Here is a 60,948-nt window from a genome sequence, read left to right on the forward strand (position 1 = left end):
GGTACTGAGGATCAAACCCAGTGCTAATGCATCCTAGGCGAGTACTCTATCTCTAAGCCACAACCCCAGCCCCTGTTCCTATATTCTTCATGATTGCCATTCTGATAGAAGTGAGATGAAATCTTAGTATAGTTTTGATTTGCTTTTCTCTAATTGTTAGAGATGTTGGATACTTTTTCATGTATTTGTTGAAGAGTTTTGTTGGATACATAATCCTAATTGACTATTATTCTCTCACAGCTCCTTAAATATGTTATAGAACTAAAATCCAATTGCCATTGCTATTAAGATTTCTGTCTGGCTGGGCATGATGGCACATGCCTGTAATCCCAGCAATTTAGGAGGCTAAAGTAGAAGAATTGCAAGTTCAAAGCTAGCCTCAGCAATTTAGCAAGGCCTTAAGTGCCGGGTTTCTATTCTCACAACTAAAAGGCTCAGGAGTCACTCCAGTAAACTGGGCTAACTGGGCTGCGCAAAATAACCATACAAGAGACCTTTTTCATTGGGGTCACTGTGACGGCTCCTCTGACCTTAAGGGTCTGCAGGAAGAGAGAGAGTGACCCCTTTTACTGAGGAGAAGCTATTCAAATGAGGCAAGGGGTCAGGTTTTAGGGGGTGAGTAGTCTATCTTCATGATGTCCACTGTCAGCACGTTGACTGACATCTGGGTAGGCCACACCCAAGGGCACAGTAAGAGAAGGGGACACACACAAGACACTTCCATGGAATATTCTATCCTAAACAGGGCAAGAGGTTATATTACAAAGAAACAGGTGAGCATAGCTTCACCCATGGGGTTGTAGCAAGACACACCCAAGCACTAGACACTGTCCCTTGAACCCAAGAAGGGTGGGGAAAGCTCTGCCACATTTCTATGACTGAGCACCTCAGCACCCAGCCGGGGAGTGTGACTCAGTCATGTGCAAGGTTGGTCTCCCACACTTAAGCAACTGAGACCCTGTGTCAAAATTTAAAAAAAAATAATGTAAGGATGGGAATGTATCTCAGTGGTTAAGTGCTCCTGGATTCAATCCCCAATACAAAAAAAAAAAAAAATCATAGTTTCAAGGCTAGCCTGGACAAGTTAGCAAGATCCTATCTCAAAATAAAAAGTGTTAGAAATGTAGTTGCGTGCTAATGTACTTGCCTAGCATGTTCAAGGCCCTGGGCTGCATTCCTAGTACTACTGGTCTAATTGTATTTTAATCCCTGTTGTACCTGTTATTACTTACCCTTCTTCATTCTATACTTTATCTATATCTTCCATCTTTGTTGCTTAGAAAAGCTTGCCAGAGTTCTTTCTTACTAATTGTTGTGGTTTTAGTATGGATATTGTCCCCCAAAGATCCATGGTCTTGATCCCCTGGTGGGTGGTATTTGGAGGTGCTATAGACCTTTGGGAGGTGGGACCTTTTAGGGAGCCTTTAGGTCATTGGGAATGTATCCTCAAAGGGGATTCTGAGCACAGTCATTCCCTGACTTGTGATGCTAGAAGTTTCTCTGACACACGCTCCCCACTATCTGGCACCTTCACCAGAGGCCCAAAGTGATCAGCCGCCCACTCTTAGACTGAACCCTCCAGAACCATGAGCTAAACAAACCTTGTCTCTCTCTCTCTCTTTTATTTTTTTATGGTGATGGAGATTGAACCCAGGGCCTTGTGCGTACGAGGCAAGCACTCGAACCAATTGAGTTATATCCCCAACCCCAAAACCTTGTCTCTTTATAAGTTAACTGACTCAGATATTTGTTGTAGTAACGTGAAGCTACTACATTAATCTTTTATTTTTTTATATAGACTTAAATGTTTAGAATAGTTTTCGATTTATAGAAAAATTGGGAATAGTACATAGTACCCAGTTACCCCACACCCAGTTTCCCTTATTAACATCTTATATTAGTGTGTTTGTTACAGTTGAAGAAACAATACTGACACATTATTAACTAAAGTCTAGACTTTATTCTGGTTTCCATAGCTTTTACCCAATGTTATTTTTGGTTTTTTTCTGCTGTAGGAACCCATCCATGACACCACAATATAGTCACTATATCTCCTTAGTCTCCTCTTACATATGACATATGCTCAGATTTTTCTTTTTCTGACAGTGTGGAGGCATATTGATCAGGTATATTATATTGTAAGATGCCCCTCAAGTGGAGTTTGTCTGATGGGTTCATGATTAGTTGAAGGTCATAGGTTTTGAGAAAGAAGAGCTCAGAGGCAAAGTGCCATTTTCAGCATCCATATCCAAGGTACATGTTATTAACATGACTTCGCTTTTTTTTTTACCAAGTTTTTTTAATATTTATTTTTTAGCTATAAGTGGACACAATATCTTCATTTTATTTTTATGTGGTGCTGAGGATCGAACCCAGTGCCTCACACATGGTAGGCGGGCACTCTACCTCTGAGCCCCAGCCCCAGCCATGACTTCACTTTTTGATGTTGGCCTTGGTCGTCCAGCTGAGGCTGTCTTTGTCAGGTTTCTCCACGGTAAAGTTGCACACCCTCCCTTTCCATACTGTGTTCTTTAAAGGAAGTCGCCATATACATCTCACGCATAATAAAGGAACTAAGTTATGCCTCACCCACAGGAGGGCAGAGTAGTTACCCAAATCATCTGGAACTCTTCTACATGGGAAATGTATTTGTTCTTCCTCATTTATTCTATCACTTATGTGTAGCAATGTGGATCCACATTTTACTAATTTTTTTTAAGAACAAACTTTTATTTATGTTCATCCTATTTTGTGTTTCTTATCCCCTTGGCTTCTTCTTTAGTCATCTTATTTCCTTAGTTTATTTAGGATTATTTTATTTTCTCTAAATTTTGTACTTGAATTTTTACCTCATTTGTTTCATTCTTCCTTCTTTTTGACAAATTTAGGACCCAAAGGGGCAATGCTTTCCCATCCACCATTCACTCAGGAATCCTTCTCTGGTGCTTTGGAAACAGCCTCCTCTGCTGGGCTCAGACTTCAAACTCCACATCTACTCTCATAGCTGCCCTTTCTCTCGGAATATCAGGCTGCTTTTCCACCACTCTTGACTTTCTTCTTTTCAAGAACTAAACAATCAAGGATCATTTCTGTAAATCTGCATCTTAAATATGGTCATCCTTCAAAATCTGCAGGGGAATAGATCCAGAATACCAAAATCCACAGATGTTCAAGTTCCTTATATAAAACAGTATAGCATTTGCATATACCTAAGCACATCCTCCCATATACTTTAAATCATTACTAGATTTATTATAATGCCCAATACAATGTAAATGTTATGTAAATAGTTGTTATACTGCATGGTTTAGGGAATAATTGAAAGGGAAAAGTCTATACATGTTCCGTATAAAAGCAAACAACGTAGGCCTAACATTTTTTATTAAAGTCAGTTGAATCCATGTATGTGGAACCTATGGATACAGAGGTAGGGTCAATTATAAGCCTTTCTCTAATTTTCCATAGGGCTTGTTTGACCATAGAAAGACATGTTGCTTTTTATTCATCTTTAAAGTCTTGGCAAGAATCCCACCGACCCTGCCAAAGACTGTGTATTAACTCTGGCAGTTTGGCCTCTATGTCTTTTCCATGCTTGTTATGATTTATATGCTATTTTTTATTCAAATTTGTTATACATGATGGCAGAATGCAATTCATTTCATATTACACATATAGAGCACTATATGCTATTCTTTATGAGAACTGAGCTATTTTCAAATCTGGTTGGTTATTAATTCTAAGAGTTGATCCCAAAGTTAATCACCAGAAGGACCTCAATCTTATTGGGGGGCATGAAAGAGGAGAGGCACTGGATATCCAACTGAGAGCCTAGCACAAAATAGGCAAGTACTTTATCACTGATAAGATTGAGCTTCTCAATCTTATCTGAATTCTATTTCTAGTTATTTCTTTAAAAGATAAAATGGAGCCAGGCACTGGCCTGTAATCCCAGAGACTCAAGAGGCTGAGGCAGGAGGATTCAAAGCCAGCCTCAGCAACTTAGTTCAGCCCAAGCAATTTAGCTAGACCCTATTTCTAACTAAAATACAAAAAAAAAAAAAAAAAAAGGCTGGGGGTGTGGCTCAGTAGTTAAGTGTCCCTGAGTTCTATCCCTGGTACCAAAATAAATAAAAAGATAAAATGGAAAGGCCTCTTGCCTTCATTTTTAGGCTGATTTCCACAACACTACATTTTTTTTTTAATTTCCTAAACATAATCATATTCAGGAAAGGAAGGTGCAAATGGAACAACTATTGAGCTTATTTATCCACATAGTTCAGAAAAACTATCTGCTCAAGAAGGTAAGACTTAGAGCCATCTGAGTAACCAGTAAGAATTCTACATCCACCAGGCAGGTAGAGGAGAGCCTTTAGGGTGTCTATTTTGTATTTAGCAAGTGGAGTCTCTCTTTCTCTCTTCTTCCTGGTGTGATGTCTAGAGCTGCTTCCCTTCACTCTTCTGCCCTGATGTTCAGCCTCATCTCTAGCCCAAAGAATAGAACCATCTGTCTATGGACTCAGACCTCTAAAACTGTGAGCTCTCAAATAAACTTTTCCTCCTCTCAAATTGCTCTTGTCAGGTCTTTTTATTTTGAGACAAGGTTCACTAAATTTTTTAGGGCTTCCCTAAATTGCTGAAGCTGGCTTTGAAATTGTGACCCTCCTGCCTCATCCTCCCCAGCCACTGGGATTACAAATGTGCATCACTGTGCCTAGTGTCAGTATCATAAGATCAACTTTTCATTTATTAAGCAAGCACCGAGAGTCACACCTCTTGTATTCTCTAAAGAAAAAAAAAAAAATTACCAAGACGCATATGCAGGATTTCTCCTGACAGAGAGCAATATGTAAATATTTTGAAGAACCAGATGGTGCTTTTACCTTCCCACTCCCCTCCCCTGGCTTACCGAAACTTGTCTAAACAATCTGTCATGTGTTGCCCATCATAAATCTAGATTTTTCTAGACTGTTGGTGACATCTAATCAAGCTTGTCTTTGTCCCAGATGAAGGAAGTGTATGAACTGTGAAGAGAGCTCGAAACAGAACACCCCCAACTATATGAGCCCAGCCTCCACTAAGGATAGCGGCCTCACCAGGAGATGCCCCCTGCCCCAGGTACCCGCTTCCCCAGTGCTTAGGAAGACCATGCAGCCACTTAGGAGAAATCTGTCCACATTAGATCCCCTCTATGCTAAAAGAGGCAGTAGTTAATTTTGATGGAAACAGACACATATTCTAGATATGGGTTTGTCTTTCCTGACACAGGACCTCATTCAGCATCCCTTGTAAAATGCTAGATCCCACATAATATCCCTTCAGACCAGGGAGCCTACTTTATATAAAAATAGAAACAGGGGCTAGGGATAGAGCTCAGTTGGTGGAGTGCTTGCCTTGAATGCACAAGGCTCTGGGTTCAATCCCCAGCAAAAGAGAAACAGGAATGGGCACATAACAGAAGGATCCACTGAAGCTGCCAGCCTCATGAAGTGACAGAATAGCCTTTGGAACACACAGCTGAAGTGTCATCTCAGAGGTGACACCATCCGCCTGGAAGCAGTTTGTTCATAAATCAATGGCATTTATATGGTTCCATATGACCAATAGGTAGAATACAAAGGTTGAAAAATGAAGGGGCAAAAGGAAGAATGGCCATGCCCTGTCCAAGTGACCCATGAGGGGAATTTGTGCTTCCTATCTCTGCAACTTTGGCTTCTGATCCTAGATTTCAAAGATAAAACACTTCATCCAGAGGACACAGCAAGAGTGCCATTGATCTAAAAGCAGCAGTTGGTACCTGAGCCCTTTGGCTCCTGTGTTCAGCTGTGAGCAGGCAAGAAAAAGAATCAAATTCTTGACAAGGATAATTGTCCCTGATTACTAAGAGTAGGTAGAACTATGTTCATGAGAGTAGGGAAGGATATATTCCAGGGTTCTACTTGTATACCTCTTGGTACTTCCTTGTTCTGTTTTGTTAGCAAATGAAAAAGTACAGCAAGCATGACCAGAAAAGGGTATGGTGACCAGGGCATGGGCCTCTCATGACAACATTCTGGGTCATACAACCAAGAAAGACCTTGAGGCTAGCAGAGGTGCCATGTGAGAGTGATGGGAATCTAAAATGGAAAAGAGGAAGAAGATGAGTGTTAATTGTATCTCATTCTTCTACCCTTTCCTTTCAAACCTAATCCAAGAAATGAGGCCCACAAGAATCCTGGAGTTGCTACTCCCAGAAATTATATTAAAAAGTAGATATTAATAATGACACCTAGGGCTGGGGTTGTGGCTCAAAGGTAGAGCACTCTCCTGGCATGTGTGAGGCACTGGGTTCAATCCTCAGCACCACATAAAAATAAAATAAAGGTATTGCGTCCACCTATAACTAAAAAATAAATATTTTAAAAAATAATGACACCTAGATTTCTGCTCAGAATTGAGGGACATATGCTGTCATCTTTTAGAAGTAGAGATGCCAGACAGCCTTCAGTGACCAATCTCAAGAATTGCCTTGTCTGAAAAGAGCCATCTTACCCAGGTCATATGCACTCCTTGGAGCAACTCACATCCAGCAAATGACTAACATGGGATATAAAGGCATGGCCCTCTCACCTCAACTCAGTTCAGCTCCAAGGGCCCATCCATTCCAGTTCCCAAGATTCTTCATGGGGGTCAGCTGACAACTTCACACAGCCTGCATTATGGTTCAACTTCCCCTCTTCCCAATCCAGCTACATTGATCTCTCCCTCTACAGATGCTGATCCCAAACAGGCATCCTGCAGGTAGATATCCAACTCAGAGTCTGCTTCCCAGGAAACCGAAACCCATTTCATCAAAATAGAAAGTGGCCCACAGTCTCAGTCTACTGAGGCAAGACTGCCAAAGTTTGCCTGACACCTTCAGCAGCCACTCACAGTTTCAGATCTGCCAGAGAAAATCTAATTATCATGGAGGTGTCACACAATTCCAGCCAAAATTGGGAGAAAACAACAAAACTTGGCATTGTCTTCCACGGTTTTTCATTCCTTACCTCATGATAGAATGTTACAGAACAAAAGACCTGGGAACAGCCACCCTGCCTGTGTCATGCTCCTTCTAGTAAATTAGAAACCAAACCCTGGAAACTAAATGAACTTAAGAATGTTGATGGGGAACAGATTTTAGTGGATGCTCTTGAGCCACTTTCTATGATAGAGCTAGAAAAAAATAATGTGTGCATTCAATATGTTTCCAATAAAATAAGGTGTCATTGACCCTAAGATTTTAAAACTTCATCAACATGTGGAAAAAGGATGAGAGAAATGCAAACTAGTGACTTCTGTTTCTCAGAAAAGGATGAGGCAAGGACAGTAGCTGAGCATTACAGGAGAAAAGATGAGAAGTTCTGAAGAGAGAAGGTACTAAAACAGCCTTAGGCCAGGCATGGTGGCAGATGCCAGCAATCCCAGCAGCTCAGGAGACTCACAAGTTCAAGGACAGCCTCAGCAACTTAGTGAGGCTCTAAGCAACTTAGTGAGACTGTGTCTCAAAATAAAAATAAAAAGGTCTGGGGATGTGGCTTAGTGGTTAAGTACCCTGGGGTTCAATCCCTGGTACCAAAAAATACTAATAGCTTTAGGCAAACTGGGGTGCATTTGAGATGGATGATCATGCAATACCAATCAAAACACCAACAGGTTCTTTCATGGAAAATGACCAAGCTGATTGTAAAATTCATATGGAGGGTTTTCGAGTGTAGCTTATAGTAGAGTGCATGTTTAGCATGCACAAGGTCCTGGGTTCAATTTCTAGCCTCAAAAAGAAAAAAAAATTCATGGGAAAAAGGGGCAAAGAATAGCTAAAACATTTCTATAGAAGAAAGATAAGAGAAACATTTTCTACTAGATATCAAGACTATTTTTAAAGCTGCAGTAATTAAGACAGTGTGGTATTGATATGAATAGACAAATAAACCAATGAAACAAATCAAAGATTCCAAACTAGATCTATGTGTATGTGAAGAGTTGATATACAGTAAAGGTGTCATGTGGAGAAGTGGGGAGAGATGATATATTCAATAAATAATGCTAGCCAGGTGTGGTGGCACATACCTGTAATCCCAGCAACTCAGGAGGCTGAGTGAGGCAGGAAGATTGCAAGTTCAAAGCCAGCCTCAACAATTTAGTCAGGCCCTAAGCAACTTAGCGAGTCCCTGTCTCTAATAAAATATAAAAAAAGGTCTGAGGATATGGGTCTGAAATTGAGTGACCATGGGTTCAACCCCCCTAGTACAAAAAAAATTACATATATATATGCATATATATGTAATTTTTTAGTTATTATTTAGTATATACGCATACTAAATATATATGCACACTAAGTATATATACATACTAAATATATATGCATAATATGTATATGCATAATATGTATATGCTTTATATATATATATATTCTCCCCAATCCCTGGTGCTTTGAAACCACTTCAGCATTTAGGTTGCTCCAAACTCTTCTGCTTCACCAATTTGGGTAAGAGAATAAATAAATTGGCACCCCTGTGACCACTTATGTTGTGGTCCAAGAACCTGAGCTACAAAAAGTGATAGGACACTGAAGCCCCTGCCTGCATCTCTAAATTTGTGGCTTCTGCCTGAAACATGTACAGAAAAGAACTGTTCCACATGCCTCAGCAGCCTTCACATTTCATCAGGTACCTGTTGAGAAATAGGAACAAATTAGGGTAGGGAGGTATTATGCAGAATAGTATCAGGCTGGCTTTGGTTAGTCCTGATTTGCCATTACAAGTTGTGTGGTCTTGGGCAATTTATTTATATGAGCCTACATTTTCCAGATACAAGAGAAAAAGTCATCTTTTCCTTGTAAAAATTAAAGAAAAAATTTGAAGTATTGATGGTTACTAGGCATAAACCATTGCTGGTATTATTTTTCCCTCTTAATGTCTCATTGGAAAATGCTCCCCACACCCATATTTTACCTCTGTGCTGATCATGAAGGATGGAGGCAGTGACAGTCACTTTCCTCTTAATGTACCTCCTTTGACACTTTGCATCTATAATAGCTATTTTTAGGATAAGAGCGTGCCTGAACCAAAGGCACTGAAACGTATTTTCTTTCTTTCTTTCTTTCTTTCTTTCTTTTCTTTTCTTTTTCTTTTTTTTTTCTTTTTTTCTTTTTTTTTTTTTTTTTTTGGTAGTGGGGATTGAACCCAGGGCCTCACGTGATGCTCTATCACTGAACAACACACCAGCCCTTGAACCATATTTTCAAAGACTCACTTTTCTGTGATTACTGTTTGACATTATGTGGATTAATGGGTCTAGGACCCAAGGTTCAGGACAATCATAGAATTTTATATACTCAGTTTTTTTTTATTCATTTCAAGGTCAGACAATGATGCCAAAGCATAGTAGGGCATACTAACTAAAGCAAGGGATTTACCCTGAGATCCATGCTAGCTTTATGGAGTCTGCACTTGTCAGTTAAATGTGCTTAGCTTTCTGCTTAGCCTTCAACAAATTCACTAAAATAGCACTGTTTACAGACTTTTCTACAATGATGGAAATATACATTTGTGTAGTCTAATATGATAGTAGCCACTAGCCACATGAACTGTTGAGCACTTGAAATGTGACTAGTGGTAAGGATTTTAATTTTTAATTATGTGAGCCTACATTTTCCAGATACAAGAGGAAAATAGTCATCTTTTCCTTGTAAGAATTAAAGAAAAGAATTCAAGTATTGAGGGTTACTAGGCATAAACCATTGCTGGTAATATTATTATATTGCTGGTATTTTTTAATTTTAAATAATCTGATTTAAATACTACATATGACCAGTGGCTTCTATAATGGAGAGTGCAACTCTAAGGAATTCATTTCCAACCCTAATATAATAAGTACAGATTAGAACACAGCAGATTTTGTCAATAACAAGAATAAGTCCAAAGCCAAGTATCAAGATATTAAACTGAGTTGGTGACACACACCTATAATCTCAGTGACACAGGAAGCTGAGGCAGGAGGATTTCAACTTCAATTTCAACCTAAGGAACTTAGGAAAAACCTTTCTCAAATTTTTAAAATTAAATTAAATAGGCAGTGGTACAGCACCCCTGGATTCAATGCCTAAGATGGAAAAAAAATAATAAAAGATGTTAAATTGAAACAGGAATTCTTTAAACATTATTACCTACTGAATGAATTATGGATAGGGCCAAGAATAATAATAAGAAAAGCTGATGAGGGCCAGGCAATGGTATGATCCTGTAATCCCAGAAACTCAGAAGGCTGAAGTGGAAGGATCACATGTCCAATGCTAGCCTGGACAATTTAGCAAGACCCTGCCTCAAAATAAAAAACAAAAAGGGCTGGGGATGATGCTCAGTGGTTAAGCATCCCTGGATTCAATCCCTGGTATAAAAAAAATTATTCACTAAAGGGGAATGGGAGAGTTCTGACTAAGTAGTTTTGGAAAAGGAGTCCATAAGATAAAAAGAAACTGCACATAAGCTCTGTACTCATCTTGATAAAGTTGTTTCCCAGGGAGGTACAAGTTAATAATTCTGATACAGCTAAAGATACATACTGGAGTTGATCACTGTTGGAGTCAGAATTTACAAATAAACAATGACCTGTGATCTGTTTACACAAAATGGCCTATGTAGTGATAATAGAGTTGGAGATATCAGTAAGAAATCATGTTTGGTTTAATACAGACAGTTCATAAAACACACACACACACACACACACATAAAATCATGTTTGGTTTAATACAGACGATTCATATAGAATACACACACACACACACACACACACACACACAGGATAGTAAACACATACATATTTCTTCGTTCTATCAGCTGAGATGGCCTAAAAGAAACAACATCCCATTAGCAACAAGCACATCTAGTGCCCAGATTCTGGGTTCTAATACCATTCTCCATCAGTACGGATCTCTAGAGAAATGATTGCTTCCGGGGCTGGGCAAGAAATTTACAAGATGAACTTAAAAGCACATTTTAGTGTCAGAAAATAAGAATAATACAAAAAAGAATTGATAATGGTATGTTAAAAGAACACAGGATTTAACTGAAAGAGCTCTCAATGGCCAAAGTTCAAATTATGTGAACAACAAAATAAAGTAGTACTGGATCATGACCACACAAGTCCACACCTGTATAAACAATTGAAAAATTAATAAATGCAGAAAACACAAGTCTGTGCAGAAAAATTCCATATAAATTATGCGGTTACTGCTGCCTAAAAGAGGGGGAGAATAACTCCTCCCTCCTTAGATGCAGAGTCTGCCTAGTGACTTCCTTCCAAAGAGCAAAGTATGAAAGTGGGTGGGAAGAGTAATTTTATAGTGGAGAATCATACATTTGTTGACAATGTATATAATACACTTTATAATAAGGGATTTGGGACTTTGGGGTTGTTATGGTTTGGATATGAGGTGTCCCCCAAAAGCTCATGTGTGAGATAATGCAGGAAATTTCAGAGGAGAAATGATTGGATTGTAAGAATCTTAACTTGATCAGTGAATTAATCCCTGATGGGATTAACTGAGTGGTAACTAGAGGCAGGGGGGTGTGGCTGGAGGAAATGGTTAATTGGGGACATGGCTATGAGGTATATATACATTATATCTAGAGCTGGAGTCTCTCTCTCTCTTTCCTTCTTGATCACAATGATGTGATCTGTTTTCCTCTGCCACTCTCTCCCACCATGATGTTCAGCCTTACCTCAAGCCGGAGGAATGCAGCTGGTCTTTTCTGGACTAAGACTTCTGAAACTGTGAGTCCTCAAAAAAACTTTTCCTCCCCTACAGTACAGCAGCTGAAAAAGCTAAGTCAGGGGTATAGCTCAAGTGGTACAGCACTTGCCTAGCATGCATGTGCACAGCCTTGGGTTTGATCCCAGCACCACAAAAAAAAAAAAAAAACCATAGGGCTGGGGATGTGGCTCAAGTGGTAGCACGCTCGCCTAGCATGCGTGCGGCCCGGGTTCGATCCTCAGCACCACATACAAACAAAGATGTTGTGTCCGCCAAAAACTAAAAAAAATAAAATAAAATAACTATTAAAATTCGCTCTGTCTCTCTCACTCTTAAAAAAAAAACCATATACACATACATATTATATATATATATACATAGTGTATATACGTGTAATACTTATGTATACATACATATATGTACATATATATGTAGTGTACATATGTAATGTACATATTTATTATAAATTGATGTTAATGAATAGAGGAAACTATGGGTGATACAGAATGGAAACTGATTATCCACTCAATTTTTCTGTAAAACTAAAACCTATAAATAAAAATTGAATAGGAAATATTTACATATGAATGAATGTCTAGAATTTTCTTCAAAATAATCTGGATATGGAACATATGATAAAACAAGATTATTGATCACTGTTGATGCTGGATTATAGGTAGATTGAATTTATTATAGTTTACTCTACCTCTGCTTATTTTTGCTTTTTGGGGGAAGAGGGTACTTGGAATTGAACTGAGGGGTGCTCTACCACTGAGCCCCAACCCTTTTAAAAATTTTTTTGAGACAGGTCTCACTGAGTTGCTTAGGCTGACCTCAAACTTGCGATCCTTCTGTCTCAGTCTCCCAAATCATGGAATTACAGACTCGTACCACCACACCTGGGTTACATTTGAAATCTTTCATGATAAAAAGTTCAAGAAAAAAGAATGCATTCAAACTATATGCCCACATACGGGAGGGAAAATAAAAATCTGAGAGTAGGTTAGGAAGAAGAGTGGGTGAAGGGGATTTTACTTGTCATATTCTTCTGCACCGTGTGTGTGTGTGTGTGTGTGTGTGTGTGTGTGTTTTAAAATACAGCATTATTTAAAGAACCTGTACATTTCCTAGAAAGGAGAAAAAGCCTATGTTCAAATTGCATCAATTATATTTTCAGTTTATTCTCCAAATCCTAAGGTGTCTTTTTAAATCCTTTACACTCTGGGCTGGAGGGTGGCTCAGTGGTAAGCACTTACCTAGCAGGTGCCAGGTCCCAGGTTCAGTCTTCAGTACCACAAGGGGGAAATAAAATCCTTAAATCCCATTAACAAAATATAAGCTTCCTATGTAGCCAGCAGACCATAAACCCCATGGCTTCCTGCCTTATATTTTAGCAGTGCAGCTGACATACCCAGCACATGCCTGAAACAGTGTGGAACACACTTACGGAATGAAAACTAAATAAATAAACCCTTGTTTTTAAACAGGTAAATAAACAGGTTTTGTTTCTTTTTTTAATAGAACACATCATTTTTAGCTGCAAAGGATATATAAATCTTCCTACCTGCTAGCTTAGCTAACTGCTTCATAAATTGAGATCCATGAAGGTTGTGGTGAAATCTTGGAAGACATTTTAATAACTGTAAAAGCCCAACAGATATATTTTTAACAGAGGATAAAACTGCCTAGGATAATAAACATGCCAGTTAGCTGTTCTTCATTGTTGCTAGTTGTTGTTCTTGGTGTTCTTCTTGCTTAATGTCTGTCTGCAGTTATGCAGGCTGCCATACTAACTGCTTCTCTCTCACAGAGCTGAGCTTCTGAGTGGCTGCTGAGCCAGGAAGTCTTTGGAGCAGCCAGACATCAAGCTGGCCTATAGCCATTCCCCATGTGACAATTGTCCATATCAGAAAAAGAATGTGGTAAATGGCAGCTCAGAGATCATGACACTCAAGTGTTGAGCTGTTCCCTTCTGAAAGAAATTTACACAACTTATCAGCCATAGCACAGTGGGCAAGGGGAGTGAGGAAATTAAATGTTTTTCACAATCTTTACTTGCCCTATATCATATCACTGACCATTTTGCAATGTTCTCTTAAAGTACAAAGAAAAGTAGTGCATCAATGCCCAGGCAAAAGAGAAACTGTTGTTATGACTATCGTCATCTCAAGTGTGACAAAGGGAAGCAGTTTTCTCAGTCCCATGGGATCTCTGACCAGGCTGTGTGCTTGGAACATGACCATCTACCAACCTTCCTTCCTACAGATCTACATCTATGAGGAATAGACAAGATCTTAAGCTTTTTAAATTCACAGTTCAAGTCAATAAAAAACCTCATCAGCAGAAGGCTGAGAAACCAATGTGAGTAAAACTGAATAGACTTAATAACATCTTTTAAATTTTTTACTGGTGCATTATAATTATTAATAATAGTGGGATTTATTATACCATATTCATACATACATATAACATAATTTGATCAATTATTTGCTATTGCCTTTCCTTTTCCTCCCCTCCTCCCTCCCCTGATTGGCTTGCTCTGCTCTACTGATCTCCCTTCTATTATTATTTCAAGTAGTGCATTACAATTACACATGTATGTAGATATGTAAATAAACATTTATAATTCATTGGTATATTCATCCATGGTATATTAATGAACATAGCATAATTTGGTACATTTCATTCCCCTGTACTTCATCATGGCTTCCCCCTCTTCTCTCCCACTTGATGCCCTCCCTCTCTTCTCTTGGTCTCCCTCTAATAACATCTTGAGTAGTCAAAAAGACCTTCACCAGAATTTTTTTTTTTTAATAATATCTATCTATAGAGTCTGCAATCTTATATTCACCAATATTTCCAAAGAAACGATTACTCAACTACTCAGAAGGCTGAGATAGGAGGACCACAAATTCTAAACCTGCCTGGACAACTTAGCGAGACTCTGTCTCAAAAATAAATAAAAAGGACTGGGGATGTGACTCAGCGGTAGAGCATGCCTGGGCTCAATCCTGAGTACCCCAAAAATAAAAATAAAATAAAATAAAGCAATCAATCACTTTGTGCCCTGATAAAGAAAGAAAAAGAAGTATTCTTAACATTTGGCTGCCAAGTACTCTAAAACACCTTAGACCAACTGCAGAAGGAGAATGCACTCCCAAGTTGCCCAGCTTGTCCTCATGTCAATGATAGTTATGCTGAAAGACAACTGGTACATGAACTCCCCTTTCATCTTTTCCTTTTATGCATATGATGATCTCTGGGGAATTTTATGATGAAGACTGCTTTGAAAACGTGTTCTAAAAATTCTAAGACAAAGTGTTCTTTACCATTTAAAGGGGACATCCATAAATAGCAAGCCTAAGAATCACTATAAATGAGAGTCTAGCTCTACCTAGTGGCCAATAATGGATTAACCTCTGAAACTAGGAATTTGACAAATTCTCAAAAATGTGAGGAATCTTAACAGAAAATGGGGAGTGGGGAGGGCCCAAATATTAAGTTCAAAGGGTTAAAATACTGTCAAGTGTTCCCTCCTCAGCAGTTCTTATTTTTTTTCAAACAACTATGCTCTTAAAAGAGAACCAAGCAGCAGGTGCTGTGGAACATCCTCCAGACTCAGAAGGCAGAGGCAGGAGGATCAGGATTGCAAGTTCAAAGCCAGCCTCAGCAACTTAGCAAGACCCTCAGCAACTTAGTGACACTCTTTGTCATGATAAAAAGTAAAAAGAGCTAGGGATATGACTTAGTGACTTAGTGGAAAAGCTCCCCTGGACTCAATCCTCAGAAACAATCTTTCATAGGATTTTCAAATTCTTGAAAAGAAGAGGTTATGGAATGGAAGAAAACTTCCTAACCAAGGTTTTCAGATAGAATACAAGATGCCTAATTAAATTTGAATTTTAGACACAAGTGTTAGTATAACTTTGTCTCAAATACCTAAAACTTAAGAATTTCTTTTCAGCAAATGACATCACAAAATTTATATTGATGACAAATTTGAAGATAATTGTTACACCAAAATTTCCTATGAAATATTGATATGTAGACCATTTTCTTATAAATAAAACAAAAATTGGTTAGGGGGGCGGGTATATAGCTCAGGTGGTAGAGTGCTTTCCCTGCATGCACAAGGTCCTATGTTCAATCCAGCACCACACACACCAAAAAAATATATAACTTAGGGATCCCAATAGAAAAATGGACAAATGACATGATTAAGCAATTCACAAAAAGGGAAAACAAATGACTTACAAGCATAAGAGGTGATCTACCTAATTATAGGTAAATGCATTGTAAAACAATACAAAACAGAACAGACATTGATTGATTTCAAGCCTTTTACAGTACAGCTATCATAATCAAGACTGTTGTATTGGGCTAAGAGTGTAGCTCAGTAATACAGCACATGCTTAGCAGGTGCAAGGCCCTGCATTCAAACCCCAGCGCACACACACACACACACACACACAAAAAAGTAGAATACAGTATGAATAAACAAATAGATCAATTAAATGGAATATGGGGTCCAAAAATAGATCCATAAAAATATAGCCAATTGATCTTGACAAGAAAACAAAGGCAACATAGTGGAGAAAAGATAATCTTCTTAACAAATGGTGCAGGAACAACTCAATGCCCATATGCAAAACAATCCAACTCGACACAGTTCTTACATACATCCCTAGAGCACTCGCTGATTCTAGGCCAAGAACAGTAATCAGGGATAGAGCAGGGAAGGTATGTGATGCACATGTAATTAAGGACACAGGTTCCAGATCAAAATAGTACTAGGATGTAGCTCAGTCAGTAAAGTGTGAGCTTAACACAAGGAAAGCCCTGATTCCATTCCAGGACAGAAAAAAAAATTAATTTAAATGGTTTATAGACATAAATGTAAAAGTCTATAAACCATTCCATAACCTCTTTTCAAGATAAAATTTCTAGAAGATAACATAGGAAAGAATCTAGACGACTTTGAGTTTGCTCTACCACTGAGCTATACCAGAGTTCCACTAAAATGCTGCGTGCTGGGCTGTAATACTCCCACCTCAGCTTCACGAGTAGCTGAGATTACAGGCTAAGGCCACCACAGCCAGATGGTAATGACCTTTTACTTATTAGTAGTACCAGAGATTGAACACAGGGCCACTTAACAACCGAGCCATATCCCCAGCCTTTTTATTTTTTTTTTTATTTTCCAACATGGTCTTGCTAAATTGCTGAGGTTGGTCTCAAATTTGTGGTCCTCTCGCCTCAGCCTTCCAAGTCACCAGGACTATAAGTGTGTACCACCCCACCCAGTAGAGATAGCTTTTTAGATACAACATCAATGGCATGATCCATAAAAGAAAGAAATAGTTGATAAACCAGGATTCATTAAAATTTAAAACTTCTGCTCTGTGAATGACATTCTCAAGAAAGTGATAAGTTATAGAGATGGAGTGGGTGCAGTGGCACAAGCCTATAATCCCAGCAGCTTGGGAGGCTGAAGCAGTAGGATCACAAGTTCAAAGCCAGCCTCACTCAGCAAGTTATGGAGGCACTAAGCAACTCAGTGAAACCCTGTATCTAAATAGAATACAGGGGCTGGGGATGTGGCTCAAGCGGTAGCGGGCTCGCCTGGCATTCGTGCTGCCCGGGTTCGATCCTCAGCACCACATACCAACAAAGATGTTGTGTCCGCCGAGAACTAAAAAATAAATATTAAAAATTCTCTCTCTCTCTCTCTCTCTCTCTCCTCTCTCTCTAAAAAAATAAATAAATAAATTAAAATGTGCAAAGTGGCCAATTAATGCTCAAATTGGAAAAGAAGTTCAATAATTCTTTTGCAGGTGACATGTCGCTCAGTGGTCCAGTGTCCCTCAGTTCAATCCCTAGTACCCCTTGCCCCAAAAAAACACGTACTACTACTACAAAGCTATAGTAATCAAAGCAGCATTGTACTGGGACTTTTAAAAATCTGCAATATAGGAATGGCTTAATAAATTATGTTACTGCCATATGATGGAATGCTATGCAACTGCAATAAAACAAAAAAGAATAAGTATAATCATATAACTTGTTAGAGTGATTTCCAGGATGCATTATTAATCTCAAGTAAAAAAAAGCATACACACATACATACAGCACTAAAAACCAGCATATCTAGAACACAGATCTTGGTTTCTAAATACTGTTCTCCATGAAAAGGAAGCAGGAGTCCCTAGAGCACTCACTGATTCTAGGCCAAGAGCAGTAATCAGGGATAGGACAGGGATGGGCATGTAATTAAGAACACAGGTTTCAGATCAGAAGATTCCCCTGCCAAATCTTAATGTCAAAACAAATACCAACAGTAATGAATTCTAAACCCTGGACCAAATTAGGGAACCACAAGGACCAGGTTTTTCCTCATAGTATAATGATAAATGTGAACAGACAGGGAAAAAAATCACCATTTTGAAAGCATATTATCAAAAATTGGGTTGGGCAAGATCATCAATTGGATTCTAAATCCAAGGAGAACATTTGATGACAAGTAGGATATTTTTTTTTTTGAGAGAGAGAATTCCAATATTTATTTTTCAGTTTTCAGCGAACACAACATCTTTGTTTGTATGTGGTGCTGAGGGTCGAACCCGGCCGCACACATGCCAGGCGAGCGTGCTACCACTTGAGCCACATCCCCAGCCCCAAGTAGGATATTTTTGTGGTTATAAAGTTTTTTCGGGGCTGGGGATGTGGCTCAAGTGGTAGCACGCTCGCCTGGCATGGGTGCTTCCCGGGTTCGATCCTCAGCACCACATACAAAGATGTGTCTGCCGAAAACTAAAATGTAAATAAAATATTTAAAAAAAAGAAAAGAAATAAAGTTTTTTTCCCACAAGTTAATTATTAGTTTCAAGGGGGAAAATAGTAACTATACAATGGAAAAACCAGACAAGATGTTCACCAGATCATCAAATTTAATGTCACCAATGAGGGGCAAAAGAACATCAGGATGTAATGTGCTTCCAGATGTACTAACCTGAGAAGGGGACAATATTAAGAAACATTCTCCCTGACCCCCCAGAAAAACCTCATTCTTAAAAAAATGTTTAGGGGCTAGAGTTGTGGCTCAGTGGTAGAGCACTTGCCTAGCATGTGTGAGGCCCTAGGTTCAATTCTCAGTATAAATATACATATAAATAAATGAATAAAATAAAGGTCCATCAACATCTAAAAAATTTTTTTGAAAAAAATTTTTTTAAAAAATGTTCATATCATGAAAACAAAGAAAGCTTGAGAAACTATCTCAGGTCAAAGAAGACTAACTGGACATAACAACTAAACAGTAAATACATTATCCTGAACTCAAGGGAGAAAACACTGTAAATAACAATATTGGGACAGGTAAAAAAATTGGAATATAAACTATATATTAAATTAAAATATTCCATCAGTCCCCTCCATGTTTGCCTGCCTGGAGCTTTACTGTTCCTGAAGCCAAAACAGAATGTAGCCTAAGGTGGGCAGCTGGGGCTGCCCCAGGCTTTCATGAAGCATTGGCCAAAAAAATTATGTGTGTCTTATTTCCTAAACTCAATAACTTAGCTGTGTTTATGTAAAAGGAGTCCTTGGTCTTATGTAAATGAACATAATACATTCAACACACTATTCTTAGAAGTTAATCTTTTTTTAATTGGGTGATTATTCCTTGTATTGATTTTATTATTTTATTTTTTTGCAGTGCTGGGGATCAAACCAAGGGCCTTGTGCATGCTAGGCAAGTGCTCTACCACTAAGCCACATCCCCAGTCCTACACGCAAATGTCCAGAAAAATAATGTATTACATATACATATGTGTGTGTTTGATTCAGAGATGAAATAAAAGTGAGAAAACACATATAAAATCTTTAAAGGGGGACACAGGAGCTCCCTGTATTATTTTATCTGTGAGTTTAAAATTATTTCAAAATAAAAGTTAAGCCTGGTACGGTGGCACATGTCTGTAATCCCAGCTACTCAGGAGACTGAGGCAGGAGGGTTGCAAGTTCAAGGTCTGCTTCCACAATTTAGCAAGGCTCTGTCTTGAAATGAAAAATAAAAAGGCTTCGTGATGCAGAGCATTCCTGGTTTTAAACCCCAGTATCAGAAAAGCAGTAAAAGAGAGAACTAAAGTGGAGTATGGTATTTTAAAAATATGTGGATTCTAATAATATAGAATTTGTTTTATAAAAAAGAATGTCATAAACCTACAATGATATAACTTATGTTTTTCATAATTTTAAACCTTAAATAACTTAAGAACAAATATCTTTTATTATGAAAAATACTTATTTGAAATCCAAGCATTTCTTCAAATTTACCCAGTGTGTTTCTGCACTATAAAAGTCAAGTAAAATTAAATTGAATCTTATCTAATGTCAGTGGTGACAATTTCTAGTGGTAATGGGACTTGGGTGCTATTTTTACTTTCATCTCATGCTTTTCTACTCTGCTTGAAATCTTTAAACCAGCATAAATCAACTTTACAAGAATAATTGAGTGATCGTTACATAACGTGTGTGGGGGGGGTAAGCAAGAATCAGTGTCACTCTGCTGTCCTTGGTGACCCCACAGATCTCCAATATCCATGGACAGGCAGGGCTTGAAGAAGCTAAAGCAGCAGGTAGTCAGGGGACTCCAGGAGGCAGAGATAGTGCCAGAGCCCCAGCTCAGCAAGTGGTAAATCTAGGTCACAGAGTCCAGACAGAAAGCCATTAGCCAGGTGGCCAAATCCACCCAGGAAATCAGACTGCTAACCAGGCCTCTCAGATCTCAGGGGTAGGGAGGAAGAGGGAACAAATATTTAAATGTATCAAGTTTTAAAAGTTGCTGTTTTTTAATGTTAGAGATGATCTTTATACATAGGGGTATGTCCCTGTATGTTTTCAATGAAGAAAAAGAAGGCATCGAAAGTATATATACGGTGCTCTAAACAAGCAATGCCTTATTAATCCCCACACTAAAATGTGATCCTCCAGATGGATGTTCTTGTCAATATGGTGACAAATAATCCTTGGCATGTCCCAGAAAGAGTCTAACCACGTCTCCTCTATGCCTCTCAGAAGCTGCTGCATTTGCTTTTAGCAAAGTTACTAGCTACCTCTTGTGCCTAGATTGAAATTTCAGGAGCGTATCAATCCTTTTCCACATTGAACTGCTATGAATTGAGTCAAATCAACATGGGGCTCCCCAACCCCAGTGGTGTCAGGGAACCAAAAACCAGGGGCATGTAGGAACTAGGCAAGCACTCTATCACTGAACTACATCCTCAACCAACTTGGGACATATTTAGGATATAGAAAAGAATAAAAAAGATTAATATTCATGTGTTTGGGCTGGGGTGTAACTCAGTGGTAGAGTGCATACTTAACTATGAACGAGGCCCTGTATATGATCCCCAGCACTGCAAAAGAGAGAGAGAGAGAGAGAGAGAGAGAGAGAGAGAGAGAGAGAGAGAGAGAATGTCCGTGAGAACTCTAATGTTAAATAAAAAGTAATATTTCAGTAATAAAGCAGAGCCAGAGCCACAGGACCTTTCCAAGAGACCATGATAATTACATGACAGATCCCTGCAAAACACACACAGCTGACTTCCTAATACCTGACTTTACAATGTTACTCCCTGACTTCAGTACTGTGCTATGTTCACAGATGGCTTTTCTGCCATAGCTTCTGGAGTAGTGATTAGAATGACAGTAACGGGGGCTGGGGATGTGGCTCAAGCGGTAGCGCGCTCACCTGGCATGCGTGCGGCCTGGGTTCAATCCTCAGCACCACATACCAACAAAGATGTTGTGTCCGCCGAGAACTAAAAAATAAATATTAAAAATTCTCTCTCTCCTCTCTCTCCTCTGTCACTCTCTCTTTAAAAAAAAAAATAGAATGACAGTAACACTAAAAAAAAAAAAAAAAAAAAAAAAAAAAAAAAAAAAAAAGCACTGAGTGAGATGGTGCACACCTGTAATACTAGCAGCTCAGCTCAGGAAGTTGAGGCAGGAGATTGCAAGTCAAAGCCAGCCTCAGCAACTTAGTGAGGCCCTAAGCAACTCACCAAGACCCCGACTCTACCAAAAAAAAAAAAAAAAAAGGGCTAAGGATGGGCCTCAGTGGTTCAATTGAACCAGAGTGCCCCTGGTTCAATCCCGAGTACCAAAACAAAACATTAAAATAGGGTAAAGGAGTCTTGGCTCAGCAGAACAAAATTGAGGATAGTTCTCACAACAAGAAGGCAGATAATATAGAACCTTGCAGGTTACTTGTATAACTTTGCACTAATAAAATATTCCATAATCCCAACCTCCATTTACCTTCCATGACCTTGCTACCCCTTTACAAAACCAGATTGTCTAAAACAGTGACAAAACACACAGAGCCCACCTCTCTCCTCAAGCTGGTCCCATGGTTTCAGTCTCTTCTGTTCCTTTGTCCACTCTTCTCCCTCCCACCCTTCTCTATGCCCTGAAAGGCTGACCTGCATGTATGTATCAGTGGCCTTCTTTTTTCCATATTTTTATTGGTGTATTATATTTGTACATAATGGTGGGATTCATTGTTATATATTTACACATGCACGTGACATAACAATATAATTTGACCAATATTATGATCCCCCAGCATTTCCACTTACCCTTCTCTCCCCCTCCCCCTAGTCCCTTTACCCTACTGATCTCCCTTTGATTTTCATCTGATCCTTGCCTCCTACCTTTTCCTTTTTCCTCTCTGGCTTCCATATATGAGAGAGAACATCCAAACCTTCTAAGTTTGATTTATTTCACTTAAAATAATGGTTTCTAGTTCCAAGCATTTTCCTGAAAATGATATAATTTTTCTTTTTGACTGAATAAAACTCTACTGTGTATGCATGTATCACTATGATATGATTTTAATTCTTTTTTTTTAAGCTGATTTTTCTTTTTTTTTTTTTTTTGTTATTTATTTTTTAGTTCTCGGCGGACACAACATCTTTGTTTGTATGTGGTGCTGAGGATCGAACCCGGGCCGCACGCATGCCAGGTGAGCGCGCTACCGCTTGAGCCACATCCCCAGCCCCATGATTTTAATTCTTTAGGAAAAAATATGGGGAGTGATATTGCTAGGTCATATGGTGGCTCCATTCTTAGTCTTTTGAGGCAACTCCATACTTATTTCCAAAGAGGCTGTACTAATTTACAATCCCACAGCCAGTGTAAAGTGTTCCTTTTTCTCCACATTCTCTCCAGCATTTATTACTATATTCTTTTTGACTGCTATTCTGACTGGAGTGAGATAAAATATCAGTGTAGTTTTGATTTGCTTTTCTCTAATTGCCAATGATGTTGAACTTTTTTTTATATATCTGTTGACAATTTGTATTTCTTTTGAAAAATGTCTTTTTAGTTCATTTGCCTATTTATTAATTGGGTCATTTGGTTTTCTGGTGTTAAGTTTTTTGAGTTCTTTACATATTTTGGAGATTAATCTTCTGTCAGAAGAGTAGCTAGTAAAGATTTTCTCCCATTCTGTAGGCTCTTTCTTTACATTCTTAATTGTTTCCTTTGCTGTGCAGAATACTTTTAATTTAATACCATCCCATTTATTAATTCTTGGCATTATTTCCTGAGCCCTGGGGGTCTTATTAAGAAAGGCATTTCCTGTGCCTATATGCTGGAGTGTGGACCCTAAATTTTCTTCTAGGAGGTACATATGGTTCTGTTCCTAGGTCTTTGATCCATTTTGAGTTGACTTTTATGCAGGCTAAGAGATAGAGTCTTGTCTCATTTTTCTACATGTTGAAAACCAGCTTTCCCAGCACCATTTGTCTAAAAGGCTATCTTTTCCCCAATGTATGTCTTTGGCACCTTTTTCAAGGATCAGAGAACTGTAGATGTGTGGGTTTGTCTCTGTGTCTTCTGTTCTGTATCATGGGTCTGTGTGTCTGGAATACACCTATTTTCTTCACTAATGTTTGTCTCCCAAATTTTAGTGAAGCCAAATGGTGGAAGTTTGTTCCTGGTTTTTGAGGTCTCAGTCCATAGACAGAAGACCCCATTGCTCTGTCCCCAAGTGAAACAGAACATCATAGCAGAAGGGTGTGGTAGAGGAAAGCAGCTCAACACATGATAATCAGGAAGCAGACAGACTTCTCAGTGGCCTTCGTATTAGGTTCAGTCAATGAGAGGTTCTGACAAGAGATAGAAATCAGGAATAAGAGCAGGGTATTTATTCCCTGGTTCCCTCCCTCTCCATTGAGTCAAACAGGTCACTGGGGAAAAACTATATTTGAAACACACAGAATTGACAAATGATTACAATCTAAAATTCTTTTTATCTTATATCTGTTATATTATTTATTTAATTTATATCTTTTATGATATATGAGATATCTCTATTAATTAGGTTTTGAAAGTCATCAAAAAGAAGAGCCCATGGGTCTGGGACTGTAGCTCAGTAGAAGAGCATTTGCCTGGCATATGATCCATTGCCTGGATTTGATCCTTAGCACCACATAAAAATAAACAAATAAAATAAAGACATGCTATCCACCTACAACTCCAAAAAAATTTTTAAAAGATCATGGTTGCACATACCTTTTAATTCCAGCAACTAAGAAGCCTGAGGCAGGAGAATCACAATTTCAAGGCCAGTTTCAGCAATGTAGTGGGACTTCATCTCAAAAATAATAAAAAGAGTTGGGGAAGCCAGATGTAATAGTACATACCTGTAATCCCAGCAGCTCAGGAATCTGAAGCAGGAATATTATAAGTCTGAGGCTAGCCTCAGCAATTTAGTAAGGTTCTAGCAACTTAGCAAGACCCTATCTCAAAATAAAAAGTAAAAAAAAAAAAAAACTGAGGATATAACTCAGTTGTAGGATGCCCATGGGTTAAATCCCCAATACCACCGGGCATAGTGGCACATGCCAATAATCCCAACAACTCAAGAGGCTGAGACAGGAGGATCATGAGTTCAAAGCCAGCCTCAGCAAAATCAAGGTGCTAAGCAACTCAGTGAGACCCTGTCTCTAAATAGAATACAAAAACTAGTGCCCCTGATTTAATCCTCGGTACCCCATCACCACAAAACAAACAAACAAAAAAAAAAAGATTTAAATCCCCTGTACCACCTATATACATAAATGCCCTTAATACAATAGAAAATAAGCAAAAGATATATATAAGCATTTCAAAGAAAAAGAAAGACAGGGGGCTGGGGATGTGGCTCAAGCGGTGGCGCGCTCGCCTGGCATGCGTGCGGCCTGGGTTAGATCCTCAGCACCACATACCAACAAGGATGTTGTGTCCGCCGAGAACTAAAAAAAAAGATAAATATTAAAAATTCTCTCTCTCTCTCTCTCTCTCTCCTCTCTCTCTCTTTAAAAAAAAAGAAAGAAAGAAAAAGAAAGACAGGACAGGCATACACATGCCAGGAAACCCAGCAACACCAAAGGCTGAGGCAAAAGGATCACAAGTTTAAAGGCAGATTTATCAGCTTAGGGAGACCCTCAGCATCTGGCAAAACCACTTCTCAAAATAAAAAACAAAAACAAAAAGAACTAGGGATATAGCTCAGTGGCAAAGCTCCAAGAGATTTAATTCCCAGTACCAAAAAATAAATAAAGATAAAAATAATATACCAAATTCTGACAAGAAACTAAATTAATGGGTTAATAGGTTTATGAAAAGCACAAATAATAGCAACCCCCTCCCTACAAAAAAAATCTTCTGAGAGAGTAAAGATCCTAGCAATATATTCCCAGTACCAAATAATTACAGACTTTCCTAGGGAAAAAAAAAATAAACTTTAAAATGATGTCAAAATAGGATTCTATGTAGTTTAGTCTGAGGCCTTAAAGCTGAGAAAAAATAGGTACAAATACACGCATTCTATTAGAGAAAGCTAGAGCATCTATGGAGGGCTCATGAGGGGGTTGCTTTGGCAAAAATTAGTTCAACCACCCCATCACCTAACTCTAGGTATATCCTGAAGGCTAAGATTTCAATGAGTGAGGATTTTTCTTTTTCTGTGTGTGTGTGTGTGTGTGTGTGTGTGTGTGAGAGAGAGAGAGAGAGAGAGAGAGAGAGAGAGATACCCAGGACTGAAGCCAAGGGTGCTTGACCACTAAGCCACAACCCCAGCCCTTTTCATTTTTTTAAGACAAGGTCTCACAAAGTAACTTAGGGCCTCACTAAGTTGCTGAGTCTGGCCTCAAACTTGCAATCCTCCTGCCCAAAGCCTCCAGAGTCACTGGGAGGCTTCTACCATTGCACCCAGCTGAGGATTTCTTTCTTTTTTTTTTTTTTTCTTTTTAGCTACACATGACATTACAATGATCTTGGCAATTCATACATTTGAATCAATCCAGCTGAGGGTTTCTTTAGAAAGATTTGGGTCTACTCCCTCTAGAAGTGGGCAACAGATACATACCCAACCCCATCCCAAGCCCAAAGAAGGATCTCTCCAAACACCAAAAATAGATTTTATTTGTCTTCTACAATTGATGGAATACAGAGACTGGTAAGTAATTGACACCTGAAAACCTGGAATAGAACCACCATTTGACCCAGTTACCCCATTCCTGGGTATATGCCCAAAGAACTTAAAATCAGCATATCACAGTGACACAACCACATCAACATTTAGAGCAGTTCAATTCACAATAGCTAAGCTATGAAACCAGCCTAGGTACCCTTCAAGAGATGAATGGATAAAGAAAATGTGGTATATATATATATACACACACACAATGTAATATTATTCAGCCATAAAGAAGAATGAAATCATGGCATTTGTCTTGTAAAGGGATAGAACTAGAGACTGTCATGCTAAGTGAAATAAGCCAATCCCAAAAAAACAAAAGTCAAATGCTTTCTCTGATATGTGGATACTGACTTAAAATAGGTGAGGGTGGGGAGGTTCACTGGATTGGACAGGGTAGAAATGGGGAGAAGAGAGGGATGGGAATGGGAAAAACAGTAAAATGAATCAGACATAACTTTCTTATGTTCATAATGAATACACAATCAGTGTAACTTCACATCATGTACATCCACAAAAATGGGAAGTTATACTCCATGTATGTATATCAAAATACATTCTGCTGTCATGTGTAACTAAAAAGAACAGACTTTTTAAAAAAAGAATCCAAGGGCTTATAAACCTCAGTTTTCAGGGCTCCATACCAGAATATCTAGTTCCGATATCTGAAATGGATCTGAGAGTTTGCATTTCTAAGAGTTTGTAGGTGATGCTTAGAGAATGACTATATTCAGATGCTTAATCTCAACTTCAATTTTCCCATTGGTAAAATGGGCATAATATACTGATGTTGTCTTTCAATGGAGACAAGCAGACATTTTGTTAATTCTACTACACTAGGGAAACACTGTTAGCAATTACTATTACTACACATTTGACTTCAGGAGTGAATGCTAATGCTGAGTGGTAAGAAGTGTTCATGTGCCAGACGTGGTGGAGCATCCCTATAATCCCAGTGAGTAGACCCACCGAGGCAGAAAGATCACAAGTTCAAGGCTAACCTCAGCAATTTAGAAACCCTCAGCAACCTAGCAAGACCCTGTCTCAAAATAGAAAATTTTAAAAAAGGCCTGGGGATTTGGCTCAGCAATTAAGTGTCCCAGGGTCCAATCCCTGATATAAAAAAAAAAAAAAAAAGAGGAAGTGTTTATGTTTGAATCTTTTGGCTTTACAACTACAGTCCATGTTCAAATATAGGAGCATGATAAGGAAATAAATATCAAATGGAATAAAGGGGATAACACCTTCCTATGCTAGACCCATCCAATTTGTCAGGGCAATAAGCTTTCTTATCTGTCCTGCCAAGAATGTTTCACCTGTACACACTCATATACACACTACAGTTGCACTAGCTACCAATTTAATTTATCTAAAGATTAATGAGAATTCCCTTCAGCTACACAAATATCCCACTAGGCTGAGCAGTAAAGATATATATTCCTCCAAAACCATGCACTAATTGCAAGCAAATTAATTCATTTAATGTTCAACTTTTATAGAAATTTCTAGCTTGAGTAATATTGGGTACTTTTGTACTCACTGTATTTTTGCCTCAGTGCCTTTAAATTAAATCCCCTTTAAAACACAAGTGCATGGTGCCTCCCTTTAATCTTGCACACAAGATCACATTAAACAGTTCAATTAGAAAATTCTTCTCCACGTTAAACTAGAGTTGTCTTCCATAAAACTTTCAAATACTGGAACTTGTTGTAGCTTCTAGGATATCACAAAATAAGCCAAATTCATCTGTTGTTAATGATAAGATTTCAAGATCTTAGACAAGCAGGTCTGGTAGCACAAGCCTGTAATCCCAGCTGTTCAGAAGAGTGAAGCAGGAGAATCACCAAGTTGGAGGCCAGCATGGGCAACTTAGTTTAATTGTATAAAAGTAGTGTAAGCAGCTGGAGACATAGCTCAATGAGAGAGTACATGTATACCATGTACCGGGCCCTGGGTTTCATTCCCAACACTTTGGGGACACAGGGGTATGGGGGTGGGGGCGGTGACCAAAGAATCAATAAATGAATCCAAAGGAACAGTGGGGAGAAAGGGCAAAATGTTTAGAGAAAAACCAGGATCCTGCCTAATAGAAATGCAGAGAGAACTAAACATTTATTCTGGGTGGTTAGGTAAGTTACCTCCTGTGATGGTTTAGATATGAGAGGTCCCCAAAAAATCCCCAGTGCAAGACTGAGGTAAAATGATTGGGTTATGAATCCCTTAACCTAAACAGTGCATTTATCCATTTGAATGGATTAACTGGGTGGTGACTGTATGCAGGTAGGGTGACTGGAGGAGGTAGGTCACTGAGCGTGTGTCTTTGAGGTTTTTTGTTTTGTTTTGTTTTGTTTTATTTTGTTTTGTTTTGTTTTGTTTTTAGTACCAGAAATTTAACCCAGGTGTGCTTTACCTCTGAACCATAACCCCAGCCATTTTTTTTATTTTTTATCTTGAGACAGGGTATCACTAATTTGCATAAGGCCTTGCTAAATTGCTGAGGCTGGCCTCAAAAGTGATCCTCCAGTCTCAGCCTCTCTAGCCTCTGGAATTACAGGCATGAGCCACAGAACCCAACTTGGAGCCAAATCCTGAGCTGCTTTCCTCCTCCACACCCTTCCACCATGATGTTCTGCCTCACCTTGGTTCTCAGAGCCATCAAGTTGGCATCTATGGACTGAGAGCTCTGAAACTGTGAGCACCAAATAAACTTTTCCTCCTGTGATGTTCTTATCAAATTTTTTGGTCATAGCTACAAAAAAGAAAAAAAAAAGCTGACTAAAACAGCTCCTGCTTCAAACTCTTGGATGGCTTCCCACCTTAGTGAGGTCTGTAGGACTGGGTGGTCCTGCCTCCCTCAGGCTCCCATTGCCCCAACCATGCTTCTCTTCCACCAGTCCAGATCTTAAGTTGGTCTTGCTTAGTTTGTCCTCACCTGACTCTAACTGGTCATTTTTATCTCACCCAGCATTAACTTTCTCAGGAAGCTTCTGTCAGGTTGGTGGCTGTGACTTAGGAACAAAACACCAAGCAGCCTAATTCGAGGAAAGAAACATCAATCAGGCGCCAAAGGAAACGCCTGTCAATCAGCAGTATCTCCTGGCTAACACTTGTCAATCAGCAGGGTCTTCTGGCCAATCCTGGATTTTAGCCAGCTCCCGCCCACCACCAACTCCAGCAGGACAAGGGACTCTAAAAACACCTTTTCCTGCCCCAAGCCCTTCCATTCCTGCTGTAAGCCCCATAAAATTCCAGTCTGGTAGAGCCTCCACTCAGTTTCTCCTCAGACCCTTCTCCTGTCCACAATGTCAGTCTGATCCAGTTCTGCCTGAGAGTGAGTCTCAATAAAGCCTCATTCGAGGGTCCTTTTAAATCTGCCTCCTTTGGTGGCTACCGGTTGCCTGATCTCACAGATTCCTGTATAGGTCCCCCTGATTTTCCTGCCCAGGTCTAGTCTCCCACATTATACCCTCCCAAGCTTCTTGTCCAGTTTAGTACAGTCATCATTTCATGGATTCTTAGATCCACAGAATTCCCAACCAGGCTGGAAGCCCCCTGCAGGCTGGAGCCTGCCTGCCTGCCTACAGAGCCCATCTGAGAATGAGATAGGCATAGGCAACCTGCCAGGCTCTGCCACAGAGCATCCACAGTCAATAGGGAGTTTTCCACTTCCCCAATCCCACTGTGTCAACCCATCCCATGAGTAAAGTTTCCCGATGGCCTTCAAAAATTTACAGATTTTCAAAAAATTACATAATATTTAGTGCACTTCTCAGGAGGCTAAGGCAGAAAGATCAAAAGTTCAAAACCAGCCTTAGCAAAAGCAAGGTGCTAACCAACTCAGGGAGACCCTGTCTCTAAATAAAATACAAAATAGGGCTGGGGATATGGCTTGGTGGTCAAGTGCCCCTGAGTTCAATCTCTGGTACCTCCCACCCCCCCAAAAAAAGATTACATAATATTTAAATAGAAATATATAAATCCTGGGAAGGTGATATGATTGATGGGGCCTCAAGTTGCTTAACTATACAAAGGAAGTAATACTACTGTGTTGAGAATGTGCGGAGTTAAATGAAACGGTGGGCTCTTGTCATTATGATTAGCCTCTTTGGGTTTGGAGGATTTCACTTGACTCAATTTTCCTTTATTGGCTTTAAGTTTTCATGGACTTCATCCTTGTTTTATCTTCAAAACTCTTTAGTCCCTTTGTCTAACCCTCATTAGCTAGACCCCTTCATCTCCACAACAATGAGGTTTTTTGTTGTTTTTCTCATAATCTTTGCATTTAACCTTAGTGGAACAGAGATCAAGAAATTGAAATTCAAAAAAGGAGCCAGGTATGTTGGTACACTCACATAATCCCAGTTGATTGGGAGGCTAAGGCAGGAAGACCTCAAACTCCAGGCCAGCCTCTGCAATTTAGTGAGACCTAGTCTCACAATGAAAAATAAACAGGGTGGGCTGGGGATGTGGCTCAAGCCGTAGCGCTAGCCTGGCATGCATGCAGCCTGGGTTTGATCCTCAGCACCACATACAAACAAAGATGTTGTGTCTGCAGAAACTAAAAAATATTAAAAATTCTCTCTCTAAAAAATAAATAAATAAACAGGGTGATAATATAGCTCAGTGGTAGAGTGCTCCTTGGTCTATACACACACACACACACACACACTCTCTCCAAAACAAATACTGGTTTTAAATTTTCTTTTGAGGGGGTGGTGGGTAACTAGGGATTGAATTTAGGAGCACTCAGCCACTAAGCCACATTCCCAGCCCTATTTTGTATTTGATTTAGAGACAAGGTCTCACTGAGCTGCTTTGCACCTTGCTTTTGCTGAAGCTGGCTTAGAACTCGAATCCTCCTGCCTCAGTCTCCCAAGCCACTAGGATTATAGGCATGCACCACCACCCCTGGCTGGTTTTAACTTTCAAACTATTACTTCTGCAACTTTTCCTTTAATTTTTTTTTTTTTTGAGAGAGAGAGAGAGAGAGAGAGAGAGAGAGAATTTTTAATTTTTTTTTTGTTTGTTTTCGGGGGACACAACATCTTTGTTGGTATGTGGTGCTGAGGATCGAACCTGTGCTGCACGAATGCCAGGCAAGTGTGCTACTGCTTGAGCCACATCCCCAGCCCTAAAATATTCTTAAAGTCTTTTGTTGTTTTGTTTTTATTTTTTAGGGTTGAAAAGTCTTCAGTTTGCCATACGCATAGAATTTGTGGCATATTATTAAGTTTCCCACTTTGGCTACCTAACTGACAGATTCTCCTAAAATTGACTTAAAGGGCAAAATTAATTTTTGTTGTTCTGTGGTATTGGGGACTAAACCCAGGCTTCAGACCTCAGCATGCAAGGTCAGCTTTTATGTATTTGATTCACACTGCAGAATTAGAATTCAGAGCTGGGCATGGTGGTGCATGCCTGTAATCCTAGCAATGCAGGAGGCTGAACCAGGAGGACTGTAAATTCAAGGCTAACCTCAGCAATTTAGTAAGAACCTGTCTCAAAATTAAAAATTTAAGCTGGGTATGGTGGTGCACACCTGTAATCCCAGTGGCATGGGAGGCTAAGGCAAAGGACCGTGAGTTTGAGGCCATCGTCAGAAACTTAACAAAGCTCTAAGCAGCTCAGAGAGACCCTCTTTCTAAATAAAACATTTAAAAAGCTGAAGATGTGGCTTAGTAGTAAAGCATCCCTGGGTCCAATCCCTGGTACAAAAATTAATTAATTTTTAACAAATTAAAAGGACTCAGGATTTAGCTCAGTGGTAAAGAGCCCCTGGGTTCAATTCCCAGTACCACAGATAATAAAAAATAATTGGGCCAGGTGTGGTGGCACGTGCTTGTAATCACAGAAACTCGGGAGACTAAGGTGAGAGGATAGAAAGTTTGAGGCCAGCCTCAGCAACTTAATGAGGCCCTATGTAATTTAGCACAGCCTTGTCTCAAAAAAGGACTAGGGATGTGGCTCAGGGACTAAGCACTCCTCGGCTCAATCTCCAGTACAAATAAATAAATAAATAGGATTATTGGGTGAGGCAATGGGAAAATAGGCTATCATATATTACTGCTTGGAATAAAACCTTTTCAGCCCCTACTGAAGGCAAGTGGGTAATATCTAGCAAAATTATATTTTTGCCCATTGGACCAATAAATAATTCTCCCTCTGGTAATTAATCCTATAGACATACTTAGAAATTCATAAAACAATGTCAACTCAATGTATTCACCACATTTTGTAAAAGCAAAAGGTTGTGAATAACCCCAAAAGTCCCTTTGTTTAAAAAAAAGCCAACTAATTAAATGTAATATATGACTGTAAGAAAGAAGGACAATAATCTACATTTATAATTGCTTGTATTTGCATTAAAAACTAATTCTGAGCTGAGTATAGCAGCATACATCAGTAATCTCAGCTAGTCAGAAGGGTGAAAGATCTCAAGTTCAAGCACAGCCAGGGCAATACAACGAGACCACCATGGTTTCGAGGAGGGAGGGGGAAGGAAAAACAAAAACTTTAGGATGGCACACAGGAAAATAAAACTATTGTTGGGGAGTAGAAAACACATGAATATGAAATGAGATAGAATGGAGACTTTTCCATCACTTTAGGATTTTGATTTGTGTGAATGTAGTATTTATTTAAAAAGTAAGTAAAGCCAGGTGATTGATGCATACTGTAATCCCAGCAGCTTGGGAGACTGAAGCAGGAAGATGGCGTTCAAGGCCAGCCTCAGCAATTTATTGAGACTCTAAGCAACTTAGCAAGACCCTGTCTCAAAATAAAACATTAAAAAATGGCTGGGGATGTGGTTCAGTGGTTGAACACTCCTGGGTTCAGTCCCTGGTATCAAAAAATAAAACTAAATGTAAGTAAATTTAAATACTAAAAAGTGGAGAAAAAAATCAGTTTCACTTTTCCCACATCTCTATAAAATAATTGTATCTTTGATTTTGAAAAACAAGATAGGGCAGGGATTGTGGATTAGCAGTAGAGCACTCGCCTAGTATGTGTGAGGCCCTGGGTTCAATCCTTAGCGCCACATAGAAATAAATAAATAAAATAAAAGTATCATGTCCAACTACTTCTAAAAAAACAAATATTTAGGGCTGGGGATGTGGCTCAAGCGGTAATGTGCTCGCCTGGCATGCTCGGGGCACTGGGTTCAATCCTCAGCACCACATAAAATAAAATAAAGATGTTGTGTCCACCGAAAACTGAAAAACAAAATAATTCTCTGTCTCTCTTCTCTCTCTAAAAATAAATAAATAAATAAATTTTTTAAAAATTAAAAAAAAAAAGAAAAAGAAGATAAATGAATTTTTTTCCTATTTCGAGTATCAGGGGCATTTCTTGCTACATAAGGAATGCTTTTCATTCAAGTTTAGCAACAACCAGTGTTCCCCCTTTTCTGCTGTCCCTGTTGTTGACTCATTATATTTGCAACTGACAGATCTCCAGAAATACCCAGCCCAATACTATTCCATTAAAAAATGTGTCCAAAGCCACAGGAGTCCACAGGCAGCCTTTTCCCTAGAAACTGAAATGTCCTTGCCCATAGCCCACCTCTTTGCAACATGACCCAATCTGTGGACCCTGGCATTGCCTCTGATTGTATCTCAAGAGACCATATGACTTTCCTCCCCAGGAAGAATTTTGCAAGACAGACTAATCTTTTTATCAATTGTAACTTCTTACCACATAGCGCTAAAGCAAGATTTGTTCCTGACACTCCAAATAGAAAGAAATACATTATGTTCTTTCTAGCTGTAGGATTGTTGGTGCACTCCTGTAATCCCAGCAACTCAGGAAGCTAAGATGGGGATCTCAAGTTTGAGGTCAGCCTCAACAACTTATCGAGGTCTTGTCTCAAAAAAACTAAAATAAAAAGGGCTGGAGATGTAGCTCAACAGGGATGGAATTGTTTTGACAATTATTTTGTGGGGATTTGGGGGGAAATTAAAATGACTTTTTTCCTTCAAAATATGAAATGGCAGCCAGACTATGTGGTCCAGGACCTTCAGGCCAGAATTTTCAAGGATGAGGAGGGAGAGAGGGAAGTATCAAAAAGCCAGTGTAGTACATGACCAGAATCTTTCCCTCCATTCCAAATGAACCTGAATAGCATGACTAATCTGCCTGTCTCTCCAGTGACTCACAGGTTGTATGGCATCTGGTGACCCCCTAAAAATTACACATGCACCCAGCACTTTCAGCAGGACAGAAAACAATGCCTTACAAAACTTCAATAAGCCAGGTGTGGTGGCACATGTCTGTAATCCCAGAGACTCCTGAGGCTGAGGCAAGAGAATTACAAATTCAAAGTCAGCCTCAGCAATTTAACAAACCCTGTCTCAAAATAAAAAAAATAAAAAGGACTGGAGATGTGGCTCAGTTGTTAAGCACCCTAGGTTCAATGCCTGTTACAAAAAAAAAAAAAAAAAAGAGTTTAGTGATAGAAACCTTATAGGAAAGGACTAGAGGCTGGAGTCCTTCCTCTTTCAGACCTCCACAGTCCATGAAGTTTAGCTCCAATCTTGCACTGAAATAAGAATAGCCTGTTATTCATGAATTCAAGAAATATTCATTCAACATCTATTATGTCAGATATCTTTCTAAGACTTTACCAAGGCTTAAGATGATCTTAACTCATTTAATCCTCATTTCAACCCCACAAGAAATTTATAGATGGATAACTGAAGCTCAAAGGCTAACACAGTCTTGGTTAAGCTAACAAGTGACTGAGCCAAAATTCAAACTCAGGCAGCCTAGTAGGTGTTGTGTCTAATAACACTACTGTTACCTATTCTATATTGCTCCTTTTGTTTAAAATTAATATCCAGAACCTGGTATGGTGGTACACACCTATAATCCCAGCTACTCAGGAGACTTAGGCAAAAGGATCCCAAGTTTGAGATCAGCCTGGGAAACTTAGCAAGACCCTGTCTCAAAAAGAAATAAGAGGGCTGGTATTGTAGCTTGGTGGTAAAGTGCTGGCCTAGCATGAATGAGGCCCTGGGTTTGATTCTCAGCATCATATAAAAACAAATAAACAAAAGTTAAATTCTTTTAAAAAATGAAATAAGAATGTCTGTGATGTATCTCAGTAAGAGCACTAGCCTAATATGCCTGAGGCCCTGGGTTTGATTCCCAGTACCAAGGAAAAAAAAAGTTCAATATCCCTGCCTTACTAAATGTATATGCTAGTGAAGGAGAGACAAGAAAGAACAGCTAATGCTGTCATCAGGTTTACAAATGTCATAAAAATAAAGAGTCTGTGGAGGAGAGGTTAATATATATCACCTGAGGGAAAAGAGCAAAAGTATTTCAAAAATCTGAGGAAAATAACTATAGTGCTCTAATTAAAAAAAAAAAAAAAAGTTTAAAAAATCTAAGGAGGGGCCGGGGTACTGGCTCAGTGGTAGAGCACTTGCCTAGCATGTGTGAGGCACTGGGTTCGATTCTCAGCACCACATATAAATAAATAAAATAAAGGTCCATTGACAACTAAAAAATATTTTTAAAAAAATGTAAGGAAAAGGTGTTCTAAGCAAGAAAACAGCAAAACCAAAAGCTGTGAAGTAACAAACTTTGTGTTTTAAGGGCAGCAAGTGGATGGGTTAGAGCAGAGAGCAAAGGGATAAGAGTTTCTATTTGTCAGAGGTCAGATTATCTAGTACCTTATAAGTCAGGGTAAGGACTGTGGGTTAAGTTGAACAGACAACTATGAAAAGTTCTGAGGTCCCTTTTGGAAGAGGAGCCATGTAATTTACATTTTTAAAAACAAATTCAGCTGCTGTAGAACATACTGAGATGAACCAAAGGAAATTATCAAGCCAGGCATGGTAAACAACTCCTGTCATCTCAGAAATTTGGGAGGCTGAGTCAGGATGGCAAGTTCAAGGCCAACCTGAGCAACTTAGCAAGATCCTGTCTTCAAATTTGGAGGAAAAAAAAAAGGCTGGAAATGTAGCTCTGTGTTAGATTTCCCCTGGGTTCAATTCTCAGTACCCAAAACAACAAAACAAACAAAAAACCCATTATAAATTAGTAGTTGTGACAAATAGTATGGAACTGGAGATGGTGGTTATAGGAAGGACTCAAATTCTGGTTGTCAGCCTAGCTAGGTGTCTGTCAGTGGATGAACAGATAAAGAAAATGTGGTATATAAGTGGGACACAGTGGTTCACGTCTATAATCCCAGTGAGTCCTGAGGCTGAGGCAGGAGGATTGCAAGTTCAAAGCCAACCTCAGCAACTTAGTGAGACCCTGTCTCTAAATAAAAAATATAAAGGGCTGGGGATGTAGCTCATTAGTTAAGCACCCCTGGTTTTAATCCCTGGTACCAAAAAGAAAAAAATAAAGAAAATGTGATATACAAACACAACAGTTTTATCCAGCCATAAAGAGAATGATATTGTTATTTGCAGGAACATGGATGGAACTTGAGTACATTATTTATGTTGAATGAAATAAGCCAAGTTCAGAAGGTCAAAGTTCATATGTTTTCTCTCATGTGGAAGCTAGAAAGGAAAAAGTAGAAGGTAGGGGGAACCTCATGAAAATTGAGGAGCAATCAATAAAGGAAACGGGGAGGGGGAGGACAGGAGGTAGAGGAGAAAATTAGGGAATAATATTAGCCACATTATATTGTTATAGTGTGTGCATGTATGAATATGTAAACAGATCCACATTATGTAAAACTATAATGCACCAATAAAAAATATGGAAATAATCTGGTTTTGCTAGGTGCAATGGCACATGCCTATAACCCCAGCTACTTGGGAGGGTGAGGCAGGAGAATAGCAATTTCGAGGCCAGCCTCAGCAACTTAGTGAGGCTGTCTCAAAAAAATAAAAAGGGCTGGAAATGTGGCTCAAAAGGAAAGCACTCTGAGTTCAATTCCCAGTACCAAAAAGAAAATAAAAATCTGGCTGTTCTGTTTTTGTTTTTGTTTTGTTTTGTTTCTTTCAATAAGGCCAAATTGACTGGACATGTTCAAGGATTTCATATTTGGGGTGAGACATCAAGATCACTAATTTTTACCTTAACCACTGGATCAAAATGGTGGTGCCTTCAGTTACTGATGGCTCCCCCCTTTACAATTATTTTTTGGTACCAGGGACTGAACCCAAAGGGGCATTGAATCACATCCCCAGCCCTTTGAGACAAAGTTTTGCTTAGTTGCTTAAAGCCTCACTAAATTGCTGAGGCTATCTTTAAACCTACAATCCTCCTGCCTTAGCCTTCTGAGTCACTGGGATTACAAGAATGGGTCACCACCACTTATTTAAATTATCTGATAGACATGCTAGACTCCTCTTGCAGAAGATACTTCATCATTATACATGCTATTATCCTCAGAAATTGAGGAACTTGGGGGGTTAAACAACTGGCCTAAGATCATAGGGCCAGAGAACTCCCACAATTAGGATTCATTTTAGTTTGAGTATCAAACTCCTCTCTACCAAAGAAAACTATAGTACCTATTTTGGTTGTTCTTCTACCATCCAGAGTGAGCCTCACCTATGGCAACCAAACTTTCCTTTTGGGTGCCTAGTGAAGAACTGAAGTGTTCTTAAGAATTCCAATTCCTTTCTCATCTGTATAAAGCTGAATTTTTCACATGCATCAACCTAGGTAATATTTAACAGATTGAATGAAAATGAAAACCCAGCTGTCTTCTATTAAGAAATGCACAAGGATACAAACCTGCTACACTGAAGTTGGTCCTGGCTCTTCCATAGTTTTGTTTTCCAGAGCAGTTGCTTTTTATTTTATAGGTTATATTAGCCTATCTTAGGTTGTTTTTGAATGAGTCGAGGTCACTGCCTGATGAAATCATATATCCTGTGGGGGTTTTGTTTCACAGCTGCATCTCAGGACTCAATTCCTAGACCCTTTTGCCACTTGTCAAGTTGAGCTTGGACCTCATTCCAATTTGGTCCATATAGAATAAAGCTTAAGAACCACACTTCCACAGTGCATTGGATATCTAAGGTGTTACTTTCAATCCAGGAGCCACGATGTCAAGGAATATTATTTGAAACTTTATGAGGCCAGAGTTGTAGCTCAGTGGTAAAGCGCTTGCCTCCTATGGGTGAGGTACTGGGTTCCATCCTCAGCACCACATTAAAATAAAAATAAAGATATTGTTTCCATCTACAACTAAAAAACTACTTTAAAAAAAAACTTTATTCCTTCATTAGCAACCTTGGAAAGAGAAATTCACATCAGAACTCAGAGCAAGGCAAATACCCCCAAATATTTGCCTATAGAAGTCATAGCAGAATTTAAACCAAGCCAGACCCACTCTAACTCTGGCCACAGCCTCATCTCTACATCCTGGACCCAATCACATGGGCTGGAAACTGGCTTCACTTCATCCAGGGGCTTAGTTCCAGAGCATTCATGGCTTCCTCGAGTTTGAGCATTCCTAAACCAGAAAGAGCAACAGTGAGATAAGAATGTGAGCGCAAGGAGGGAGGGAGAGAGGGAGGATAACAGCCCTGACTGTTCTCTAAGTCCTTCAGGGTTGTCTTATGGACTTTCTGAACCAGGCGTTCTGGGCCTGAAATTCTAGGGACCCTCCAAAAACTAGGCCCGTTTTCTCACCCTCCAAGAAGTCTAGGGCAGGGGTGGAGTCTGAATTCAGATATGTCAGATAAGAAGACCAGCCTAGCCCCTCAATCTTCAAACTCCCAAAGAACTTCCAGGAACAGCCCAGACGCACTGGGCGCTCCCGGTGATAACAGAGGTTGTTTGGGGCAGCGAAGAAGAGAGAGGGAAGAAACAAAAAGGACTGCTGGAGGAAAGGGAAAGTGAGGCTCCCCCCTCGACTTCCCCGCCTCGAGCACTTTGTCAAGGCGTCTCTCACCTCGCTCCTGTCGCTGGCGGTGCCACTCAGCCAAGGACTGAAGCATCCATCTGGTCCGGAGCTTCGACAAATAGGAGCTATAAACCACGACCTCGGTGAATTCTGAAGATTCCAGAGTCTTCAGCTCGAGCATGGCCTTGCTCACCTGCTCGATGTAAGGGATCCGACATCCGCACGGGCCTGTTCGGGAAGGAAGTGAGCGCTCCATCCAGGCCGCGGAGACCGCGACGCTGGTGACCGGGCAGCGGGGCCAGGACTGGGCACTCACCGAACAGGGCTTCCAGCAGTCGCGTCGGGACCTGGAACACCTCTGGGTCTTTCAGGTCTTCGGGAACTTTCAGCCAGGGTGGGATATCTCTACGTTCCGCGAGCGCACCCATCTTGAGTCCTTAAAAATTACTCTCCAGCGAGTCCTAACAGTGCTGCCCGGAGCCGCGGCGCGGGCAGTGTCTCCGGCTGGGCGGCCCCGCCCCCGGCCTGCGGTCCAATCGCACCCTTCAGGCTCTCGGCCCGCCCCGCCCACCTTTTGGCCCCGCGGATTACAAACTCCTGGGCTTGGCACGTGGGTACCATACTCCTCCCGGCTCCCCGACCCAGCTGTCTCCTAGTTAATTAGGGTTTCCACCATCATTGATCGAGTCTTCTGCGCGGAAATACTGAAGGCTTGAGCTTGAGTAGGAAGAAGATGCTGTCTACTTTCCCCGCAGAAAACAAAAGGTTGGACATATTCCCAGAAAGTAAGAATGCAGGCTGGACGGTGCAAGGGCTACCCAAAAACTGCCGAATCAGTTCCTCCTGCCTCTCAGGTTCCAAATGAGGGTCGTTTCCCCTAGTTCCAAAGGAGCTTGTCCCGGTTCTTCATTGTGCAGGTGACTCAGGCAACTACCAGGAACTAAGCAATAATTCCTGCCATTTAACGAAGAGGAAATCGGGATTCGGAAATTCATTATCTTACTTGAAGGGACCAGAAGGTGCTCGAAAATACTCCCACAGTCCCATTCTTTGAGGCCTCTGTTACCTGTTCTGGAGCTTTTTGAACTGACTTGTTTCAAAGTTCACTAGGGCCCTACCCGGCCACTCAGCCCAAATGGGTGAGGGCTTCCTAAGTTAACTTGATTTACTCGTTTTTATTTTTTTATTTACTTTTGGTATTCGGGATTGAACCAAGGGACATTTCATCACTGAGCTACATTACCAGTCCTTTTTTTTAAATTTATATTTATTTATTTATTTTTATTTATTTTGAGACAAGGTCTTGCCTAATAACTTAGGACATCGCTAAATTGAACTGCTGAGGCTGACCTTGAACTTCCGATCCTCCTCCTTCCTTGGAATTACAGGCAAGCACGCTGCTACTGTAAAATACCAATGAACAGGTGGTCACAGAAGCTCATGCCTGAAATCCCAGCAGTCTGGTAGGAACTTGTAACACCATTGGCAACTTTAGGGAGACCCTGTCTCAAAAGATTAAAAGAGCTGGGGATGAAGCTTAGTCTCTGGGTTCCATCCCCAGTACCAGTGGGAAAAGAAAACAGAAAAACAGTAGGTTGTTTTACAGGCCACTGTGTAATCTATCTAGAAAAGGATCATCAACAGCTGAAACTATCAGATGAAAGTTATTGAAGACTAGATATTTAAAAGATCTGGAAGTCCTAGCCCTCAAATTATGAGTTACAAAGAAGAAAAATCATTCCTTTATAATACCTAGAGAGCACCACCATAACCAAAGTTAACATCATCAGTAATGGGGCAAATGGATGACTGGTCAATGTCATCAAAACAAAAAATCAGAAGACTGCTATTAACAGACTAAAGACAACTAAATGATCTGTATGATTCAAGTAATCTTGGATCGGAACATTTCAGAACAATGAAGAAAATTTGAACATGGACTAAATTGCAAAGTTGTGTTTTATTAATGTTTAGAAATTTCTAGAGTGTATACAACTTATACAAGATAAAGTCCTTGTTCTCAGGAGACTCATACTGATAAAAAGTAATTTGTTATATCTGCAGTTTATTTATTTGTTTGTTTGTTTTTAGTACTGGGGATTGAATGCAGGGGTGCTTTACCACTGAGTTATATCCCCAGTGTTTTATTTTTTATTTAAGATGGGGACTCACTAAGTTGCTTAAGGTCTGGCCAAGTTGCTGGAGCTAGCCTCAAAACAGCCTCAAATCCTCCTCCTCAGCCTTCACAGTTGCTGGAATTACAGGCAATAGCCATTGGGCCTGACATATCTGCAGTTAAATGACAAATATTAAACCCCCTTTAAAAAAAAAAACTCCAGAATTTTATATGTATATAGAGAGAGCCAATGTGACAAACATTAACAGTTGGGTCTAGCTGACAATTTTTTTTCTATAGTCTCTCATCCTTTCTGTAATTTTATTAATAAAATTCAGAAGATGAAGTATTATAGTGTGTTGAGTAGCTAATAAAAAGAAACTTTTCCAGGGGAGAAAATGTAATACATCTCTTCAAAAAGGACTTCTATTACACTTTCTAAGTTATCTTCATCTCCCATTCCTTTGATTGCAAGTTCAATGTAACATTTTTTAAATTTTTTTAGTTATACATAAGCACAATATCTTTACTTTATTTTTATGTGGTGCTGAGGATCAAACCCAATGCCTCACATGTGTAAGGCAAGCGCTCTGCCACTGAGCCACAATCCCAGCCCTCAATGTAACATTTTTTTAAAGCACATGCAGAGATAACTAGGGGTGTAGCTCAGTGGTAGAGTGCTTGCATAGCACATGTAAGGATTGTGTTCTTCACAAGCATGGCGGCGGGTGGGGGATTGTGGGGACGTGGGAAAGCATATTAAAAGGTACTGGAAACTGAAACATAGGAAGCTGCGCCATCTTATCCACCATAGACTCCCTCTCTTCCACGTGGAGTATTTAGGTTGCTGGGAGGCACTTGGAGAGCCTCTGACCCAGGCCTAAGTGGCTAATCAGGTAAACCCTAGGTAAGCCTAACCAGAGGTGCCAGAGACCTCCAAGACATTCCCATCTCGCCTCTGGGGGTCCTCAAGGGGCCCTTTGAATCCCAGTCTGGGATTCAAAGGCTTCCAGCCACTACAAAGGTAGATGCTAGGCCAAAGAGATCCGGGATAGGATGGTTTAAGCCAACCATCAGGCGGTCAGGCTCTCCAATGTGGGATGGTCATACATCAGCCTTTGGTCCAGAGCACCAACCAGGAACAACTGCAGAATGCTTCTGCCATGTACAAAATCGTTGCCTTAGAAAAAGTTGTCCTGACAACACTCATTACACCCCTCGCCATTTCTTCAGGAAAAGCCTGCTGATTCCCCATGCCCAGGTCAGTAGAGACATCTCAGACACCACAAGTGGGTCGTTCTTCTTCCCCTGTCCCTCCACCCGCTGTGCCTTAGAGTTCATCTCCCGTCCGTCCGTTCCAATTGTCGGTCAACCGGTACCCAGAAGCGGGTCAAAATCCTGGTGAACTGCACTCTTGCTCCTAGAAACAAACAAGTAACAAAGCTGAGCTTCCATCAGTCCACTCCGCCACTTTGGCTTCCATCTGAAGTCTCCACACGGATCTGGAGAAATTAACTGCTTTCATCAGAACCGTTAAAACTCAAACGCAACTGGGCACAGAGGCGCATCCCTGTATGCCTCAGTTATGCAGGAGGCAGAGGCAGGTGGATCATTTAAATCCTGGACAACATAGCGTGACCCTGTGTAAAAACAAAACAAAGGGGGAAGTGTGCTGGGGACTGATATTGGCTAAATTGTATTGTTATATTGTATGCATTTGACGAATACATAACACCAAATCTCATCATTATGTACAACTATAATGCACCAATAAAAAATGTGGGGGAGGCAGGCGACGTGTCCCACGCCTGTGTCCCCAGCGGCTGAGGCAGGAGGATGGTGAGTTCAAAGCCAGCCTCAGCAACAGCAAAGCACTAAGCAATTCAGTGAGACCCGGTCTCTAAATAAAATACAGAATAGGCTGGGGATGTGGGGGGGGGGACAAAACAGGAGGAGCGCAAATTCACGGCCAACATGGGCAATTTTAGGAAAACCTGTCTCAAAAATTGTTTTAAAACAGCTGAGGATGTAGCTGAGTGGTGGGGTGCTTGCCTAGCACCCCTGAGGCCCTAGATTCAATGGAGGGGAAGAAAGAGGCAGGGTGAAGAAGGAGAAGAAGACGATCACATCACAGGGAGTGCACATGACTCAATCATGGGAGCAGGAAATCTACGTGTGTCTCCGCTGGGAAATAGGGATCAAAGTAAAGGCAATTTCGCTTCCTAGCTCCTGGGAGGCGGCACATGGAAGTTCCCCCTGGGTCTAGCCCCTCGGCAGGGCCGTCGAGAGTACAGGAACTGTTGTGTTGAAGACGTTTCCAGGACTCAGAGTTCACCCAGGAAGCAATTACCCTGCGGTTCCGCGGTTCCCTCAGGCCACCACCTGCAGCACCAGAACCACTAGACTTGCTTCCTGATGGGAAGCATCAACCAGGTAGTCTTCTACTTTCAAGTCCAGAAGCCAGAGAAATACAATTCCCAGGCCAGACTTGGGAACGGCAGAGACTGGCCTAGGCTGGCCTCAAACTTGTGATCCACCGAGAGTAGCTGGGATTGAGAGTAGCTGGGATTACAGGCTGCGCCACCACACCCGGTATAGACTAGATTGCTTTAAAATAAGATTTATATAGCTACAGCTATTGTTAAACTGTGTGGTATTAACAAAAGGATAGACACAGATCGATGGAAAAAAACAAAGAACCCAGAACCAACCCCACAAATATTCCTGATTCTTGATAAAGGAGCAAAAGAAATTCAATAGAGGAGAGATAGTCTTTTCATTAAATGATATTGGGGCAATGGAACAGCAATAAACAAAAATAAAAAATATTGAACCTCAGTGCATATCTCATTCCCTAAACAAAAATTAACTCAGGTTGATCTCATTGCTTAAATGTTAATTGCATTAATTATAAAGGCTTTAGGGTCTAAGAAAAAAATTAGGATTTAGAGCTAACGAAAGAACGAATATATATATATATATATATATATATATATATATGTATATATATATATGATTATATATCTCATGTGTATATCCAGGGGCCCTTAAGCACTGAGCTACATCTTCAACCCCACCCTCTTTTTTGTTTGTTTGGGGTTTTTTTGTTTGTTTGTTTGTTTGTTTTGTTTTGTTGTTGCTTGGGGGTTTTTTGTTTGTTTTTTTGTTTGTTTTGATGGAGTTTCCCTAAATTGCTGAGGCTTGCTATACTCCTGCCTCAGCCTCTCCAGTGATTATAGGTGTTTGCCACCACGCCCAACAGAATTCCTAGATTTGTCACCAAAAGCATTATCCATTTTTTAAAAAATTAATTAATTAGATCGCATCTAAAGTAATAAAAATTAAAAATGCATCCCGGACACTCAGGAAGCTGAGGCGCGCGCGCGCGCGCGCACACACACACACACACACACACACACACACACACAAATTGCTTTGTGGAGGTTCTGTTTAAGTAAACGATTGTTTTCTTCCAGTAACGGAACTGCCCGTGGAATAGCACTTTCATCCGTGACTGGTCTAGAACGGTCATTTTCCCTCCATAAAGGGAGGAAGGCCATGCCCATCATTGAGGCCCGCGTTCAGCAGAAAGACCGAGAGTCTGCAACGTTTTCGCTGAGAATTCCCCTACTATGAAAGGAATGTGGGCCCCCGTTTTTCCTTAAAAATGCGCCAACTATCTTCCAGAACAAACTTACGCCCAGGAGAGGAGCACTTTCCGACCCCAGCCTTTCTGGCTGCTTGGGTAAGAGTCCGCTGCAACATGCACCTTCACGCCAGCGATGTTGTGCGCCCTCGCAACGGTTTATTCTCACCGGAGTCAGGGACCTCCCGCAGAAGCCCAGTTTTGAAGACCCTGGAAGCTATCCGCCTCAATTCACAATTCCTGGCCAGAAGTGGTTCACTATACACTGTCCCTCTTTATGGATTTAGGCTTTTTACAAGCTGCATCTTGTCACTTCCCTCACTCTTCCCGCTAAGGAATATAATGTGCCTTTAGGAAAATTTGCAAATTACAGGGTTCTTCTGGGAGAGGAGCTCAGTCTACAGGGAAGATTCTTCTAAATTCAGGAGCTGGGCATGATGGTGCCAGCTGCTTAGGAGGCTGAGGCAGGAGGATTGCAAGTTCAAACCCAACCTTGGCAATTTAGCAAGGACCTAAGCAATTTAGTGAGACCTTGTCTCAAAATAAATAGAAAGTGCTGAGGATGGAACTCAGTGATAAAGCACCTCTGGTATCAATTCCCAGTAACCGCCTCCCCCCAATATATATATGGAGGAATTCTTGCCAGGGGGAAGAGGATTGTTTGGAAATGCTGCACACAGGATACTGTAGCCTTTCCATTTATGTCAAGTGATCCTGGATAAAACCCACTCTCAATCCTCCAAGTATGCAGTGTGTCAACTCCCTTCTTGGTTCCCACCACTTAGTGGTTACTGATGCCTGCCTTATTCCCTCTCTACTCCCAGAGCCTGGTTTCTGTTAAATTGGCTGCTTCTCCACATATCTCAATATTTTCTTGCAAAAGGAGATTTTTGTGGGGAAAGCAAGAGGCAGAATTTCAGTTTTACTTTGAGACATTTAAAAGGTTAACACCTTTTTTTTATCCTTTGCAATGTTAGAGATCAAACCCAAGGCCTCACACAAGCTAGGCAAATGTTCAACCACTGAGCTATATCCCAACCCCTGAAATCTTTATTACCAATTGTATGTTGGTTGTAATAGCCACACTACCCAAATCGATTTGCAGAATCTTTAGAATCCAGTTGAAATATTATCCTAGATGACAACCTAGAAAGTCTCAACATTTCATGGGCTCTGTTTGCCACCTAACCTCACAGACATTTTTCACTACATTTTTTTTCAAAGAAGGAGCACTTAAAAGTATACCTATTAGTTTTGTCCAAAAATAAATTGCAAATTTTCTTATTATAATATTAGCAGTAAGACTAATGATATATAAATTGGTTCAATCTCAATGGGACACCATTTGGCGACTTTTTTCTTTTTTTCTTTTCTTTTTTTTTTTTTTTTTTTTTTTTTTTGTACCAGGGATTAAACTCAGAGGCACTCAACCACTGAGCCACATCCAGCAGCCCTATTTTGTATTTTATTTATAGACAAGGTCTCCCCGACTTGCTTAGATGCCTGGATGTTACTGAGGCTGGCTTTGAACTCCCAATCCTTCTGCCCCTGGTATTACAGGCATTTGCCACCACACCCATCTTGGCAACCTCTTCTCAATAGAAAAGAAACAAAGCCTTTGACCTAGCAAGTCTACATTTAGAATTTTATCCTATAGTTATACCCTCACACATAAGAAATTACATGCCCAAGGATATTTACTGAAATAGCATTACTTTTTAAAAGTACAAAATAGAACACAAGGTAAGTATTCATGAAAAATATATATTTTAAAAGCACTGAAGAGGAAGACAAACTGTATAAGACTTATGAAATTTGTATTTTAGTGGGAGAAATAAAAATGGTAAGTAAATTTGTAGTATCTTATGAAGTAACTGCCAAATTGAACAATACTTAAGATACATTATTGAGGGGAGAAATGGTGGAAACTGTGTATATTGTATGCTATCTTTTATGTTAGAAGTATGTGTTTGTTCTGAAGAAATTGACAAGGACGCTGGAAGGAGAAAAAACCTCTATCTGCATGGATTAGATGAAACATATTGTTAAATTGGCCATACTACCCAAAGTGATCTACAGATGCAATGCAATCCCCATCAAAATTACTAATGACATTGTTTGCAGAACTAGAAAAAATAATTCTAAAATTCATATGGAAGCACAAAGACCTTGCATATGCAGAGCAATGCTGGAGGCATTACAATACCTGATTTCAAAACATAGCATAGAAGCAGGATGTGGTGACCCATGGCTGTAATTCCAGCTTGGGAAAGCTGAGGCAAGAGGATCTCAAGCTCATAGGTCTGCCTGGGCAGTTTAGGGAGACACTGTCTTAAACTACAAATTAAAAGGCGGGGGTAGTAATGTAGTTCAGTTGTAGAGTGCCCTGGGTTCAATTCCCAGTACCACCATAAATCAATCTGCCATGTTATATTCATTTTTTTTTCCAGTGCTTGGAATGGAGCCAGAGTCTCACACTTGCATGCTTTCTACCATTGAGCTGCACTCCAGTCTACGTGTACTCTGCTGAGCAGACAGCTTTTTTTTCTACTGATATCTTCTATGTTCAGGGAAAATCAGCTCTTCCTCTGCTTCCACCAAAGTCTGGTTTCTGGTCTCCAATCACCGGGGGTCTCCACTGTCCCCATCTGAAGGGTCAATAAAACCATAGCTAGGATTAGGGAATGGTTGAAGATACAGTCAACAAAGAGGGGAACCAGCCAGGCCTCAGAGTCTGTCCCACTTCTACCTATCCCCAGGTGGAATTGTCTGGGTTTTTTCTGTAAAACACCTGCTGTGATGATCACCTACATTCTGCAACTTATCCTGCAACCACCATCTTAGAGCCTAGTTGTAAAGTGTCTGCTTGGTTTAGGGTGCCCCCACCACTAAGAGTGGGAGACAGGGCTGGGGTTGTGGCTCAGTGGTAGAGTACTTGCCTCGAACATGTGAGGTACTGGGAAATAAATAAATAAATATACTGTATCCATCTACAACTAAGATAATTTAAAAAAAAAAAAAGAGGGGAAGGGGCTTGGGATGTGGCTCAAGCGGTAGCGCGCTTGCCTGGCATGCGTGAGGCCCGGTTCTATCCTCAGCACCACATACAAACAAAGATGTTGTGTCTGCCAAAAACTAAAAAAAATAAATAAATAAATATTAAAATTCTCTCTCTCTCTCTCTCTCTCTCTCTCTCTCTCTCTCTCTCTCTCAGAAAAAGAGAGGGGAAGACAAACACTACTTGCTTGTGCAGTACAAAACTTTTAAAAAAAAAAAAAAAGGTTTTCTTCTAACCTCAAATAATGAAGGGAAACATGAATAAAATGCTTGTGCCCAAAGACCAGAGTAAGGAAATGGAGGGGCAGTAAGAAAAAACATTGGCCACACTACTGCAGCATTAAGTATCAAGGCAAGGTAGAAACAGTTGATCAGCACACAGCTTCAGCTGGGTCCTGCCTCAGGAGACCAGCTCTGACTACACCTCCAGAGTCTGTTCACAGTTGCCAGTAACAGCACTCTGGCTCCAGGGTCAATTATCAAATTGGTTTCACGTTGGGTCAGCTTTGGAAACACCTCTTGTTTAGGACTCACTGTCTCAACAGAAATGGGATGGGAGAGAGGCATCCCATTCCTCTCCTAAATGGACCATATCCAACTAATGGGATGGGGTGGGGACAGAGGCCTGGGCAGCTGTCCAGAATTTTGGGTGCATCATAAGGACCTAGAACATGGGCCAATTTGGCCCTTTGTGGTACAGGTTGAGTGGAGGGTATGTGGGATCCAGGTCAAATTCCTGTCTTCTCCTTGCTTTACCTTCCATCCTTGAAAGCTGCCATCTGCTCCCTGTGCCCCATACCCTGTTACCTGAGACTGGCTTTGAGGGCATAGTCATGAATAGTCTGTGGTGCTTCTTCAGTTTCACCTGGAAAATGGTTTTGGAACAACAGCTCCAAGAGAAGCAGAGATCTATCATAAGTGGGTAGGAGGATTTCCAGAACCCCCAGGATTGTGGGTGGGACTCTACCCACAGTCACTCAAGGAGGGGACCAAAAAAAAAGCACCTAGATGAAAAGACCTAATGATACTGCATAGGAGCTCTCAAGCAATGGTCCTCTTGTGAATGTAGAGACAGACTAACATCCTCAGAGTTTCCAGTTGGTTTTTGTTTTTGTTTTTGTTTTTGTTTTGTTTTGTTCAACTCCCAAGCCTTCATGATTAGGAGATAATATAAGAGCAAAGAGATGAAAAAGAAGAATATCAGTCAAGAGGAACCAGCTTTTCTTTTCTGGATCTGGGGATGGAACTCAGGGGTGCTCTACCACTGAACCACACCCCCAACCCTTTCTATTTTTTGAGACAGGAGCTCTCTAGTAGCCCTGGCTGGCCTCAAACTCAAAATTCTCCTGCCTCTGCCTTTTAAGTGGCTGGAAATTATGCATCACTTTGTAGGCTCAAATAGCCAACTTTTTTTTTTTTTTTTGCACTAGAGATTGAACAAAGGGGTGCTTAATCACTGAGCCACATCCCCAGCCTTTTTTTTTTTTTTTTTTTTTTTTTTTTTGAGAGAGAGGGTCTCTCGCTAAGTTGCTGAGGCTGGCTTTGAACTTGCCATCCTGCCTCAGCCTCCCCAGCAGCTGGGATTATAAATGTATACTACTGTACCCAGCTAAGAGGGTCAACTAACTTTTGAGTAACAGAATTCTAGAAAGAAAAAAAAAACAGAATGGCCTAAAATTCTCAAAAGGATTACTGCGAGTTAGGGGAAAATCAAAGCATGACACTTTCTTTTTATTTATTTACTTATTTATTTTTGGTGGTGCTGGGGATTGAACCCAAGGCCTTGTACATGGGAGGTAAGAACTCCACCAACTGAGCTATATCCCCAGCCAAAGCATGAAATTTTGAAGGAATTTTTTTCCTTTTGGGGTGGTGGGGTACTATAGATTTAACCCAGGGACAATTTACCACTGAGCTACATCCTCAGCCTTTTTTATTTTGAGACAGGTTCTTGATAAGTTGCAGAGACTGGCCTCAAACTTGTGGTCCTCCTGTTTTAACCTCCCAAGTCACTGGAATTACAGGCATGCACCACTGTGCCTGGCAATAGAAAAGTTTATTTCTAATGAAGAAGAATTCTATGGCTATTTTGATGAATAACTGAAGTACAATAAACTGCTTACATTAAAATGTGTACAATTCATTACTTTTGACACATACAAATATACCAATTACTGTAATCAAGACAATGCACATTTCCATCATCCTTAAGAGTTTTCTACTACTTCTTTCCACTCTATACGTTTCTCCATATCCATTCCCAGGCAGTTGCTCGCTGGTTTCTGCACTATATATTAGTCTCCATCAGTTAGAATTTTTAACACAAACTACAATTCTAATTCTCTTAAATATTTCAACTCTATTTTGAAGTTTCAGGAAGGAAAGATAATCTACATACACCAAAACACACATGCACACAAAAGAATAACATGCCTACAATTTTAAGTATCCTCTTACAACAACTAAGGAACAATTTATCATTGTGGTATAAGAAATAGATTTCAGACTAGAAATTTTCGTGCAAATGATAGATTAGATTCTTGTGGGTAACACTGACAGTACATCAAATTTCGATTTTCAGTTGTATGTCAATGTCTCCATCATCTCTAGGTGGGATGATTATGGTTGTAGAGCCCAGATCCTAGAGTTTCTGTTATATGATCACCTAATTGTTCTGCCTACCCACAGAAGTTTATTACTCCATCATTTAATGTTTTGTTTTGTTTTTAAACAGGATCTTGCTAAGTTGCTGTTGTCTTGAATTTGAAATCCTCACCTCCTGAATAGCTGGGATTACAGGTCACCACACCTGGCCTTTTGACTCTTAATTCATATTCTGTTTAGATTTCAAGACTTTTGATCCTATTAGATAGTTGCAATTTCTTAAGTGTTTCTTTGAATTACAGAGTTCCCACAGAGAATACAAGAAGCAGACTGACAATTCTAGGAATCTCTTCCCTCTGGGTTTGGGCATTACACCCCTCCTACTGACACCAGAATCATAACTTCATCTCTTGAATAACAGTTAATAAACAGTGCTTTAAGTGGAACAGGAAAATAAACAGAAATAATGTTGTTTAGAGAATGGAGACACTAGAAAAGTTTCAAGCACTTCCCCTTCTAGTATCCAAACCGCGTGAATCATCTGTTGTTGGGCTGTATTAAAGGTACGCACGCAACCCTTGCCTGTGCTCTGCTGTCTCAAAAAGATAGGAGAAGAATCTAGAAATGTGGTGGCCAGAAGGAGAGAACTCGGTGGCCAAAGGTCAGAAGGATGTGGAGGTTTGAATTTAGTCCTTTAAGTAAATATTAGTCCCACAAGAATCGGTACGTTTTTTCCGTAAGAGATTTTGTACAGACGTTGGTTCTCTCCTACGCCACTGGAACTGTCCTCACTTTCCTGAGTCCCAGATTGGATGTCCCAAGTCCAGAGCCCGGCTTTCCCTCCAGGCGCGCGAGAAGAGCGCGGATCCAGAAAGCCCAGGTACCAGGGCTTTCGCCTGGGGTGGAGAAGTGGGAAGCGAGGCCTGGGATCCAATGAGAAGAGCTCGATTGGGAGGGGCTAGCCGAAAGCCCTTGAAATAAGACTCCTGGGAGAGCCGCAGCTCCTTCCAGCTATCTCCAGCACAGACTTAGGATCTCCTCGGACACTTTCGCCCGCCCCTAACTCGTGCGGCATGGCCACTTCCAAGAAGTTTCACACGCTTGTGGAAGTGCAACAAAAAGGAGGAAAAATTTTTGAGGTCCTGGGAGACCCCACCGAGGTACCTAGCTGGTTCCACTCCCAATACCTAAAGTGTCCGAGAGTGGTGTCCCTGGAGGCCTGGCTGGTGGAAGCAATGTTCGGTGAGTGGGCCAGGAAGGGACGGGCGATGGAGCCTCCTTTCCTGCCACTTCTACCTACGCCCCTCACAGTCCCAGCGCGTCCCAGGGACAGGCTCTCCAGGAACCCAGATCCCAAGTTCTTGCCCCAGCGCGGCCTTCGCCCACCACCTCCCCCTCCCAAGCCCGGTGAGTCATTTGTACCCTCTCGACCTCCCTGCGCAGGCCCGGACGGAGAGAAAATCCCGCATGTCGAGTGTGTGACCCACACCGTGCTTCACGTGAATCGGTGGAATCCTGAAGGCGATGCTAAGATCTTGATATTTGGGAGGCCTAATTTCCAACTGGAGGTATTCGAGATGATCGGACACCTGGCTAACTACTTCCGCCTGCGCCGCGGGGTGCTAAGTACGTGGGGCCCGGGAATCGGGAGGACCATCCCCTACAAAGCCCCTCTACTTGGGAGGGACCTGAAGTTTTCTGAGAACCAGGGTGACAGTCTCGCCCTCTCGGTCGGGCCGGGAAAGGGTTTCGTCTTTGCAAGGATTCTAGAAATTCACTCAGCGCTCTGGGACTCTGGCCCCACATCCTCAGCCAGCAGGAGTGACAATACATTTGTGGGGAGGGTGTGGAACCACAGGTGCAATCTCTTCACATTACTTTTCTTCCAGGCTCAAAGAAAGCTGCTGCCCAGATGGCTGAGACCCAGGAGACTGGGGCCACGGAGGCTGAGACCCAGGAGACTGGGACTCAGAGATCTCCAGATGAGATTCCTGAGGCCGGGACCCAGCTGTCTCCGGACCTGAAAGTCCCAGAAGCCGGGACTCGGCAGCCTACCGAGGCAGCCCAGGACCTGGTTACCGGGTTATGAAGGCATCTTTGAGTCGGGAGAGCCAGGAGTTAAAGTGGAAGTCTCGGAAGAAGTTCTCCTTCTACCCTAAAAGCTGGGGAAAGATTTGTGTGATATGATTTGTTTCCCCCCTATGTTAAATGTAAACATGAATTTAAAAAATTCTAATAAAAAATTAAATTTCCCTAAGGACTGTTAATTGGAAGGTAGAAAGAGAATACCACATTCCTCCCAAAATTCTGTGTGCTGTTTTCTACCCCAAGGCGGTTGAGACCTTCTGGATTGCTAGCTGCCCAGGACCAATAGTCCCCAGCTGAGTTCAGGTGTTTCTCTTGTGCTCCTTAACGAAGGGCACCTGACTTTGCAAAAGGTAAGAAGCCTTCCCATTGAGTCAGTCCTTGTATGGAAACCTCTCCAACCGGTAATTCTAGAAGATGGGAGACATGGGGGAGACCCCTCTTGATTCCCTCTAGTTCTAGAGCCCAGCGCGGTACAGGAATGCCAGTCCTGGCTTGTGCACGCTGGAAGTTTGCACGCTAACGGTCTTGTATCAGGATACCAGGATTTTTTCCTCTATATTGTTTTATTAGGATACTAGGATAAAACTAACACACAGGAATCTTCGTGACATGAAATGTTTTATTTAAAACATTCAAGGAAGCCCGGAGCAGTGGCACACGCCTGTAATCTCATTGGCTCAGGAGGTTGAGGCAGGAGGATCGGAAGTTCAAAGCCAGCCTCAGCATCTTAGCGAGACCCTGTCAGCTCAGTGGGACCCCATCTCTAAATAAAATACAAAATAGGGCTGGTGATGTGGCTCAGTGGTTAAGTGTCCCTGATTTCAATCCCCAGTACAAAATAAAAATAAAACATTCAATGAGGAGAGGAAAGCAGAGCACAGCAGCTGGAAAAGCGTTCTGGATTGAGGGCATAGTGCGAAAGTTAAACATGAAGAGAAAACGGAATTTTCGTGAGGATGCATTTCCTTATACAATTTCCTCACCTGCGTGGCCCTTTTGCAACTCATTCCTATGCGCTTAAGTTGTACAGCATATAAAGCATCACATATAAATACGTAGGATGAAGAACTTGGTTGGTTTCTAATCTATTCCTATCTGCAAGTGAATACCCTCAGGATGATGTAAGAGCTCACTGGTAAGCACTTGCCTAGCATGCCCAAGGCCCTGGGTTAAACCCCCAGCAGAGGTTGGAGGGTATCTACTCTTTAAGAACAAGTTTGGCTGGCACGGTGATGAATGTCTGTAATCCGAGCAACTCTGGAGACTGAGGCAGGAGGACTTCAAGTTTGAGGCCAGCCTCAACAAATTATTGGGGCCCTAAGAAACTTAGCAAGAACTTGTCCCAAAATAAAATTTTAAAACCAAGGATGTATGTAGCTCAGTGATAAAGCACTCCTTGGCTAAATCCCCTACACCAAAAAAAAAAAAAAAAAAAAGCAAGTTTGGCTTTAATAAACTATGGTGCTACAATAAACTTCCTTGATTGGAGGCTGGCAGAAGCCAAGGGCAAAAGAAAGCAGAATTTAAATAATATCATGCTTACATGTTTTTTTAAAAAAAATTAATGTATATAGATAAGTTTTTGTAGTACTGGGGATTGAACCCAGGACCTGTAGCTTAGGAGACAAGCACTCTACCAACTGAGCTACACACCTAGACCCTATATAAGTTTTTTTTTTTAAAGCAATGCTTTTGGGGCTATGGTGGTGGCTCAGTGGTAGGGAGCACTTTCCTAGCATGTGTGAGGCACTGGGTTTGATCCTCAGCACCACATATAAATAAAGGTATAAAAAAACTTTTAAAAATTTTTTAAAAAGCAATACTTATTACAAATCTTGACAAAATAGAAAACATTTAATGGACTGAGGGACAACTTTAGCAAGCCCCTGTCTCAAAAAAATGAAAGAATTAGCCTGGCATGGTGGTGCCCACCTGTCTCAGTAGCTCTGGAGGCTGAATCAAGTGGATCACAAAGTTCAAAGCCAGCCTCAGCCTGTATCAAATTATAGAAAGGGCTGGGGATATGACTCAGTGATTAAGCACTCCTGGGTTCAATCTCTGAGAAAGAAAGGAAAGGGAGAAAAGGAAGGAAAGAAAGGAAGAAAGAAAATTAAAGTTCTGGGGATGTAGCTCGATGATGCAGTGCCCCTGGATTCAGTCCCCAGTACTGCTGAAAAGAATTTTCACTCAGACCAAAATCTCCAGAGCTTTTCTATTGCCCTCCCAAACTCACTCACTTCCTTACAAGACATCACTGTTAATTTTTACTCAACTGTTAATTGTTATACCCTTTTTCTTCTACCACAATTTTCCTAAGAATGGTTATACTTTATTCAACTCATCCCTTACTGCGGATTCATATGTTCCCAAATATCTCAATTACAAACTGGTGCATCGAATTTCAATTTTTTTTCCCCTCTGTAACAGGAATTGAACCCAGTGGTGCTTAACCACTAAGCCACATTCCCAGTACTTTCCCCTGATTATGCAGAGTGGGGTCACTGTAGGAGAAGGGGTGGTGGGTCCTATTGGTACCAGTCCTAGCTTACTGTCTCATAATAAAGGATGATGGGAGGCACAGGACTCCACAGCACTTCCTGACTTCCTGGAGTCTCTCAATTAGGGGATGGGGTGGGAGTGCACAGCAACAACTAATTACAGTGGGAAAGAAGCAGTCCAGCCTTGCCTGGGTAGAGGAAGAAATCTCCTACACCTATCCCCACTCCAATCAATAGCCAGAAAAGGGTTCATCCACTGGAGGGTAATAACAGTTGGGCCAGTAGTCAGGAAGAACCAGGTCCCCAGCCTCTGGTCACGCAGGAAAAAAAAAAAATCAAGATAATAAACATGAATCCTCACACTAAGAGTAAGGAAAGGGAGTGAAACGAAGTTCCAACCCCCACTGCCTACAGGCTAGAAAAAGGCAGCCCTTGGCTTATGAAGTGCTGTGACCTCAAGGAAGACAAATCAGGAATAAACCAGGTTTTGTGTTTTAAGGTACTGGTGATTGAACTCAGGAGCGCTTTACCACTGAGCTAAGTCCCCAGCTCTTTTTTATCTTGAGGCAGGGTCTCGCTAAATTGTGAGATAATTTGCAATCATCCTGCCTCAGCCTCCGGAGTCACTGGGATTACTGGCGCGTGCCATTGCACGGGCTCAATTCCTCTCACCAAAACCAGGCTTTTTTAGCCGGTCGCAAATCTGTAATCTCTTTACTGCCGAGGAGTGACTGGGGAGGGGGAGAATCGCAGGAGTTAAACTGAAGCCAACTTTGAAAACAAAGACCTCTAGGCACCTTCTGACCCAAGAATTCCGCTTCTGGAAAGTGCAGGATACCATGAGAGGGGAATGTCTTGGACAGACTGGTCCTTGCAGTGTGATAGGTAATGGAAAAACAGCCCCCTCGATCCTGAAAAACACCTGTGTGGCATCACATAAAACCTACAGACGACTCAAACAGGACGCCCTCCGCGGACCAAGGACCTGGGACACTGAATCTTGTGGGAATCTCAACCAGCCCAGAATATTAAGGGTGGACCGACTGAGTGTTTGAAGGCCACCTGTGCTCAAGCCAGGTTCCAAGAAATCGCACACCGGTGCTCCGCAGGAGTCAAACTACCAGGTTTAGAGCCCCTCAAACCTAGACCAGGAGCCCTGGGTAGAACCGCTCACCTGTATTCCCAGGTACTCAAGGAGAGGCAGGAGAATTGCACTTCTAGGCCAGCCTCAGCAACTTGGAGACACCATCTCAAAAGTAAAAAGTAGTGGAGATGTGACTCATTGGGAAAGCACTCCTGGGTTAAATTTAAAGTACAAAAATACTCCAGATACTTCACCATTTGTGAAATTAGTGAAATCATCAGCTCCCTGTCCTTGAGGACCCAATTCTAACCATAAGATCCAAAAAAGGATTAGGACTTTCAAAACGATAAACTAAAATGTAGAAGCAAAACAAATGATCAGCTTCTATCCACCCTTCACATCAAGTAAAGTCAATGTTTTGTAAATTTGCTTTATTTCACGTGAAAAGACTTTATTCCAGACAAAAATTGCATTAGAATAGTTCTACAAATACATTTACCACAAAATAAACCACTATTCAAAAGGCACAGGAAAAAGTAATGTAGAGATTTAAGAATACTTGTCTTCCATCTCTTCAGCAGGCTGTCCTCATTGGTCTAATTATTGCCATCTTGTTTGTATTCAACTGGATGCTGGATAGTTTCTGGATATGGTGAACTAGCCTTCAAGAACTCCTCAAGGCGTTTTATCTTCTTAGCTGGAAGGCAAGCAACTGATAAGCATCCACAAGGATTGGGATGAAGTTCTGCGACAGTTTCTCAGCGGAGTCCTGAAGCTGGGATCTAGCTATAGTGATATGCCCCAGCTAAGGTTGAATTGGACAATGTGGGCCTGAATGTCTTTCCCAAGGATCCTTCGCTAAAGGGATCACCAGGGCCTCTGCAGCTTCCTGGGAGTTAAGAAACTACAAGAAGTTGTGAGAAAGAGGAGGCTGTAAACCTAACGCCATGACCTGTAGTTCCTCCACATGAAGGTTCACAAAGACCCTCACCTCGTTGGTCACGAAGTTCTCGGAACCACACTGCCAGGCTCTGGAGAATGTTCTTTACCCGAGTCTTCACGGCGGGCTGCCCAAACACGGTGATTTCGACTAGTTCCCCGGTGTCCGTTGGGTCCACCCTCAGCAAGGCCTGGCTCATCCACTCCATTTCCGAGAGTACGGTTCCGTCTTGGCCTAAACAGATAAGGAGAGACTTTCAGGAGGAGCTAGATTTGAAGGGGCTGTGGGCTAGGTAAAGGGCGAGCAGGAGCTGACGGTCAAATCAACGCCAATGGTCTGCGAATTTGAGAAAGAGATTGTGGAGTCACTAGCAGCCTGTCCTACACTGGAGGAGGCGAGCCCCAGGATACCCGGGTCAGGATGGCTCACCAAAAATTGGTTCTACCAGCCAGGGGTCTAGGTGAAACACCAGAGGTTCGTTCAGTTCCTGCGCGGAAAACCACCACGGCCGGACACGAATCGGTGGTGGCGGAACGTGAAACCCGAGCAGCTTATCCAGGGAGTGAAACGACATCCCTGGCATCCCTTCGGCCCCCGCAGCTTCATCTGCCCCGGAGTGGCCGAGCATGATAGACTCCATAGAGTCCGCAGCCCAAAGAACGTGCTCCAAATGGCTGTCTCCGGCTTCCTCCAGTCCCAGGTTCCCCCAGCGGGCTCCTTTATATAGTGCTCGACACCCCACCTATCCCGCACCCTCCAGCTGCGCAGGCCCACTTGACACCGAGCTTCCCGCGCTACTTGCTACTTTTGACTTGAGCTGGGTTTTGATCTCAGACGCCCTGGGGTCCTCATTGCAGCCTTGGAACGCGTCCTGTATTCTCAAAGGCTCGTGATTCATTAACGTGTGAATTTGATTTGATGACCCTTTGACCCTGAATCACCTGTGCCAAGGTTAAGGTTTGCATATCACCTTCTAAGCACTAGTGGGTAGATCAGACCTAGGACGGACTCCTCAAATCTGTAAAAACTTCTCAAGTCCTCCTCGCTGCTGTCTTCTGACTGTCCGGATGGTTACAATTTTAGATTTTTATTCCACTTGAACACTTAACTTTTCAGCCCTCTGTGAATTTACATTCAGAAGTCTTAATATTGTGCTTCAGTTTATAGACTAGCCATTCTCTTATTGCAAATATCCAAAATGATCAGTCTCTTCACGTGCAGTTAAGACGAACATTTCCAGATGGTTATACGGTACTTCAGAGCTAATGTTTAATCTTAATTGGCATCAAGTTTAGTGCAAATAAAATTATATTTAGAGGCTTAGGAAAGTTTTGACAGGGAGGCTTCCCTAGAGTGAAATCATTCCCGCCCTTCTGTCAGTACCAATGCTGGCCATTCAAACCTATTGAAACTATTAATAACAATTCTGTTTGTTACACAGGGAGTTTCCCTGAAAGACGGTTTCAGTCATTATGCAAAGGAGCCGCATGCTTTATACACTGGAAAGTTCTCTTTGGGTTTACACAAAAAAAGCCGGTCCTGAATGCCAGTCAGTTCTCTAGGGAGTGGACTCAAGGTCAGAGTTGGACCTCACCTGCCTAGATCTCTTATCAGTGAATAAACCCAAAAGAGGCACTCATTTCTTTGTGCACTAGCCACCACACATTCAACTGAGAATACTCAGGCTCAACTCTGAGAAATTTCTTAAATTCTGCTCACCAGTAATAATTTCATCACACTGATTTAATGCCAAAAAACATCAAAAAAAAAAAAAAGAATCAGAATATTTCAAGACACTCTATCATGTTTTCAACAAAACATCAGAGGTGGTCATTACAGAACAGGAAGCAAGTTAAACAAATTTTGTTTATTTCCACCATCCTAAGTAAACATGTCAATGAATATTTCCTCCATATGTTCTTAATTTTAATTAAATTTTAAATTATAAAAAATTTCACACATTCAAAAAATCATGTAACATACCCAGGTACCCTCCTTCAATTTCACAGATGTTGACATTTCCCCACCTTTGCCTCAGTTCTCTTCTTTAAAATAGTATAGCTTTGAAGGTTGAGGCAGGAGGAGGGCAAGTTCAAAGCCAGCCTCAGCAACTTAACAAGGCCCTAAAACAATTTAGCAAGACCTGGTTTCAAAATGAAAAATAGAAAAGGCTGGGGAATGTGCTCAGTGGTTAAGCATCCCTGGGATCAATCCCTAGTATCCCCAGTACAAATATATATACATCTGTATATATACACATACACACAAGTTGAGAGAGAAACACTGAATCTCATTTTAGTGGCTATTTCTACCTCCAATTTTAAAAATCAACACAATACATATTGTAAAAAGTCTTGAGGATATACAATAAAATATGAAAGCTCTCATACACAATCTTCCTTAATCTCTTAGTATTCCTTTTTCAATTATGCACATTATGAATTTCCTTTTCCAGTATAAATTGTCTTTTTATCTTTAAGCTGTCTTTTGTGTTTTTGCCAGGTTTAGGTAGTGCATGCCTGTAATCCTAGCTAGTCTGAAGCCTGAAGCAGAGGGATCCTGGGTCACATAGCAATACTTCATTTCAAAGAAGAGAAAGAGAGAGATTGGGGGCAGGGGGAATGAGAAGAATCCTTCCTTATTCTCTGAAGAGATTCCTTCTACTTACTAAGAATATTGAAATTTCTGTCTTAACATTTAAGACAGAATCCTCAAACCATCTGTGTTTTGTTGTTGTTGTTTGTTTGTTTGTTTTAAATAGTGTTGCAGAACTACTGAACCTAGGGCCTGACACAAAGCTAGGCAAGTGTTCTACCACTGAACTACACCCCCAGTTCTGGGGTTAATTCTTTTAAATTAGGGATAAGATAGAGATACAATTTCATCTTTTCATAAAATTGGTACTTTTTATTTATTTAGTACTTGGGATCGAATCCAGGGGTCCTTTACCACTGAGCTACATCTCCAGTTCTTTTTATTTTGGGACAGTCCTGTTAAATTGGTGAGACTGGCCTTGAATTTTCCATCTTCTTGTCTCAGCCTTCAGCATCACTGGGATTATAAGCATATGCCTCTGCACCTGGTAAATTGGTGTGTTTTTGTTTTGTTTTTGATACTTGGGATGGAACTCAGGGGCACTTGACCACTCAACCACATCCCCAGCCCTATTTTGTATTTTATTTAGATACAGGGTCCCACTGAGTTGCTTGGCAGCCTTGCTGTTGCTGAGGCTGGCTTTGAACTTGAAATCCTCCTGTTTTAGTGCCCCCCCACACACACACCCCACCCCCTCACCCCCATCTGGGATTATGGGCATGCACCACTGCACCTGGCGCTTTTTTATTTCACCTTTTCTCCTGAGAATGAATTCAACTTAAAACCACTTCATATTATCTCTTTGAGGTTTGCAAATTGGAGGCCAGCCTCAGCAATTTATCAAAACCCTATCTCAAAATAAAAAATAAAATGGGCCAGCGATGTAGCTCAGTGGTACAAGATCTCTCAGTTCAATCCCCGGTACTTCAAAATTTATATATATATAATATATATATATATATATATATATATATATATATATATATATATTGTGTATACACACACACACACACACACACACACACACTTAAACATTTTCAGATTCCCACATGTAGCTTGAGTTAGCTGCAGGTAGTTAATTTTAATGTGCAGACATTTGAGAAAGACAAGTTTCTTTGTCATTCTCATCTAGATGGCAGTGTGTTTATGGTTTCCTTTAATTTTGGAGGTATAGTTTTTTGGGATTCCTGTTTTATTGTT

At 40.9% G+C, this 60,948-nt stretch overlaps 2 protein-coding genes across 2 annotated transcripts; both read right to left on the bottom strand.

Moving 5' to 3' along the window:
* Positions 1-38,668: 38,668 nt before the first annotated feature.
* DPPA5 (developmental pluripotency associated 5) lies at positions 38,669-39,669 on the bottom strand (the record flags this gene model as incomplete). The annotated part of the gene is made up of 3 exons (XM_081296552.1): positions 39,437-39,669; positions 39,169-39,348; positions 38,669-38,727 (listed from the first exon to the last, which is right to left on the bottom strand). Exons 1-3 carry the CDS (start codon positions 39,546-39,548, stop codon positions 38,669-38,671), a joined length of 351 nt encoding a protein of 116 aa, XP_081152678.1. The 5' UTR covers positions 39,549-39,669.
* Positions 39,670-56,761: 17,092 nt separating this feature from the next.
* OOEP (oocyte expressed protein) lies at positions 56,762-57,847 on the bottom strand. Its single transcript, XM_081295921.1, has 3 exons — positions 57,583-57,847; positions 57,205-57,387; positions 56,762-56,910 (listed from the first exon to the last, which is right to left on the bottom strand). The coding sequence occupies exons 1-3, from the start codon at positions 57,791-57,793 to the stop codon at positions 56,810-56,812; spliced, it is 495 nt and encodes a 164-aa protein (XP_081152047.1). The 5' UTR covers positions 57,794-57,847; the 3' UTR covers positions 56,762-56,809.
* Positions 57,848-60,948: the final 3,101 nt, after the last annotated feature.

The sequence above is a fragment of the Spermophilus citellus genome, assembly GCF_964194105.1.
Source record: "Spermophilus citellus genome assembly, chromosome: 5".
NCBI lineage: Eukaryota > Metazoa > Chordata > Mammalia > Rodentia > Sciuridae > Spermophilus > Spermophilus citellus.

Excerpts from the sequence above, each read along its gene's own strand:
- OOEP (XM_081295921.1), bottom strand. The coding sequence starts at position 57,793 with ATGGAGTCTATCATGCTCGGCCACTCCGGGGCAGATGAAGCTGCGGGG. Across the intron at positions 57,388-57,582 it reads GCTGGTAGAACCAATTTTTG|GCCAAGACGGAACCGTACTC; the intron begins GTGAGCCATCCT and ends TTATCTGTTTAG. Across the intron at positions 56,911-57,204 it reads AGAACTTCGTGACCAACGAG|CTAAGAAGATAAAACGCCTT; the intron begins GTGAGGGTCTTT and ends CTTGCCTTCCAG.